Raw genomic sequence first — 61,941 nt, forward strand, 5'->3', positions numbered from 1 at the left:
GTCTGGGGATCAGCTGAGGGGCTGTGACTCTTTTGTTATAATTTCAATTAGACTCTTGTTCACTTGACCTAGAACTCTTCTGCTTTTACAGATCAAGTAAGAATTTAGTAGACTTCCTATTTCACTTCTAGGAATACCATGATTAATACCATGAATACTTGTTTCACTTCTAGGAATGCCATGGGTCAACATGAGTCACACTATTCTAACTGCTGCTTGGATTCTGCTGTCCATTATGGCCATCACACCATCTTGTCTTTGACAGTTGAGTGCAGCCACATGGCTCCTACCACCCCAGGACCCCTTTGTTCCCATTGCCTAATTTAGGTTTACCAGTTGTGTGGCTTCAGTTCCCACTGTGAGGTCTGACCTACAGAGAAAAGTGATCATGAAGTTCTTCAAGGATGCTGGGACTCCTCTCACAAATATATTTCTCAGAGTATTGGTGAAAGGTATCTCTTCTGAACCCTCTTCATGTAAGCTAGATCTTAAATGACAAATCCACTCTAACATTCTAGTCTCCCTAAGCTTCTGAATCCCTATCTGTACATTAAATCAAGGGAGGTTGGGCATTTCCAATTCATTCACAGTGGGCTGACCACCTTTTGGTCCATCCTTCAGCCAGTCAACCAAATAGTTAAAGCCTTTCCTGAGCTGCATCATTAAATGTGGAACCCTTGCTTAGTGAACCCATTCAATAAATTCTGCCTAATCCAACTTTATGTTTCTTCCACCATTTTCCTACTGCCTTAGGAATTCTCACACATTCTCACACATGTCCCAGGAATTTCCGTCCATAAAAATTAGAAAACTCAAGTAGTTCTTTTGGATTGTAGCTCACCTTATACCTCAAATGTTGGGACCTACTGGAATTTGAGTCTAGTTCCAGGTGTGGAAACAAAGAGGGGTGGTGGTGGTGGCAGATCCTGGGAAGAATCGGCATTGTTTTGTATGGCAATCTAGATTCATCATATGTAACAAATGTACCCTTTGGTGGGGATGTTGATAATGGGGGAGGCTGTGCATGTGTGAGAGCAGAGAGCATGTGGGAAATCTCTATACCTTCCTCTCAATGTTGCTGTGAACTTAAAACTGCTCTAAAAAATAAAGACTTTAAATATAAACAAAAAAAGTTATAGCTAACAAACCAACAAAGGAGATAGAATGGAATCATAAGAAATAGTCAATCCAAAGCAGAAAGCAGAAAAAAAGAAAGGAAACAAACAACAAATGGGACAAATAGAAAACAAATAGCAAGATGGTGGATTTAAACCCAACCATACTAATTATCACATTAAATGTAAATGCTCTAAATGCCCCAATTAAAGGAGCAGACACTGTCAGATTGGATTAAAAATCAAGACTCCAGGGGTGCCTGGCTGTCTCAGTCAGAAGAACATGCGACTCTTGATCTCGGGGTCGTCGTTCAAGCCCCACATTGGATGTAGAGATTACTAAAAAAATAAACTTAAAAAAAAAAGACTCCACAATAGTTAGGCACTTGTGTTTGCTGCCCTTGTGGCAAAGACTCAGGAAATGATAACAGCTAACTCTTATTGAACATTCCGTTTGCCTCATAGTGTTTTAAGGGCTTGAAATGTATTATCTCATCTAATCTTCTTAACAGCCCCAGAAGGTAGGTACTAATGTCACCTTCATGTTATGGCTGAGGTTATACATTGAGGCCCAAAGAAGTGAGGAAATTTGCCAAGGTTACCTCCTAGTTAGAGGTGGATCCCCAGGAGTTACACTCTAACATCCCACTCTGCCTCCTCTTGGACATGCGGTGCCTTCCTTATAGGGCCAAAGCAGAAGGCTGGGCCATCTGTGCTTGGGGCTGAGAATGGGGAGGACTTCCCAGCATGTGCTACAGGAATGTCAGTGCAGAGCAGCATCAGGTTAGCCTGGGGAAGCAGCTGCTAGCACCTTCGAATGAATCTTCATGTGCCACCGCCTTCTTCCCAAGGGCCTTGGCTCTGACTCTAAACTTCAGCTCCCTGACAGCCTGGCAGCTGTGTAGTCTCTGGGTGGCCCATCCCACCCTCAGAACATTGTTCTGCCCATCAGCATTAGAGATAAGCTCTCTCTGGGAAGACAAGCCCTTGGAAGCCAGTTCCAAATGCCAAGCAACCAGATTGTCCTAGCATTTTTTTCAGACCTTTGCCAAGGTTTGCAGAGCTGCTCCAATGGCAGGACAAATGGCCAGGCTGGGCACACATCTCAGAGGACCCAGGAAGAGTCATCGGTCCAACCCAGACTCAGGCATCCATAGAGATATTTTGTTCATTCATTCATTCTTCTATAGATTTATTGAGCACCTTCTACATGTCAGGCACTATTCTAGGCTCTGAGAATTCAGTGAGGACTGTGAAAAGTCTCTGCCTCCCAGGGGCTCACAGTCCAATGGAGGGAGACAGACAGTTGGGAAGAAGTCCTTGCAGTAAAGCATGATGACTGGCGAAATAGCAGCCATGACAAGGTAAATGGGTGTACCCATCCATGTTTTGAAGGATGAGCAGGAGTCTTCTGGGGAGACAAGATAGGGAAGGCCATCGCAGGGGAGGGCCAGTGTTGCAGAGGCAGAGGTGAATAGGAGCAGGATGTGTAGGGGAGCTCCTGGAATATACAGGTAAGGAGGTGGAGTCAGGCAAACCCGGAGAAATGGAATGTACCAGATGGCCAGGGAGTTTGGACTTGACCCATTGGCCTGGAACAAGGTGCCCTTGAAGGCTTTTATGCAGGTATATGACATGAGGGTATTGGAGTTTCAGGCAGAGGAATGGCCATGTGGGTAGGGGCTCCAGGAAACCACTGGAGTCAGAGAGATGAGGGAGGGGGCTCGTAAAGAGATACTGGCAAGAAATAATGGGGGGGGGTCAAATTAGGTAAATGTCAGGCTGGCTAATAATAAAAAGGTGGATAGGGTGAAGAGGTGGAATGTCAGGGCCTGGAGAATTACCAGATATGAGGGAAGAAGTGGAAGCCAGGGAGGGCTGTGCTGGAGTGATCTAGAAGATAGAACCACACACAGAGGTGAGGGCTAAGGGTGACTCTTCTTCACCACCAGCTGTAACAGTGATCAGGAGAGGTGGGCTCTGTCACCAAAGACATATGGGGATGCCTGGATTTCTCATAGTCCTACAGGACTGTTCTCTCAGTGCTAATGGAGACCAGAAGGGGATTAGGGGATTAGAGCAAGTAATCGATTAAACAAGGCCATCTTCATCATGCACAAAACCGAATACCTTCAAGTCAATGCCTGGAAGAGAAGGGAGTGTGGCCCCAGGCAGTCACACCCACCTTTACTGCCTCCCTGCCCTTCCCTCTATTTGTTTCTAAGTTCCAGGCACACTTGCAGACCCCTGCTCTGCCTCCAAGAATGCATGTTAAGTTTTTCCCTCTGCCTGAAAATTCCTACTGCCTCCAATATGCTCCATTTGGCTAATTCTTTCTTTAGGACTTTGCCTAGTTCTCCTCCAGGACTTCTCATCCTCCAGATGACTTAAGATTCCCTCTGTGCTCTGCCAGCCCCTTGTCATGCATGATTCTAATTACAGTGAACTGTGGGCTTTCTTCTTATTTCCCCACCACTGGATGGTGAGTACAGCAGAAGTTAGAACTGAATTTTATCCACTTCTTGATTTTAGGACCAACATGAGGCCTGAAAGAATAGAAGTGGGTGGGTGGGTGGGTGGATGGATGGAGTTATGGATGGAGGGAGGGATAAAAAATATGTGAGGGATAGGTGGAAGAATGGATGGAGTTAAGAGAGTATATGGATTAGTGAAGAGATGAGTAAATGAGGATTAGAGAAGTGAAGAGGTAGAGTAAGAGAAAGAGCAAATAATGAACAGGCAAATACATAAATGAATAAGTAAATGATCCTAAGAATGAATGAGCAAGTGAATCGATGAGTGAGTGAGTGGATGAACAACTTGCATGAATAAAATTAAGAACAAGTAGATGGGCGGATGAGTTAATGAACAAAAGTAGAGAATGAAGGTAATCCGGGCCACCCAAACAATCACTGCTCGGAAGGTGTCTGGTGCATAGGAGGCACTCAGTAAGCATCTGTTGAATAAAGGAAGAACACACACCAAAAAAAAAAAAAAAAAAAAAAAAAAAGAATGTTGGTAGACCAGTTGACCCACCTCTGGCAAACACTAGGGCTGCTACTGGGATATTTTGGTTCTAATCACAGCCCTTCAGTTTTCAATTATGTTACTTTGAGTTCATCCTTTTCCTTCTCTAAACCTCTGTTTTCCCATTGGTAAGAGGAGATGATTGCCTTTATTTGTCACACCTATGATAAAGATGCTCTAGTAAGAGCCACGTGGCAATAACAGGGGCTCAACAAATGTTTCACTCCAGCACCCCCACTTTTTTGTACTACTTGAAGTACCTTGAATATTTTTTTAATATTACAAAGGCCCTGCTAGTGTCCCCTCTCACGGAAGCACACTTGCTCACTTACACATCTGAGCAGCTGAATTCAACCCATAGCGCCTCCCAGGATTCTGGTCTGTCTGTGCTCATGAAATGCTCTTCCACTCAGGTGTTTCAGTCTTCGTGGAGAACCCTCAGCATTATTATTGTTGCTTTTATCATCATCGTCATTATTATTTAAATTTTTCCCCAGAGCCTCAGGATCAGGTGACAAAATAAATCGGTCCTGTTTTTATCTTAATTTTAAATTTTGAGTGGAGAAAAGATGAGGTGGGTGGAGAAAGAAAAGTGCTTTGTTCTTGTTCAATTTCTGAAAGCCAATTGCCCAAGCTCACTATCCTCCCTGCTGAGGAGAGCAACGGCAAGCCTTACTTCCTCTTCTTCACAGTGAGGAAATTGCTTCATCATTTCCAGCCACGGAAAAAAGACAGCCATGAAGAACAGCCTATTTTAATAGGAAGTACAGAGCATAATTCTCATCATAATGCTCACAAGAGCCCATTTATATTAAATAGGCCCCTGTGCTCTCACCTAAATTCTCATTTTCTGTCTACAACCACAAGACCCCACCCCCCCCCCCCCCCCCCACCCCCCCCCCCCCCCCCCCGTTGAGGGAAACCCTTCCTCAACGTGTGTTGCTCTGTCTCGGCACGAGGGGGCGCTCCCAGACCAGACACAGGTGGCCCTGAGCCACCTGCCTCGCTGCTGCCACCTCCTGTGGATGCAGCAACTTCGCGGACCTATTCGGAAGAGCTGGACCAAGGAGTTCCTGTCCCCTTAAGATCTCCACGAAGACCAGATGCGATCCTCAAGACTGAAGCAAGGTGACTACAGAGGAACAGGATGTTGCTTGAGACTTCCCTGGATCACCACAGAAGAGACTGGGCCTCTGGAGAGGCAACGGGATCTAAATTGAAGGCCTACTGTGTGCCGGGGCTTTCCATAATTCAAGTCATTCACTCCACAAACACTGAGGGCCTTTGGTGATGGCTATCCAATATGAAGAGGAGACTGAGGGTCCAAGAGGAAGCTTGACCTTCATATGAGTCTTGTTAACAGCCAGCACCACTTCCCACAGCATGTTGCTAAGCAAGAAAGTGGTCTCAGCTGTGGACTAGTTTCAGCCCCATCCCAAGTGAGCTCTGGAGTTCGAATCGCACCCACATGAGGGAGGGGATGGCTTTTTGCAACCCCAGGCCTGGGGTGGGGGTGGATAGACTTGCTGAAGAGAGGGCACCTTTCTGGAGACGAGAGCAGTGGGGTACACCAGCCAGAAATGGGGTATGGCTCCCACAGCCTTGACTACCAAAGTCAGCGATGGTTGTTTCCAGAGTGTGATTATATCCAGGAGTCATCCCTTCCCAGGCACAGAGAGCCCCTGTCTTCCAGAGCTCCCCAGAGGACCTCCGTGTCCATCCTGACATTTTCATGAGCCTCCCTCTCGCCAAAGGAAAGTCTCCAGGGAATGTCAATGTGTAACCCTGGGAGTTAGAGCCCTGGGAGATGGGGCAGTGGGGATCTTCCCAGGGGCACCTAAGCCTACCAGGACTCAGCGCACACACCTGTGCCCGACCTGCAGGCAGATGGTTCGCCGCCGTGGCTTTTCTCTCGACACCCCTCCCCCTACCGCCCTGCCCCACCAGCCAGCCCGGTGCCACATCCTGCCAGTTCCATCCCCCTGATGTCCCCCACCCAGGCTGACATCGCTGTGTGGCCAGGCCATAAGCAGGGACTTCGGGTCACCCAAAAAATCCCAATTTTGCTCTCGAGTGAGCTTGGGAATATCAGTGTGGGGAAGATTTTCTTTGTGTACAGAAAAGGTTCCTTGCAAATGCTTGTTATTTAATTGATATTCAATGTATTACAGTAGCTTTTTTTTAAAAAAAAACCTAGTTATTCTTAAGATTTTAAGTTCAATTTACAAACCATTATTCTGTTTCTATATAGTGACTTTCAAGAGAGTTTTTGATTAATGGTCAATCCACTCATACTCAGTTCAATGATTCATCCCATTTGCAAACTTGGTTAATTAAATTATCTTCAACATTTTACACAGGACTTACTAATTTAACACATTCAGTTTCCTTTTTTAAATACTCCCATTGCCTGACCTGACAAGCAAAACTTTCCTAAGCACTTAAACCACTTTGAAAAATCTAATTTAAAAAATTTTACATACAATGAATCTCAAACTCTCTTATACATTTTGGTATTATTTATAAATTTGGTGTAAGAAGATTTGTTTGCTTCTTGATGGAAGAATCACAAGTCTAAAATTCATTACACAGTTTAAATTGGAGTCACAGGGCTAATTTGTTCATACTCTAATATGCAAAAAAAAAAGTCTCTTCAATGTTATGAATGCTATAAATACCAAATACACAATGATATGGGTTTGACTTCTAAACCCTTGTGGGATTATGAGCATTTGCCTAGTGAGGGGACAGTTCCACCTCCTATGTGAATTGGGGTGACATCCTTCCAGGCATTGTATCACCTCAGGGGTAGAATTTCATATTGTGTCAGAAACTGCTGGGTCCCCATATCCACGCTCCCCTTTCTCCTTAGAAATAGACCCTCGGATTCTGAATGGGCATTTGGCCACCTGGAAGAGAGATGGTAGTTTCCCACCTCCCTTGCAGCTACATGCGGCCACGTGGCTAAGACCTGGCCAGTGAGATCTAAGCAGGAACGTTCTGTGGCAACCCCAAGCAACCCTTCTGGAAAGCCAGCTGGTGCTTGTGTCCTTTCCCCCACCTTTCTCGTTCATTCCTCCAGTATCCCAGCTGAACCACAGGTGTGGTGGGCAGCATCTAGCTCTTCTCTTGGACCTGAAGGACCCAGGGCTCCATGTGAGGGATGGGGGAGCGGTGAGCTGGAAGGACCCCAGGATTCGGATGACTCCGTGGAGCAGAGCATCCATTTGAGCCTGTGATACAGGGTTTGGAACGATCCCTCCCAACCCGATGCCTCCTGGCAGTTTGGCTTGCCTCTCTTCCATCGGATGTGTATTTCCCTCCCCTGGATCTGGACTGGTCCTGTGACTCATTCTGATGGGTAAAATGAGGCAGAATCGGCGCGTTGGGCTGACTTCCGAGGCAAGCCCATTGACATGCAGCTTCCGCGTCCGCCCTCTTGAGAGTGCTGACCTGAGACCCCAGGTGAGGAAGCCAGCTCAGCCTGCCACGGGGTGAGGGTCTCAGGCGCCAGACAGAGGCCACGTGGGAGCGGTAAGCCGGGCCAGCCTCCCACTGGCTGCAGCTGCACAGGGGAGCCCAGATAAAACTGAGCAGGGGCGGTGCTCCTCCATCGCGCAGAAGAGGAGAAATAAATTGTTGTTTTCAGCCAGTAAGTTGCGGGGCAGTTTGTTTATGCAGCAAAAGCTAAATAAAACACAGCTCGAGGCTAGCCCACCTCTGATTTTTTTCACCAGAAGGAAACTTCATCTGGTTTAGGCATTGGTGTTACGGGCCCCGATGTACCTGTGGGCCGGAGATCTTGCTGGGATGTGATACCTGTGTCCAGGGTGATTCTCTGTTGCTGCTGATGGACTTGCTGAGCCCCACCTTTTTTTTTTTTTAATTGGTCGCCATGACAACAAGGGACTCCATTTCCTCTAAAGAGGTTGGTCTCCTGGGCAATTAGATTCTGGCCATACCCATTACCTAATTCCTCTGTCTGATCTGAAACCGCAACCCCCCCCCCCCACACACACACACACTCCCTGCCTTGCCCACCCCTCTGCCCTGGAGGTCAAAGCCGACTTCCTTCGCTAATCTCCTTAGAGCCTAATTGAATTCTGAAGCTGTCTGCTCAGGCTGCAACTGAGAGAGAGACTCACAGTCTTCCCTTCCGATTCTGCATGTCTCTCTTCCCAGGCTCCGGGCGGCAGCAGCCCTGGAGTTGAGTTAGATGGGGATGGCGAGCCTTCTCTGGTTCAGAGCCTCAGTTTTCTGATCTGCAAATGGAGACCGTGTCCTGCCCCTGTCAGGTGCTTGGGAGACCCCTGAGGTAACGTCTACAAGCACCTTGCAGTTCTCAGCCCTGCACCCCCTGCTTTAAGGCCCCACATGCCTTCCCAGAGCACTGGCAATGAAATCTTAGACACCCACTGTGGCCTGCAGGCCTGCCTAGCTCTCCACCTCCTCCAACCAGCACCAGCCACACTGGCCTCATGCTGTTCCTCACACCCTACTGTCTTCCCACCTCAGGGCCTTTGCCCTTGCTCTTCCCTCTGTGGGGGATGCTCTCCCCTCAGCTCTACCATGGCGGGCTCCTTCCCACCCTTGAGGTCTTGTTTTGAAAGTCATCTTCTCTGATCATATTATCAAAAGAGCCAGCCCCTTTCATCTTACCCCTACCGATCAAAGGGCATAGAAAAAAAAAAAACTTTAATAGTTAAATTGTAACTTTAATAAAAAGTAAAATTCTTGGTTGAAAACTTTTGCCCACACAAAAACCTGAACACAGGTGTTTATAGCAGCTTTATTTAGAATTGCCAAAGCATGGAAGTAACCAAGATGTCCTTCAGTAGGTGAATGGGTAAATAAATTATGGTGCCTTCAGACAACAGAGTATCATTCAGCGCTGAAAGGAAATGATCTATCTGGCCAAGAAAAGACATGGCTAAGTGAGAGAAGCCAATCCGAAAAGGCTACATACTGTATATCATACATACTCTATGTACTATATAGTATGATTCCAACTATATGACATTCTGGAAAAGGCTCAACTATGAAGACAGTAGAAGAACAGTGGGCACCAAAGGATGGAGGAGGGGACGCCAGGGAGATAACAGGTGGAGCACAGGGGACTTTTAGGGAGTGAAACTATTATTCTATATGATACTACAGTGGAGGATACATGTCCTGACACCTTTATAAAAATCCCTAGAATGTGCAGCACGAAGAGCGAACCCAAATAATAATGTATCGGCATTTGGCTCATCAGCTACAACAAATGTAAGACAGTAATAGCGAACACCGTCGGTACTGGGGGAGGTGTGGTGGTGGATGGGAACTCTGCACTGATGCTCAATTTCCCCATAAATTTTAAAACTAAAAATAAAGCTCATTAATGTTTTAAAAATTAAAGCCCTTACGGTATCTAACGTCTATAAAGTTAAAATGGGGTTTTCCCGGTTCACAGTTGTCTCAACCTCTGGCGCACGGAGCCCAGGAGAACGGGCAGCTGGCCTGTGCATCCCTGTAAGGAATGAACGAGCGAGCCGGGGAGTCGGGTGACAGCTCAGGGCTCGGCACAGAGCAGCATTCGGTACACGGACAGCCGGTATAACCGCGCCGCCCTCACGCCAACAACCGGTGCGGTAGATTCTAAGTTCATTACCACGCACAAAGCCATGATCTGAGGCTACCTCGGCCCGCAGTGACTACAGCTCCCTCGGGTGATGCTGGTCCTTCTTCGAGCCCAGCCCCCCACCGGAACCCCAGAGGGAGATGAATCAGAGACAAACATTAAATACAGGGTCGTGCCGAGAGTGTGTCTGTGACAGGTGGTGGGTGGATGTCTGAAGTTTGAGGGATGCAACCAGGTGAATTCTGAGGGTGTTTTCAGCAAGGACTGGTGGTGACCCTCCGGTTCGTTTAAGCTGATTGGCTGAAACACATATATCACAGGGTTCTATACAAGGGCGGTACAATAATATTAATAATAACAAAAGCAACTCAAGCATCTATCCCCTAGGAAGGGGGATCGTATAATTTTTCACTCAGGATTCTTTTAAAACTGAAAGAGTTGCAAGGATGACACCAGAGCAAAGCCACAATCTCGGGAATATTCCATGCAGATGGGGACGTTCAGTCCTTCTACCCATCGGGGAATGCTTGGGTAAATTATGGTAGATCCAATTTATGAACTATTGTGATTATGTAGATTTAGAAATAGCACTTAGGAAGGATGTATAAAAAAATGCTTAAGACATAGAGTGTTAAATGAGGACAACATGTCATCCAGGGTTCAGAGATAAGCAGAGAAGCTGCCCTGGCTGGAAGTACGCTAAAACATTAATCCAGCTATTTCTAAGGAGTGGGATCCAAGGTGGTACTGTTTTCTTTGTTGTAGGTTTGTATATAAATATTTATGCCTCGCCTTGTTCCAGAAAACTCTGATTCAGCACACCTGACCATGTTACTTCATTGCTTGAAATCCTCCACTTGCTTCCCTTGTTCTTAAAATAGAGCCATTGCAATGTGGCCTACAGGTCTTGCATGATCAAGCTCCCTCTCAGTATCCCTGCACGGCCACCCTGGCTTTCCTCCAGATGCTCACCCACACAGGGCTCCTTCCACCTCTGGACCTCTGCCCTTGCTGATTTTCTCCTGAAAACCTGCCCTACACTAACCTGCACTTACACCTAGCTAATTCCTGCTCCTCCTTCAGATCTCAGCTTGGGTCAGGGGAGCACGGCTTCATAAAGCTTTCTCAGTACTGCCATCAGGCCAGGACCCTGTTCTCTGCATCTGAAGCTCCCTTGGTAACACACTCCTCCCCGGAGCAACTCCTCATGTATTCTTCACAGTTATTTGTTCCATCAGGTCTTCTCTGCTGAACTGGAAACTCCTTCAGAGCAAAGGTTACGAGGGTTTTGATCCCCACTGTGCCCGGGCTCGGGATGGAGGCTCAGTAAACGTCTGATACCTGAACGCTGACTCTTGGTGCATTTCACAGGAGCCTTCTTGATGCTTTTATGACTTTGTCAAATGTCTCTAAGTGGGCAAGAGACACTGTCATAATCTGTAAAATCCAAAAGGAAATTGAATAGCAATATTCCCCCAAGCATTAAAATGCAATCCGATTCGTAAAAACTTGATTTATATACTTTCCAATGATTCACCTTTTATGTAAAGCCAGTCCCAATTCAGGTACTTTTCTCCCCAGAAGCTCCAAGCTCACACCACTGAGGCAACATCTTTCAAAGCTGAGCTGGGGCAGGGCAGGTGGAGTTTGCTGTCAGCTGACTCCTGCCCTCTGGTTTCTTAAATGCAATCCACCAACACCACTGGCAGAGTCCTGAGACCCCTATGCTCCCTGCAGCCTGCTCTCCACATGGCAGCTAGTGTGATTCCTCTGAATTTTTGTGTCAGATAATGTCCCTCTTGTGCTTAAGACCCTCCAGGGCTCCCACCTCACCCCGAGAAAAAGTCAAGGTCCTTCCCATGCCCCTAAGTTGGGCAATGAGATGCTATATTACCCAAGACAGGCACTTTGAGAGTAAAGGAGGCTCTAGTAATTCTGTGGGTAATGGTGCACACCGGGACAGTGCCAGGTCCTGGGCGAGGGGGAGGGGGGCATCTGTGACCTGTCCTGTCTGCTTCTGCAGCCTGCCTCCTACGCTCTGCCCTCACTCCTCCCTTTGGCTTTCTTAGTGTTTTCTACACAGCAACTACGACTCCCCTGAGTAACTCCTCCCATCTGCCAACACTTGCATCTTGTACCCTCTAATTTCCTTCATAGCACTCATGCCCACCTGAAACACTGACCCACTGGTTAATCTATAGGTGATTGGTCTCCTCCCCCTAGAAAGTGAGCCCCATGAAATAGGGACTCTACCTGATCACCGCTGAATCCCCTGCCCCTACCCCAGTGCAGGGTATGCAACAGTTGCTCAATAAACATTCATCAGGTGGTCGCATGAATTCGGATTGGGTTGGTGTTAGCACTATCCCTGTGTCTTCTTATGTGACCCCCACTACCTGCCAGGGTAGAAATCATCACCCCCATTGTCAGACAAGGAACCCGAAGGTCATTTGCTTTGTTCATCATTTATTGGCTCAGCGTTTGACGCAGGACAAGTGTTATGTGTCAGCTTTAGAAAGGACAAAAGTCCTTACGATATTATCCATTTTACATTTTTCATGTTACAAAAGAGAAAACTGTGTCCTGGAGAATCCAAAGCCCACCCCCATTACGAGTTAGCAGAGCCTGGCCACACTCAATCAGCTGCTTAGGTCCCCAGACTCTCAGTCCAGTGCTCCTTCCTTCTCCAAGTCCAAACCCCGCATGGATCTTCCCAGGGACAGGAAAGCACTCCCAAATTTCACAGACATGGGGGCAGGCCCTTTAGGAGCTATGCTGGTGTAGCAGGGAGGTTAAGAACGAGGTAGGTGGGCATTTTCCGATGGCAAACTTCACATCAAAGGCGCTTCAGAATGAGGGGAGTCCTGGGGACAAAGAATAATGGGGCTTGGCTTAAGTTAGAGACAAGACAAATAGGGTGGAAGTGCAACTTACATGCAAATTTACATATCAGAAAAATAATTATAAATCTTTGTTATAAACCTCCACAGCTACAATGGGAGTCCACATGGACGCGGCACATGAATCAAGAATGCCGAAATGACACCTATTAGGGAACCATTGTTCCCAGTGCTGTCATGGGGATTTTTGTTGTCTTCACTTGGGGGCCCTTAATTAATAGACAAGCCCCATCACTGGACCTGTTTGTGTGAAGGGCTTGGAGCTGGGGGTGGGGGTGGGGGAGGGATGAACCAAATCCGAGAGATCATTATGATTGTCATGATCATTATAACAAGACTTCCCTCGCTGCGGATGGTGTATGGCGTTGTCGTGGAAACGGCGTGCTTATTAGTAACACACTCTTCTAAGGTTACCGGGATGTTGGCATCCCCTAACCAATGACTGATCTGTGATTGCTGCACAGTGGCCTTGGTGACATGGACAGAGAATCAGGACTCTGCAGGGTCTGCGATATTTTTGTTCCAATCCTTCCTCTGGCTTGTTCTCCATCCCTCATAAAAAAGTGATCACCCCTCTGAGGTGCTGGAAATGTTTTATACTGTGATCAGAGTGGTGGTCACAGGGGTGTATACATATGTAAGAATCCATTGAGCTGCACACTTAAGATTAAGTACACTTGACAGCGTGTATGTTATAGAGCAACAGAAAATAATTTTTTTTTAAGTTTCATCCTTCTCTTACTACCAGGAGAATTTTGCTCTTTCCACAGGTGTCTGCCTCGCTCAGGTGACATCTGGAATACCGTCATCAGAGGCATCACCCTTCAAGATGGGGCAGCACCTCGTGTCATAAACCTCTTGTGTGCCAGAAGTATCTGAGACTCCCCATTACCAAACCCTCACCTCCGGCGAGGGAAGTCAGAGTTTTCCTCCCCAATCGACAGATTGAAAACTGAGGCTCGGGGGCGCCTGGGTGGCTCAGTTTGTTAAGCATCTGACTCTTGGTTTCCACCCAGGTCAGCATCTCCCTCTGCGCTCAGTGGGGGAGTCTGCTTCCCTTCTATCTCTCCCTCTGCCCCTCCCCGCACTCGCGCGCACGCACTCTCTCTCTCTAAAATAAACAAATAAATCTTAAACACACACATACACACACACACACACACAACCAAGGCTCAGTGAAGTGCGGTGGCTCGCCCAGAGCTACCCAGGAAAGTGGGATCTCTGCCTAGCTCTCTGTGACCCCTAGCCAGGTTCTTTTCACCATCCGTGGCCATGCCTCGTTGACCAAGTGAAATGGGTCCAGAAAAGGGAGTAGAGAGCAATAGTATTCTGGAATCCATGGCATATGGGGAGAATGTAAAAACCCAAAAAAGAAGTGTTTCTTATTTAAAAAAAAAATTTAGAGAGGTCACAGAACAGTGGTAAGAAAGTGATGTGTCTCATTCCAAAGATGCTATTGTTTGTCCTACTCAACACTTCTTTAAAAAAATTACTTATATGGAAAAAAAGCAAAGTCAGATTTCCGTGGTCTCTTAAAGATCAAATCTGGCTACCCTGAGCCCATATTCCCCATGACATACACTCTCCAGTTTGCCCCAGGTCCCACCCAGCTACTTTCACTCACTGGGGTGGGGGGGGTTGACAATCTGTTATTTGGTGGGTTGGCATTTATTCTTTCTCCTACTGGGAAACATGCTCCAACTGTCCTCAGAAAAACTTCCCCTTCCCCACTTCTAGTCCAACTACTTTGAGTTGGATTGTTTTGTGGTTTTTTTATTATTATATTATGTTAATCACCATACATTACATCATTAGTTTTTGATGTAATGTTCCATGATTCATTATTTGCGTATAACACCCCATGCTCCATGCAGAACATGACCTCTTTAATACCCATCACCAGGCTAACCCATCCCCCCACCCCCCTCCCCTCTAGAACCCTCCGTTTGTTTTTCAGAGCCTATCGTCTCTCATGGTCTTTGAGTTGGATTGAATCGATCCCTGGCTGCCCATGTGGTTTAGTCCTGAGAATCAGAGCATCACATTAACCTGTCCATAATGACTGGCATGAGCTCAGGACTGGACAAATGACCCAATCAGAGCTAATGAGGCACAGTGAACTCTGACGGGGATTTCCTGTGAAAATAGCATGCTAGACCTGAACCTGCATGGTATAGCCTGGAGCTGTTGTCAACATCTGAAAAGCATGTGGAGTCTGAGAATGAATCCAACACAGAGGAGAAAAAGTCTTAGTGATAGAGAAGTGTCGGTGTTCTTTTTGAGGCCCTTGATCAAGCTGTACCTGAAGTAAATATCCTATATTCATTTATGTGAGCCAACAAATTACTTAGTTGTTTTTGGTTTTGGTTTTGGGTTTAGGTTTTTCTTTTTTTTTGTTGTTGTTGTTCATTTAACTTATTTGAGATAGTTAGGAGCCATTTGTTTGCAAGCAACAGAAAATTCTGAAAAGGTTCTTGGGCTGGTAGACAGCAAAATCAGGACCCAAAGTATCAAAGTGACAAGAAACCTTAATTTCAACCCAACATAAAGACAGAACTTCCCCACACTGAATTATTAAGGAGTAGCAATATGTTGTGAAATCCAAGTTAAAAATTTATTGTCAGTGTGTCAATTTTGGCACAGAGTAAGTAGTTGGAGGAGATAATCCCAACCTTAGGTTCCTTCCAACTTGATGATCCTATGAACAGCAAGAACAGAATATTCCTCAAGAAAGATTTCCTGAACACCCTGGGGATATTCCTCCCCTACCCCTATTATCCATTATTACTAAATCCCAGTTGTTCCCTTCACAATAATTACTACTATTTTAAATTTCATTAATATTTAATTTTAAATTCATTACATTTTATTTATTTTTTGAATTTAATTTTTAATTTTAGATTTATATTTTTGTTTACTTGTCTGCCCACCCATAGACTGTAAGTTCCATAAGAGCTGAGACCTTATCCATTTTATTCTCCTGTATCTCCAGCACCTAGAAAAAGACCTACCACACAGTAGGCTTTCAATGAATTCTTTCTTGAATGAAGGAAAGAAGGAAGGAGACCGAACTCCCTGGCCCTGTGTTTTCTATAAAGTCACTCAGAAAACCAGTGGCCAAATGGGACCCACGAGGTCTGGAGCTACTGAGACTCTTCCACACCAGCCCTATGTAAAGATATCTCCTCGATGCCATTTAATAAAGCATGTCATTTCAGTAAAGGATTTATGCCACCCACTCTCTAGACAGTTCTTCACCTTTGTCGAGGAACAGTTGTCCCTCTTGCCTTAGTAACCCAGCATAGGAGACAGTCCCTGGGAGTCAGGGGTTCTTTCTCTTACAGGAGAGGAAACTAAGGCTCAGAAAGGCAAATAACTTACTCAACATCACACAGATCTCAAATTTAGGGTGAAGATGTTCTCAAGTCTGTGCTCTTTCTGTTATCCTACACTTAGTTTTCTGATATGAATATGTGTGTGTGTGTGGGTCTGTGTGTGTGTGTCTGTGTGTATATTTTTCATTCCCCAGCACTCTTTTCTGCAAATGGTCTTTCCACACTCTGGAGACTGAGGCGCACACATACACACCCCGAGTCATTACCATCTTTCTTTTATTTATTGCACTGGAGGAGTAGGAAATAACATAGGCCTGCTAAGGAATAAGCAAATTCTGGGTAAATTGCATAAGTGGGATTTTTTAAAAGCACACGAAGTTAACCCTACAGCAATCCATACAATTCAGAACATCATGAGGGACCCGGGAGTTGCGCGTGAAGAAGTATGCTCAGTAGCATCTTATACAAATTAACTGAACTCAAGACCCTTTCCTCTCCTATCCAGCCCAGCCTCCTGGACCCACAAACCAAACCATAGTGCCCGGGGATGAGCGAGCAAGAGCAACAGAGAGAGAAGACTTTGATTGAAACCAAGACATTGGGAGGTCTCTGCCTCTGATTCTGGGTTATTTGAATCAAGAGAATTCATTTGACATCAAGCACTTAATCACTTCATGCCTCTTTCTGGTTTTATTCTGAGAAATCAAGAGGAAAGAATCATCACAGGGGTTGAAGAAGGCCTTTTTGTCTTTCTAGCTGTTGCTTCTGGATTCCCTTACCCAATGCCCAATGCATATGTTTGGCCAGATGGCTAAGACTCTTGGCGGCCAATTCAGCTGCTCAAGAACATGGTTGTGCTTAACCTCATCAACTTGACTCAGCTTCAGTTCATCCTGGGGTAGGAGTGTGCTGCCGATCTGATTAATTAGTTTAATGAGGGCTGAGGGAACTGGTCCACATTTTGAGTTTGCTGCACAGAGCAAATTGGTTTGTCTTGCTCCCTTCCTGATCATTTCAGTATTCAGTGGGAGAACTGCTCTCATTAGCCTTTTGGAAGCGGTTTTCTCGCCCTTCCTCTCACGCGAGGGGTTGGGTGCTATCCAAGGTACCAACATGAACTGGAGTCCAGGAACTGGGTTCCTCGAGAGGTGTGTTTCTAAACGATGAGAACACAGAGAACACAACTGAACACATGCCCACTGGAGGACTGAACTCTCTAGTGTAGGACTTCCTGCTCCAATAAAATGCTGCATTTGAGCGTTTTACCTAAAGCATGGTCTCCAAAGTGAGGAGCACAAGGAGGTCCTTTAAGGTTTGGGATAAAGTGTTAGGATTTCTATTTGTTTCTTTATCTTGTTTTGCTATTTATCTAGAGGGATGAAGAACAAGTCAGTCTGGATTCCTGGAACTGGGGAGTCACATTAATGGGGGGGGATTAATAGCAAAAGCTGCTGTTGGCAGTAGTTTCAATGTTCTAGAGTTGGGACCAAGCACTGAGTCTACTGGAGAGGGGAACCTCCATCCTTCCTCCTTGCTGACTCCAGACAAACACTGCACCCCAGGCAGAAAAGAGGCAGGCTGGGTTTGGATGTTCTGCAGACAAAGCTGAACTAAGCATGGGTACAGGGGATGTAAGGTAGGATGGATGAGGGCACTCCAATCTGGAAGGGTGTCAGGGGGAGCTCCTGACTCAACTCCACGATGGGGAGGGGTTTACCCATCAAGAAGCTCTCCAGAGTAGGCATTGGGGTCTTCCTGAGACCGAGTCACCACCTTGAACTGGCGCCGGAGAAAACCTCCATAGCGCTTCTGGTTGTCCCATTTGAGCTTGGGACGGATGCGCCTCAAGAAGCCGCCGTAGCGTTTGTACAGGTCCTCATGGCCCACCCTACCTCCGTCCCCGTCCCCTTCCCCAGCCACCTCTGAGCTTCTCTTGGGGTATTTGCGCAAGAAGCCCCCATAGCGTTTGACCTGCTCCTTGATGTCCTCCTCATTGGAATCCAATGCCCCAGCCTCCAAGGCATCATCATTCAGCTGGGTGTCCCGCATCAGCTCAGACTCCCCTCCCTCACCCAACCTGCCAGAGAAACCCCGGAGCTTCTCCGCCAGGCTCCTGCTCAGGGCATTCTCCTCTGTTGGGGTGCTGAGGAGAAATCTGTTTTTCTCAAGCTCCTTCGGGAAGGGCCCAGAGCGCTTGGCCAGCTCACTATAGGACTCCTCCAAAGCGGCCTTGGTCTCCAAGTCTTCTTTGCCATTGAGCCCGAAGGTGAAGGGGGTGAAAAAGGACAGAAGGCCTTGGCATGTCTCCCACTCCTCAGCCGGTAGCAGAGTGGACTGGCATTGCAGGGAACAAATCTGCAAAACCCCGCAAAGACCAGAGTGGTAACGTCACCTCCGTCAGACCATCAAGCGCCATGCACTCCCCCGCCCCAGAGAGTCCCTGGTCCCATGTCAGAAAATCAAAAGCAGCTGCCATTACTAAGCCCCAGGCTTCCCACTTCAATGCTCCCAGGGGTGCATGTAGGTAGGGGATTGTGTGCCTGTGTGTAAGAGGAGGAAAGAGACGTGGAGAGGTGGAACAACTTTCCCAGGGAAACGCGGCTACAAAACGCAATGCCAACATCCTAGGTAAGATCTTCCCGGAGTGCTCTGTGGTGTGCTCACTCATCCTCTGAGCTCCTGACTCCAGAGGGAGTATTTGGTTCTCCCCACCTTTCCCAGGTGTGAGGGATGTTCTTGCCATGTGATGGAGAGACACGGAAGCTAGGCAGGCTGGTGGAGAGAACACATGTAAGTGGTCTGAGGGCTCATCAAACCCGGGGAACAAAAGTATCTCCTTCATAGGAGTGCTGGGGGAATTCGAATGTGAACATGATGATGGTCATGAGGATAGCAGTGACAACACTGGACAATTCTGGAACTTGGACCCAGGCAGGCTAATGTCACAAGCCCTCATGCTTAACCTCTGTGCTACCCTGTGATCATGTGCCTCTCTCTGAAGAGCAGCTAGAACCATGTGTTGAGGACTTTGCATTGTTATCTCATAGAATCACGCCCATTTTGCAGATGTGGAAACTGAAGATGCGGGGTTCCAGGGTCTCGGAGTGAGAAAGTGGCAGTGCTCTGTCCGCCACACCCTTGGGACCTTTACTCTCACCTGTCTGCCATCAAGTGAGAGACAGTGACAGTTTGATTCAAAGCAAAGCCAACAAGGCCAGGCTGAGAGACGCTAAGATCCAGGAGAAGGGTCAAGGCTTGGATCCTGTCCACCAGCTCCTGGCATTTCGTGGTGGTGGAAAGAGCTCCTTCCATGGGAATAACTAGACTGGGAGTCGCCCAGCAGCCTGGTGGAAAGAAGCCCTGGAAAGTTACCAAAAGGCTGTCCACTCCCAAAGCCAGCACTGCCTCCTTAATGACCCTCCTTGTTGCCAGGCATCAGGCTCCCTGGAGACCTGAGTGTCCTTCCCAGAATGGAGCGAGCCAAGCCGGTGGTGGTGAGGTCCGAGGTGGGGATGGAGGTGGGAACCTGTGCCGGCTGACCCCAGGGCAGGATCTGTCTGGCACAGGTAGGACGAGTCTACAGGACAGACACACAGTGGCCCAGACTCCGCACAGATGGCCCCTCCCACACACAGGCCCAGGACCTGGGCATCCTGAAACCTACCAGAGGGTCGACAGGCTTGGGCCCGTCCTGGGTCTTCACAGCACACAAGGAGCACCGGGTCAGGCAGTCCGCCATGGCGGAGGGGAGCACGAGGAGGTAGGCGGCCAGCACCAGCCCCTGCCAGGCCATGCTGTCTCTGCTTTTCCCAATGGGGAGGGAGAAAGAGAAGAGAATGAATCTGTGAGCGCCTACTCTGTGTCAGTGTCCTGGGCCATCTCGCCAACCCCTGCGGAAATACTGCAAGGCCAATGTTCTCATTTCCATTTCACAGTCAGGAAAATAGAGGCCCCAGGAGGCTCAGGGGTCAAGGAAGGGAATTGACGTGCTGAGTACCTGCCACGTGCCAGCAACTTTTCCCCGAGTTCACGTTCATCTGTGTAACAGCGCTGGAGGTGGGCTCTGCTATTTTCATCAGACAGGTAGGGAAGTTGAGGATCAAAGAGGGCAAGTGATTGCCCGCACAGCTAGGCAGTGGACAAGCCGGGACTTGACCTGGGCCCGTCAGCCTTCAAAACCCACTTTGCCCATCCCCCAAGCCAGAAGACCCTCAGCATCTGCTTTCCTGGATTCTTTGAGGCCCCATCGCCTGCCTTTGTCCCCAGGCCTCAGCTTGTCCCCGGGCCAATCCTTTCTGCCTTGTAAGTCCTCTGGAATTTGCCTTTTTCACCCAAGCCTTCTACTTGCCGTGGCCATCGTTCTACCTTCTCCGAGCTGGCCTCCCTGCCTCCAGTTCCTCCTTGGAACCCTCCTGCACACCCTAAAACGCCCCGCTCAGCGTGGCAATTCTGCGGTCGGATCTCTTAGGTTGGGTCAGGCCTGGCCCCTTTTCTAAATGACAGGAACACCCTCAGTCTCATCCCTACACCCTAACACTTGGTCCCAACCATATCCGGCTACTTGCAATTCCCCTAATAAGTGTATCAGGCCCTGTCCCATCTCTGGGACTTGGCTTATGCTGTTCCATCTGCTGGAAAACCCTTCCTCTCCTCTTCTGTTACCTGCTAATTTAGGCCCTACATTTGATATCACTTCCTCCAGGCAGCTTTCCCTGATCTCCGAGGCTAGATAGGATGCTCCTCCTTTGCAGTCACCCTGAAACTTGTGCCTCCTCCATCAAAATATTCCACTATTTGGTAAATATCTGAGTCTTCAGGCTTTGGCTCCATGAAGACAGGAGCTGTGTCTTGTTTTCATCTCTATGTTCCTCAAACCTACCAAGCTTGCTCCTACCCCAGGGTCTTTGCACTTTCCATCCCCTGCTCTGCAGTATTCTTAGCCCAGATCTTCACAGGGCTTGCTCCTTCTTGTAATTAGGTAAATGCAAAGTCAAATTGCCAGGGAGCCATCTGCTGCCCCCTGCATTTAATGCCGCTTCCTGGTCCTTCTCCCGTCACTCTGCTTTGTTGGCACCAGAGAGCTCACCACCTCATAGGATCCTATGGATTCAGTGTCTGTTTGTTATTGTTCTTGGCGAGCATTGTCGCCCCCACTGGAGTGTTAGCTCCTTCAGGACACAGGCGCTAGCTGTCATGGGCTGTGTCCCTGACCCACCCATAGCAGGTGCATGCAGTAAATGCTAGGTACGGGAGTTCATGCTTCACAGATGATAGTCTGTTAGAAGCTCTTCCTCTCATAATTAACTCCTTATAAACCAAATATCAAGACTCAGTGCCATTCAAAAGGGGGCACAGGACCGTTCTCCCAGCTGGAAATGGGGAGTTCCCCTGAGACACCCGTGCAGGGCGGGAGGCTCCAGGCTCTTCCCAGCCTCGTCTTTGCAGCCGGACACCTGTCACACTGCTAACAGGGATGCTGTCCTCCTTCCCTGCTCCAAGTCTCCCGTGCCTGCCTTTGCAGCCCTGTTTGCTCAGGGGATTTAGCAGATACCTCCCATGGCCCCAGAGCCCCACGTTGTAGCCCAGAGACGGGTCTCCCCCCTCAGGGCACACAATCCCCCCCCCTCCCCAGTACACCGAGCAAGATCCCAGCCAGCATTTACGGAGCCCTACTGTGCTCCAGGCCTTGAACTGAGCCCCTAGGCCCATCATCCCATCTACTCCTCCCCAGTGAGGTGGGCACTTCTGGTTCAGTGAATCGCCCAAGCTGGGGTGCAAGGCTGTTCTGCTTGACTCCCCACACTCGTGCCCTTAATGATTACAATTTCCAGAGCAATGTTGATTCATTACCAGCTGAACCCTCTGTGAGACCCAGAGGACCCAATGTCCAGGGCCTTCGACTTGCATATTGTCCTCAATCCACCCACCAACTGTGGGAGGTGGGTATCACCATCCCCACTTTATAGATGAGAACACTGGTGCTCAGAGAGGCTTGGCAGATCTCCTGAGGTCACACAGTGATTGAAGGAGAGAACCCGGGCCTCTCTCGAGGCTGGGCAAGTCCTGCTCCCCGAAGAAGGGAGGCTCAGAGAAGAAAACCCAGAAAAGTGGGCATGGGTCCATCCCACCTCTCTTGCCTGCCCTGGACATTCTCTCATGCTCTACCAGCTGCTGAGCGGCTTTGGGCTCCGGGAGAGTGAGCTGTACGTCTTATATGCAGACACAAAGCAGGGAGCTCCTGTTTTCTCCTTTATCAGCGATGGCGATGTCGGGGCTGGCCCCTTGGGAGATCGGCAGTGATTTACCTGCCGGGGAGGAGCCTACACCACACATCTCCTGGCCCCCAGGCTTCCCACACAGCGTGGCTGCCAAGGTAGGAGGCCTGATTTGAGATCCCTTTTGTCCCAGGCAAAAATAACGTCAGCAGCCTTTCCTTTCATCTACTAACTTTATATTTAATAATAATCCTAGCTGATCAGATGGATGTTAAGTACTCGTGACGTTCTGAGCGATTCTCACGAATGAACTCATTTCTACTCATCATGACTCTCTGGGGTGGGGTACTATTGTCATGCCCACTTTACAGATCGGGAAACTGAGTTAAGATGCTTGCCAAGATTCTAGAGCGAGTAAGCAGCTAAAGCTGGGATTTGCGTCCTGGGGGTCTGCCTCGAGCCCACCTTCTTAACCACCGGGTACTGGCCAGGCTCCCCCTTTCCCCCTCCCCCCCCCCCCCCCAGGCTCCAGCTTCTCCCTTCCTCCCTCCTTCCCTCCTAGACAGCCTCCTCCTGGCTCCAGAGCAGCCTCCAATCTTCCCAGTCTGACTGCACCCCTGCCCTGCATCCCAGCTCTCCACTGCCCTTGAGAGTAAGCTTGCCCCTTCCCCAGATGCTCACGGGCTTTCCCACCAAGCGGAGCCGACGCTGACTAGTGCTCACTGCATTCCAGGCCCTGCTGAGACCCATCTGTGTCTTAACCCATCTGCCTCCTAACAACCCCATAAAACTGGAACTAATATACTTTCCATTTTATAGGTGAGGAAATGGAAGCACAGAGCTTATGTCATCTGTCTAAGGGATCCCAGCAAATGCACAGCACCCAGCCTGGCTGTGAGCTTTGTCTGATGTGGGCCTGACCACACCACCTGCAATTCCAACATGAATGCCCCATGCACCCCATCTTCCAAACTTTACCCAAGGGTTTCCCTCTGCCTGGAACACCTTTGTCACCCCACCCACCCACTCACATCTCCCTCTGACCTGGCTAACTCTGACTTGTTCTTCAAAACTCAGCCTCAGTTGCCTCCTCCAGGAAGTCTGCCTGGATTAGACCCCTCCTCAGAGCTCCTATAGTCACCTAGGCTGGCTCTATCACATAACTACCTCTTGTTTTCTGAGTTCCCTGACCAGGGGGGGACTTCATCGCCGCAAGTGAAAGTCACTATGGTGAGGGTGTGTGGTGCATGTGAGGATAACAAAGAGGCCTGGGTGGATACGGGCGCACGAGGCAGGAGACTGGGCTAGAAAAGCAGAGAGATGAGCTGTGGGCAGATAGTGAGGAATCTGCATTTCACTCTAATGCTATGGGAAGACTAAGGCCATCTGAGGATCGATGAATGAATGGATGCGTGAACGGTGAGCCCAGCACAGCACACAGGGCTCCAATGCAAACAAGAGCTCCACCCAGGTTTGTTGAGTGAATACACAGACCACCCCTGGATGTCTGGGAAGCCTAGTTTGAATTTTTCTGGATCACAGCTCCGTGCCCCCAGAGAAACCTCATGGGGACTGCAGTTGTCTAAAACCAACACTGCTAAAGGAAATTCAGCTAATGTTTTGGAAACCAGGGAGCCAGGGGAGGGGCAGGAAGAGGAGGTAAAAGAGGGGCAGACAGGAAGGGGAAGGGAGCCAGGAGGGATGAGGGAGGTGGGGAAAGGCAGAGAAGGAACCAGGTCACATGATGAATATTAGGGTTTTTATTCTGAGGCTTCGATTCTTTCCCTGACTTGTTCAAGGCGTGACCAGAGCTGTGGTTCCTTGGCCCTGGGAAGGGCTGAGTCCCTGTCTTCCAGCAAAGCCCCTCTCACTCCATCCCCCCCCACCAAAGACACCCCACGCCCCGCTGTCACAGCCTTGGCTCCCTGGGCCTCAGTGGGTTTCCCAGGAAGAACTGGGGAGGGAGGTTAATGGCATGGGGAGGGAGCAGAGGGCTGCCCAGGGAGGATTAGGGCAGTGATAGGGGTCAGGCAGGGTCAGGCAGGGCTGAGGCCTCTGGCTTCCTCCTCCCCAGCCTGCAGCCCTCTCCCTGCACAAGGCAAATGTCCAGATGCTGCAGACTGGCCGCCTAACTTGCAGAGGGATTTTTTTTTATTTCTGTTGCCACCATTTTTAAATTGGGACATTTTTGCATTTCAAAATCTTAATTTGCAGCTTATCTTTAAAAAAAAATCAGAAGTTCTGGAGACATCGGGCCTGCATTGTAATATGGCAACAGTCACCCAAGGGACATGTGCAGCCTGGTCACCACTGTCCCCACCCAGTGAGTCTGCTGCTGAGCATCTGAGAGACACTTGACTCTGCGGCCCCTGCATTGCCCTACTCCAACAACTTGGAGAAGCAGCGTGAGGTCAGAAAGGAGAGGGGTGCCTCCAATTCCTTCCTGACCCAGAAGCAGGGTCACCAAGTGCTTAGTTATGCGGATTCAAATCCTGACCCACCCCTTAGCCCCAGTCTGGGAAATCTACCTAACTTTGCTGTGTCTCCGCCTCCTTGGCCACATAATAGGGCTAATAATAGCGCATCAGGAGGTGAGTGTAGGAATTAAGTAAGAGATCATGCACAGGGCACCTGGCAAGGTACCTGGCACATAGTAGGTGCTTTAAATGGTGGAGTATGAAGGCTCCATTCAACTCTTAGACTATAGGAGGTGTGAAAAGAAGAAGGCAAAAAGGAGTGATAACAAAGGCCTGGAACACAGTCGAAACTCCAAAAAACAAGTTGTTGAATGAATGAACGGCCACATGCAGAAGGCCTACTGTGTGCCTGGTGGGACTGCGTGCTCCGTATGCACGGTCACATCGGTCCAACAGCCACCACAGCTCAAGAGCCTACTAGGTGCCAGGTTGTGCGTTCCCACTTTACACACATGACTCTAATTCCTCACCACAACCCAGGGGCGGCTGTCTTTATACCCTTTGTACAGAGGAGAAGACCGAGGCTGGGGAAGGTGAAGTCGCTTGCCCCAGTTCGCTTGGCTTGTAAATAAATGGGAGTCAGGCTTCTGACCGGATCTCTCTGGGTTAAAAGGTGACTCTAATAATGACACATCAGCCCTGAGATTTTCCCCAAGCAATCCTATCTCCTTCCCATTGTAGGATAAACAATTATTGTGCCACGCCAGACGGGTCCTTTCACCTTTGCTTGGGGGATTTGCTTGAAGTCACACATCAGAGAGAGCCCTGCCTGCTCGTCAACTCTGATCCAGAAAGAGCTGAGAAGACATGGCACTTGGGTGCTCACGGGCTGAGAAGTGGCAGCAAGCCCACTTGGGGGGCAGAGGGGCAGCGTCAGGTGCACAGACCCCAGTGGAGAGCATGCACTGCCCCCCCCCCGCAGAAGGAGGGGGCCCCCTTCACGGACTGGGTGGGCCAGGGGGCCTCCCCACAGCCCCTCCCAAAGAAAAACCCTCTTGACTTGCAGGTCTCTGAAGGCCTCCTCAGCCACTGCCTCGTGGGCTTTGTGACAGACCAGGGAGGGAAGCAGGGGCTGGTGAGGAGGAGGGGTTTCTCTGGAGAACCCTGAGATCGCCTCCAACACCCATCCGCATCCCATCTGCGGGGACTGGAAGCCCAGGTGCCCCAAAATATCGACTAGCTGGTCTTTCACCGACCAAGTTTGCCGACCCCTGCTTTCATTTAATCTTATCACTATTTTTCTAATTCAGATTAGTCTCATCGTTTTGAAGCTGACTTTCTTGGGAAAAATCGGAGGGGAGTCGCTCCCGTCCCCGAGCCTCAGCTCCTCACTTCTCGTCCGTGAAGGGGCTGCATCACCCCCTGCCCTGCGCCAGGGCTGCCCCGGCGACACAGAAGTCCCCTCTCCCACCCAGGCCCCGGAGTTCCTGGAGAGGGAAGGGACTGCCTGCCTGCCCTCTCGTCTCTTCTCAATGATATTTCTATATTGTAGTCAGAGGGCTCAGAGGATTAAAAAGCCAGCATGGAATAATAATGGCTTGATTTAACATTGCAATTATCTCTCCCAGCACTTTATCGCATATGATTATCCCTATTTGATAGCAGAGGAAACGGGAAAAGGTAGGAATGAAGTCACTTGTTTAAGGTCACATCATGAGTCAGGAGGGAAGTGGAGACCAAGCTGGGGCCTCCCACCCCCAGGCGGTAGCTCGCACTGAGGAGACGGCGTTTCCAACCATCTGCCCCACGGCGGCCGAGGGGCGTGCCAAGCCCGTGGCCTCCAGTGGCCACTACTGGGGCAGCTGCTACTGCCACAGGCTCAGGCGGGAAGGGTGAGGACCAAGGGACCAAGGGCAGGCATGGCTGAGCTGGGCTCTCTGAGTCTGTAGCATCCCTGCGTAAGGCCCCGCTACAGGGCCCAACTCGCTCTCAGCTCCATTACTGCACGTTCGCCCTCAGGAGGATCCAGGAGGCTGGTGCGATGAGCCTCGTTTTCCAGATGGGGAAAGAGAGGCCCAGAGAGGCAAGATCACCAGGTCAAGGCCGAGAGGCAAGGACATAACAAGCAGACTCGAAAGTCAGTCTGCAGCTCCACCCACAAACCGTCCCTAAGGCATGGGGTCACGTTAAATGTCCTCCCGCCAAACTCTCATGTTCCTGGAGATGAGACTGTTTCTGGAGTTTGACACCTCCCACCACCACCACCGGAAAACATATAAAGTTCACCTTTGAGGGTCTTCAGGGGCTGGCAAAGGAAGATCCTGAAAAGTGGGGGATGATGTTCCTGTGAGGCCTTTAGGGTCATTAACAAGGAATGGATTATCACCTGGGGGGACGGGGGGCTCGGATCCCGGATGGACAGTGAACCCACCGTGTAGTCTGGCAAGAATCAAACAAAGCACAGAACGTGTGGGATGGGGGCCCACACACGGGGCCGGCCCTCTCTTCTGGGCCATTTGCTGTTGGAGGACCAGAGCGAAACAGGGCCCCCCCCCCCGCCCCCCGCACTCCGTGGTCATGGGGGGTTATTCACTTTGTTTTATAAAAAGACTGCTTTTTAAGAGCAGGAGTCACATGAAACCGCCGCCCTTTGTTATTCGACGCAGTTAAGGGATAGGGAGAAACGCAAGGGAGGATGGGTCAGAGAGAGAGGGACAGAGATGCAGAAAGAGAGACAGAGACAGAGAAAGGCCCATGTGCCAAAGAGTAGCAGAGACTCTTGAGCACAGAGAAAGAGATACAGACACCAGAGAAGCAGAGAGATGGTGGAGAACAGAGAGGGAGAGGTGGTGGGACCAGGGGGAGAAGGTACAGGAGGAACAGAGGAGCGGGGGAGGGAACAGAACCAGGGCCGGGGAAGGCAGGGCAGGAAGTAGCCTTGGATTCAGCGCATTGACCTACTGTGTAATCACAAACACCAATTCCTCCTCCTGCCAGTGGACCAGCGAGCCTACCACATAATAACTGCTCACTAAACCCTTCTCAGCTTAAACTAACTGTCCGGCAACAGGTCAAAGAGCCAAATGACAGCATGACGGCGGACAAATACGGTGAACGGGCCTGGAGCCTCCCACTCCGGCCAGGAGGACAGCTGGATGTCCTCAGGGAGAAGCCACAGGCTGTGCCTTGTGGATCCGGGGCATTTACCCTCCTGCCAGAAGCATCCATCTGGACCTGGGCTGGGAGGGAGGGATTAATGAGGCCCAACATCAAAGGACCCAGGACCCCGCTCCATCTCTAGGGCCTGATCCTGGGCTTACTGAGTGTCTCCAGAAATATTTACTGCCCTCCACAATGGCCAGCCCTGTCTCGGTGAAATCGTTTTAGCCCTTTGTCCGACACAGTGAGAGTAACCAACATTTATGGGCTGAGATGAGCGAAAACGGGGAGAGAAATCAGCTAGACGACTGCACTTTCTCAGACACACGTTGAAGTCAAACCACCAACTATTGATCCCGCTTAGAATGATGGAAGACAGCTAATAAATACAACAATTGTGCAAGAATGGCCCACGGAGGTAGGCTGCGGGAGGGTGGCTAGGGAGGATCGATCAGGAAAAGACTTCCTGATCCCGAGGCAGTAGATGAAGAAACGGTCTTCTCTTGGTGTGGAGAGGACAGGATGGGGGGGGGGGTGCCAGCCCCACAAACTGAAACACCAGGCGTATTTCCGGGACGTAGGGCACGGCTCGATGGTGTGGGGGTGATGAAGACTGGGGGGGAAGGGGTCCAACTTTGGACCCCTTTGGACAGTGAGAACTTGAGCAGGTACTCTAACATTTATTGAGTACCTACTGAATGCCAGGCAAATTACAGTATCCCGTGGGAGTCTCACAATAACCTTCGGAGGTGAATACTATTACCTGTACTGTGCAGACGAGGATATGAACACTCGGCTACTGGCCCCAAATCACACAGCAAATGAGCGGTGAGACCTGGGATTTGAACCCAGATCTGGGTGATTGTGAGACACACATATAGACAATATGTGGGCCATTCCTGGCTCCTAGGAGTTATCTCAAGACCCGAATCCCTGTCCATTTGCTTTATGATGATAGCAAATTTCTCAAATAGCCCCCCGAGCCCGTCCCTTTGCCTGCTCTGCTAAAACATGCTGGGTTCCTCGGGAAGCACGGCGACATCTCACTGCCAGCTGCGAGCGGGGACACAGGATCTGCCTGCCACCCATCACACCTCTAGCTCATCTGGGGCAAAGCAGTGGGCTTGAGATCCCGTCAGCAAACGCAAACCTCCCCCAGGCAGCGCAGCTCACCCTTGGGCTGCTGCAACAGCTCCCCCACGCAGATCTCAGAGCCTGGAGATAAATGACCTGCAAAAATAGAACAAAAGGCAAGGTAGAGTGGGATTGAGGGGAGGAAGAAAGGGGGAAAAGAGAGGGCGATGTGGCGGTGGGAGGGGGAGGCCGGGGGTTGACATTCTGAAAGGTTTGCAATGGATCTTGACTAGAACGCCTGTCAAATTAGAAAGACTTGTATATTTCATCAACCCTTGGAAGAAAGAGGGTAATGAAGACTTTCAGTCTGTGGGAAGGGAACTGAAATCAGATCCAATAACCTGAAGAGCTTGATTCCCCTGGGAAGGTTGGAGGCTTAATTAAGGAATGTTTGTAAAGCTTGGAGAGATTCTAGATAAAAGATACCCAGGAAAAAAGTACGAGGTCACAGAATTTACTATTCAACCTCCGTGTCATCACCAGACTTCCCCCCGCCCTTTTTTTTTTTTCCTTTTCTCTGAAACTCGCCAGCTTTTTTGCTGGAGTCAAACTTCGGGATTCTATCATACTTTCCTTCACTAAGGATATCTTTACCAGGGAGCAAATCACTTACCCATCTGAGCTGCTTCTTCCCTGCCCAACTTGGCTATAATTTACATGAAAGCAACAAGTCCTTTCCAAAGTAAAATTGACAAGAAAAATCATGCTAAGCCTGAGTCTCTCTGCTTGCTGTCACTCTCTTTCCCCATTCCCTCCCATCAAAATAGTCCCAAACTTCATTTCTGTGTAAATTATGTCAAAGGAAACCACTAAGCCAGCACCCTGTCAGCAATTAAACACGATCCAAAAAAGAATGAGAAGGTTGAACTTGGCTGCACATTGATGTACATGATACCTGGTAAATGCCAGAGCCCCAAATCTCATTAACGTTCCCCCAGACCTTGTTCTCTAAGTCTGGTGAGAATCACTGACCTTTAAAACCACCCTGAGTGGCTCAACTCACTTCTTCCACCCAGGGTATCCCATCTTCACGTGGGAACCGTGTGTGCCAACTGCTGGGGAAGGAGAAGACCCTGGAGCTAAAACCGAGGGGTGGTCCTCTTGGGGGAGAAGAACCTTCCACCTATTTAAGCCGGGGCTGCGCCGAGGGGGGATTCCAAAGAACTGTCCGTCTCACACAGACAGATCTGGCATTTGTAAACTAGCCTCATAACTGTGACTCTATCTGCCGGATTATCAGACCCAGACCTGAAATCCCCCAGCCCGAGCTCCTACCACCCCCGGGTCCAGAGGACCAGGAAAAACAGATAAAATCAAAAGAGAGATTCCCGTGCCCTTACGGATATTACCTGTGCTCTTCTTTGTCCCTGGGTAGCTTCTGGCTGAGCAGGTCGGAGGGTGGTGGCAGGTGGCTGGGTCAGGATTCAGGCAGGGGTCTCCCTGACTCTGGCTCGGAAGGAGGTGCCAACAAGGCAGCTGTGAGCACCACCAAAGCCCCTTAGAATGGCAGTTCTGGTGCCTCGCCCCCCCTTTTATGGACTAGAGCCTCCCCGTGTCGCTCAGCCCTTGCTGAGCACCGGCTGCTGGGAGCCAATGGGGAAGCAGCTCAGAGCAGTCAAAGGAGCAGACCCCCGGGCCCTTCAACTCCAACTCCCCGGGCCCCACACAATAGGCTTCTCTTCGTGACAGGGGATGTGGAGGAGGAAGCCAGCCGTGCAGGGAGGGGGCTGGATCCTGGGTGTAGTGCTGTTTGTCACTTGAAATCCGGCCACTTCAGTCTTTGATGCGTTTCCAGGAGAGTGTCACAGAAAAAAAGAGAGAGAGAGAGGGAGGTAGGGAAGAACAGAGACAGAAAGAGTTGGAAAAAGAGACACAGAAAGAGACAGGCAGACAGAGAGATACAGAGACAGATGGAGACACAGAGAGAGAGGGAGTCAGACAGATCTGGAGACAGATGGGGACACAGAGAGAGAAGCAGCGAAACAGAAGATTCAGAGAATCGGAAAGAGAAGGAGACACTGTCAGAGAGATAGGGTGTGACACAGACGAGAAAGAGTTGGAAAAACGGAGAGACGCGGGGTGCCAGAGATGGGGCCACCCAGAGAGATGGGGGAAACGCAGGGAGAGTCAGAGGAAGAGAGAGAAGGAAACCGGGAAAGAGGACAGGCTCCGAACCTACAGGAATCTAGAGACAGCAGAAGAAGCAGAGAGCCCCCCGATGAGGGAAGCGACGAGAAGGGGAGGGCGGCCGGAGCCGGTGCCGTGTGATGTGGCGGCTCCATGTGTGGCTGCTCATGCGTGTGCCGGAACGCTTTTGTGTGCACACTTGCCTGCACCCACTGCCGACTCCGGTACATGACTGGGCTGGTGCCAGGCACAGCCAGCCCTGGCAGGAGCTCAGCCCTTCCCCAGCAGCCAGGAGCTGCAGTTTACTTTTCTCTGGTGGCAACACAAAATGAATACCATGAAATCCCCCTCAAAATATGGGCTCCGATGTGCCTTTGCCTGCATCCCGGGCGGGGGGCATCCCTACCTCCTGGGAGCCCTCGGCCCATGCCAGCAGCAACTTGAAGGTGGGGGGGGTCTCTGGGTTTGGAAAAGAACATGCTTCTCCTCTCAGTCAACAGCAGACAGGCAGTTTGTTGCGGGGCGGGGGGGAGGCATGTCTGTTTCAGAAGCCTGGCAGGGACTGCCCATTCCCTGGGCACCGATGCTGGGCCAGGCGCTCAGCCAAAGCCGTCGGTCAGGTAGTGAATATTATCCCCATCTTGCAGATGAGAAAAAAGAGGTTTCAGAGCTGAGAAACGTCCCCAAAGACAGACAGCAAATTAAGTCATCAAGCTAGCTAGGAACAGATGCAGGCTTGTCTGACCCCAGAGTCCCCCGCTCACTCCCTCAGCCCTCCTGGGTGTGAAGCCTCCAATCTGGCAACGCTGAGGGGTGGGGGCCCAGGGCTGCCCTCTCTGGGGCTGTCTCTCTCCACGCCACCCCACCCACCCCTGTCCAACGTAGGACAGGGCTGTAGTTCAGAATATTGGAGATGTGGGTTTGCTTCCCGGCTCTGCCAGCTCACAGGTGGAGAGACCTTAGACAAGTTTCCAACTTCAGCTTCAGTTTGCTTATCTGTAAAATGGGGATAACAGTCTCCAGCTCGTCGGGCTCTTGTGGGGGGTGAAACAGAGGGTGTGGGCGGCATCACTTAACGCAGCCAACACTTAATGAGTGCTCCATCACCATCTGTCCTTGTGATTAATGCCATCGTTCCCGCTCTGACGCAGCAGCGTTCTCCGTTCTCCAGGCGCTGGTCCTCTCCCTGCACCTGATTCATTACGAGGAGGAAGATGGAAGGAGCTGTCTGCTGGGCACCTACTACGTTCCACACACTTCCTCATGTTGCGCTGTATCGTCACAACCAGCAGACGTGTGCATGGACGCCCCAGCCACACAGGGAGGGAGGAGGAGTTGAGCCCAGTCCTTTGGGCCCCAGAGCTCAACTCCCCCCCACTCCCCTCCAGCCTGGAGATGACATCTACCTCCTCCCTTTCAGAGAGGACTCTCCGGGATCCGAATTTGCCTTTCTTCTCCTCCTTGTCCGTGTTTTCAGGCAGCATGTGGGGTCTGATAGGTGCAAAGGACGTCGGATGTCAGTGTGGAAGCCCCATCCCCAGTGTCCGATGGCCACAGCCCAGGCTCAGTGAGCGCTCGGCCACACGTCAGGCTGGCTTCCGGCCAGGGGACCCAGAGGACTTCGGTGGAGCCGACTCAATGCCACGCCGGGAGTCTGGGAGCCTGGGGCTGCAGCTGCTTCTTCTTCCCTAAGCCCAACTTCATCCCCAGTCTCTCTCCAGCCTCCTTATTCTTCACCTCGTGCTCAGCCTCCCCACCTCTACCTCCGTCAGCTCTTGGTAATAACCTTGGGATAGACAAAGGCTCTAAGAGATGGGGTACAACAGCTCCCATTCCTGGGAGTCAGCAGGGCACCCGAATAGAGGAGTAGGGGCCTCTCTTGACCATTGTTCATCATAAAGAGGAGTAAGGACAGCCAGGACAGAGACACTGCGGATAATCCCGATTCACACCATCAGGGTTTGGCATCCTTCACCCCTGGAGCCTATTGCGAGCCTCGAAAACAAGCAGTTTACTCATCTGCTTTTCCTTTCCTTCTGCGACGTCCTTTACGCGCATGCGCAGGACAAGGCCAGGAACAGCTTTCTCCCACAGTCCTAGAGGAGCTTGTTGTAAAGCTCACCCCTCTCCCAGGCTCAGTGATGCTCGGGGTCACGCCTCAGCCCCATGGGCAGTGGCACGTGGGGTGGGGACCCATGGAATCGCAGGCTGGCTTGGGCTCAATCCCCGATGTTCCTACTTATTCACTGTGTGGCAGCTGATGGGTCCCTCGCCTCTCCGGGCTCCTGAGTCATCCGAAGAGAGGCGGACAACACTGCTCCACGCAGACGTGGGGACTAATTCCAAAGTTCTGTCATGCTCCCTTCCCTGCATGACGAGGCTCTAATTCGGATCTCGAAGTGGGCCAAAAGCTAACACTGGAGAGAAGAAAATATTTGCAACAACCAGCCCTTGAATCATTCTGTTAGGAAGGAACAAGGAAGAACTTGGCAGAGGACTAGCAAGTAGAGCCAGCATTTTCTTAAGGCCTTCCCCCCGTGCCAGGCCCTGGGGCAAACCGTTCAGTTAGCACCACGCCAGATTTTCCCAATACCCCTGCAATCAACTGCACGCCATACCCCCACTTTACAGATCGGGAACAGAGGCTGGGAGAGGGTAAGCCGTTGGCACGGAGCCTTGCCGGGGGGGGGGGGGGCACGTGGCAGAGCACAGCCTGAAACCAGGCCGCAGGGTCCCGGGTGTGTGCCCCAGGCACGGGTCCTACTGCCTCCCAGCGTCTCTCCGCCCTGCTTCTGTCTCATCTCAAAGCCCTGTGTATTTTCTCTCTTCACCTGTTGCACTGGGAACGTAGGGGCAGCTGACCTGGATCACTCCGGAGCATTTGGGCGGGATTCGGTGCCTGTCTCCAGCTGGCTTCCGGTCCCCGGCTGCTCTCGTGCCACTCTACGCATGCGCTGTCGGAGTCCTGTCTGCGCCGGGCTGCCACGGGATCGGGGACCAGGAAGTCAGAAGGGTCCCCCTGCTCAACCTCTCCGTCTCTATCTCCCCCTCTCCCCCTCCCTGTCTCTCCTACTTTCGTATCTAAATGTCACCGTGTGCCATTCAGTGCTTGGCCCTGGGAGGAAGTATGCCACACCCAACTTTGTCTCTTTGGGCTCATGGTCCCGGGTGGGGGGCGATGGAGGGGCAGGAAGTGCCCAGCAGTGTGACGAGGACCCGGCTGGGAGGGGACCTGGAGTTCCATGGGGACACGGAAGAGGGGCTCCCAGCCCAGCCAGGGGTGGGGTGGGGGCAGGAAGGGAGGAGGGGAAGGTTTCCTGGAGGACAGGAGAGCTAAGTGAGAAATGATCACGAGTAGGAGTTGTCCAGGCAAAGGGGAGGAGAGGACATCCAGACAGAGGGAACAGCTCAGGCAAAGACCAGGAGGCAAGGAGAGTAGAGGAGGATGTTATCTTCCAGAGGACTCATGCTTGACTCCCCTCTTTCTCTCGCCCCACATCCCATTCATCAGAGGTCTTCATGGCCATGGCTCTGGCGCCCTGGGCGGGCCCCCACTACTTCTCCCCCTGGCTGCTGCTTCCACCCCTACCCCTACCTACTACTGTCTCATCTGCAGCCAGAGAGATTGTTTTAAAAATGTACCTACAGGGGCACCTGGGTGACTCAGTCCATTAAGCATCTGCCTTTGGCTCAGGTCATGATCTCGGAGTCCTCGGATTGAGCCTCCTGTTGGGCTCCCTGCTCAGCAAGGAGTCTGCTTCTCCTTCTCCCTCTGTCCGCATTTGTGTATGTGTGCGCACTCTCTCTCAAATAGACAAAACCTTTAAAAAAAATTAAAAAATAACAAAAATAAAAATGTACCTCTGATTGTGCTATACCCTTGTTTAAAACACTCCAATGGTTTTCTTTGGCTTGGAAGAAGCTCCACTTTCCTTACGTGCAGGACCCGCTCTCCGCTGACTCGTCCCCAGTTCACTGCTTCTGTGAGGCACCTGGAGTAGGCAAACTCGCAGAGACAGAAAGGGAAACAGAGATCACCAAGGGGCACGTTATTGCTTAAAAAGGGCACAAAGTTTTTGTTTAGGGTGATGAAAACATTCTGGAAATAGACAGCAGTGATGGACGCACAACATAATGAATGTACTTAAGGCTGCTGAACTGCACACTTTTAAATGGTTAAAAATGGAGGGGCAGGACAGATGGAAGAAGGTGTGTATTTTCCTAGTTGAGGAGAGCTCTTGGGTAACAATGGGGAGAAAGCAGTTGTTCTTCTCCTAGCCAAGAGACGCAGGCCAATGCCAACAGTGGATTTGATGAACTGGAATTGGAGACAATGTCCCACACCAGGAGCACGCCCTGACTTCTGCCACCAGTCAAACAAGAGTTAAATGGTCGGAAATGGTTTTGCCCAAATGAAGAAGAGAAGAACCCTCCATCTCCAATCACCCAAATCTTGTCACAGCCACCATACATCCAGTTTCCACCAGGTGTTAGGCACGTCTCCTAAACCACCACAGTACCCCTCACAACCACTCTATGATGTAGAAACCATTAGGTCCCCTTTACAGATGAGCTCAGAGGAGTGCAGTCACTTGCCTAGGTTTGCACAGCCAGTAAGTAGTAGTAGAGCTGGGATATAAACCCGTCTGTCCACCTGGAAAGCCAGGGCACTGCACTCAGCATGCTGCCTCTCAAAAGCCTCCAGTTCTTATATTCCTTGGGAGCGGCCTGGGCACCAGTAGGAGGACAGATCTACCAAGGGATTCTGGATATTTGATCTGAAATGGGAGCCTTGACACAAGAGCTTCTCCTCATCATCCCATAAGCTCCATGAGCTCCATCACCCCTAATAATAGCTCTTAATGAGAAGTGAGGGGTTTTTTTTGCCAAAGGGGGAGATTAAATTGCTTTATTCTCAGTCTGTGAATCTCACAGTTTCACCTAAATCCTATTAAACTGGCAAGTTGCTACCTTTTCTGTATTCATTCCACAAAACGCTCACAGAGTACCTGCCATAGGCCAGGTTCTCTGCTAAACACCCAGGGGTACAGCTGAGAAGACTCAGCCCCTGACATCTGGGGATCACAGTGGGTGGGGATGATAGAAAGGAAACAGTTAATTTCAGTACCATGTGGAAAAGTCTGAGATGGGGGTGACTGTAGAATCACAGAGGAGAGGTACCTAAGTCAGCCTAGCTGGTAAGGGTAGTCATCCGAGAGCTGAAGGCTGAGGCTAGGTTTTAAAGACCAAGTAGGAGTACGCCATGCTAATTGGTCAAGGTTCAGTGCAGATCAAAGAAACTATCCCAAGCTTTCATCAACAGAGATTTAATGTAGCAAATTGGGGGATTTTAAAAAGGTGCTGTTGGCGGCGTGGGGGGTCACCAGCTGGAGGACTAGACTGGTAATATGGGAGTCCCCATAGAGCCCCAGCCCTGTGGCCCACATAGTCTGAGCAGGAAAAACCTATCAAGCCAGACGAATCCAAATTGTCATTTTAGTGATGAGGGAAGTAAGGTCCAGAGCAGAGGTAGTCCTGTCTGAGCCACCAGCCACCACATGGCCAGTGGGGCCTGGAACTTGGTTATTCCTGTTGTATCGCACCTGTTCTGCCAGCCAGCCTCAGCCCCTCTCTTTCCTATCCTGGGGCTCATCCTGCCAGGGCTGGGGCTTGGTTGGAGCTGGGGATGGTGGCTGGTGCAGGCCAAGGATGGCCATCTGACATGGTGGGAAAAGTTCAGGCCCTGGAGTCAGACAGACCTGAGTTCTTACTGACCCCAGTCCTCCTAGCTGTGTGACCTTGGGAAAGTTACTTTACCTCTCTGAGCTCCAGTCGCCTCCTCTATGAAATGGACGTAATGGTAGCACAGAGTAGCGATGAGAACGCAACTAATGTATACAAAAAAGCATACAGTGGGTACTCTCTAAATGGAGCTCGTATGACTAGTTCTACAATATTATTGCTAATTTATAAACTGCTATTCTTATTAATAGTAGCTCATCTTCCCCAGTTCAGGAGAAAAAAATACTTGAAAACTATCATCTATTTCCTTCTCTTCTCCTACATCACAGCAGCATCAAAACACCTGCTCTCTAAGTGCTTCCCCCATCCTGGCCCACCTACATGTCAATTTCTAACCAAATATCCCCTCCTGGAGGTCCTCAGACACTTATAGCCAGAGACCCACAAGTACCCTCAGGCCCACACCCATAGATGCATACCAAACACACACTGATGCACACACATGGATAAGAAGACACACACAAACACAATCACATACACAGACCCTCACCACTACTTCGGACTCACACAAACTCACAGAAACACAACCACACCCACACAAACACAACCACACACAACGTATCCACAGCAACCACAGGCAAACATACCTTCCAACAGGTATACTGCACACTCTCACAGTTGTGGGACACATAGAGGATATTAAAAGTTGCAAGAAATGGAAGATGGGGAGCCTTGTTTCTCGACTTCCCTTTGAATAATTAACTGGTTGGTGACCACTCAGGACTCCTCCTGGCCCTCGTTGAAAGGACTTTATCTGTCTAATTCTGAGTATGCAGCCTGGGTCCCATCTCTGATAAAGCAATTAATTTTCCATTATAGCTTTTCCCTCTCTGAGTCATCCTTACAGGTCCCTGGAATAATAGCACTTAAGGAGGAAACATTCTGAACACCCCAAATCCCTACAGAAAGGTTCAGCTTCCCCGGTGAAGCATTTATGTGCTGGGAAGGGTGCACAGAGTGACATGGTTTCCACATTTGAGAAAAGTAAGTGGGAGGGAATATCAGACAACTGCACAATGCAGATCATCATTTAAATAAAATCCCCATGGGACTCCTTGGCAGCATTAAATCACTCTGTGCTCCATGAAGGTGTCAAAGAACAGGCTCTCTTCTTTCTTCTGCTTTATCATTGAGAAAAGCAGTGTGGAACAGTGGAAATATTCTGGAGTTTGATCCTGGGCTTGAGCTGAGCCATCATTTCTGGGCTATATATAACTGGGCAAGTTGCTTGCCTCTCTGAGTAATGGTTGTTTTATCAACAGAGTACAGTGGTTAAGAGCAAGGGCTCCAGAGCCATACTACCTGGCCCTGCCCCTGACTAGCTGTGTGATTTTTGGCAAGTTATTTGATCTCTCTCTGGGTTTCAGTTTTCTTATCTCTGAAATGGGAATAAAATGGCACTTACTTCATATGTTTGTTGCAAATATGAAATTAGTATATGTAAAATGCTTACGAAAGTGCCTACTACATACTTAGTGCTCAGTGAATGCTAACTATTATCATTCTCACCACTGCTACCTTCCAACATTGCTGGGAGGATTAAGAGAGATTAAGAATGAGACTGTGCCCCCATAGAAGGGGTCGAGATGTCAGGGGCTTACCATTATCAAAGTTGGTTCTAAATATCCAGGGGATTGGTCATTTTTCAAAAAAGCCAAACACGAGCTCCATGCTTGGGATCCAAGAACAGATTAGGACTACAAAAGGCTTTGGAGTCAGGCAGATTCAGGACTGAGTCCTATTTCATCTCTTTAAGCATTCTGTGACCCTGGGGAAGTCACTTAACTTTTCCAAGCTTCAGTTTCTCATTTGTCAAAAGAATAGATGTTACTCTGCCAATATCTCAAAGTTGCTGAGGATCCTGCAGCTACAAAGGAGGATGTATAAAATTCCTTTGCAATCTAAGACCAGTGAAGGACGGACTCTTCTTCTTTGGCAGCATTTATTTCAGGGACTTGGGAGTCTCCTGATGAGGGTGATAAAGAAACTCCAACCACCTCATGGAACCGATGTGAAGACTAAGTGAAATTCTTAGCAAAGATGTCTGAAATGTGAGCTGCTTTCCCTATGCTGTCTGGCAGGAAGTAGCCTATGCTTCCTTACTTGGACTGAACCTCAGTGGTGGGGGCTTCTAAAGCATCTGTTTCTAAGGCGTAACCTACTCTAGACCACTGCTATTCCTATCTCTCAAGAGGCCCTATTGGAGAATGGATAAGTATCAGAGAGAAGTGGCTTTACATCAGCCTTCTGCTATCTGGAGCTTCTTACCTGCTTTTGGATATTCTGGTTCCATCCAGTGATTCATTCTCTCTTTTTCCCAGTTCCTAGACCTGAGACTTGCATTAGACAGTGGTCTTTGGGTACATAGCAGGTACTCAAAAAATGTTGGCTGAATAAATAGTACATTGCTAACTCCCTCTGGCCTCCACTTATTAGATCATTAGACATGGTGAGATCTATATAGGCAGGAGCTCTAATTATCATTATATCTCTAGTGGCATCCAGAGTGTTGTGGTTTATCCATGGAAAGTGAAGCTACAACTGTCATTCTGTAAGTGTTTCTTCTATTCCGAGCATCTTGCTTTTCCTCCTCGAAACATGGATCCGGTTTCTGTGTATTTATCCAATGCTTTCCAATGTCCCCTTTGATAAATCTGCTCCACTCACACTGACCTCTTTGCTGTTCCTTGAACATCTTTTTCCCACTCAAGACTTTTGCTCTTGTTGTTTCCTCTGCCTGTAACACTGCCCTTCCCCAATATTTACATGTCTTATTCTTTCAACCAATTTACATCCATGCTCAGATTTCACCTCCTCAAAGAGGCCTCCCATGATCATCTTACCTAAAAGAGTGTTCTTTTTCATTATCTTTCCTCTTGCCTGGAATTATACAACACATTCACTTGTATAGTTGTTTATTGTTTATCTCCCCCACTGAAATGTAAGTTCCAGGAAGCCAGGGCCTTGACTTTCTTGTACTTGGCTCTCTCTGGAGCTCCTATAACAATGCCAGGCCATGGTAGGCACACTATAAATATTTATAGACTCAATGAATGATGAACATATTATCACATAAAATACTGGTCAAAATGAATCCTTGGCGAATTGGAACACTCATCCAGCTCCAGACTATTAATCTCAGGCCTTGCCTCTCTCTGGTTTCCCTATGGCCAGTTCTGACTCAGAGCTTCCCACATTCCTGGGTGACAGACATGGGTGAAATCACCTGGGGGTGGGGGGGCAACTGTGACTGTTGCCTTTTCCTTGCCCAGGAAGACTGGAAAAAGGACCACCAATTTTCAAGAACATTTTCAAACAGTGCTTTATGGGGCTATGGGCTCCCAGGTAATTACCCTGTGTGGTTATCAAAAAGACCACCTATCTACCTAATGTTCCCATGTAGCAAGAAATGCCAAATGGGAACAGCTGGAAAAAGAAATACCAGCTTTGGATTCCAAGATATGGCAAAATTAAGATGTCACTAATAGCCAGTGAAAAGTTGGCTCATTCTTCCCGCCTCTCTATTCACTTCCCCTGGGCTCCATTTTCTGCCTCAGCACCTGCTCTGCCTCATGCTTAGTAGCAAGAATTTGCTTTTCAGCACCACGGACAGCAATCGGTTGGCAGCCGGGAAGGCAGAGGGAGCCAGAACTTGGGGCATCTATGCAGCCAAACAAATATTTACTGAGCACATCCTGGGGCCAGGCACACTGGAGAATACAAAGATTTACGTGGTCTTGACCTTCAAATAACTTAATCCCTTCAAGTCATCAACATTCCTAAACTGATACAGCTGGGACAAGGCCCTGAGCCTCCAGATACTTAAAAAGTTGGAGAATCAAAGGGAAAATGTTTTATTTTTCAACGATTGTTGAATTTCTGCCTGTGTGTTGGCACATGTCATCTAAGTTTCTCACTAGACTGCCACCCTCGAGGAGAACAGGTAATGCACCATCCTATGTGTTGTTATATTCCAAGTACTCAGCACAGTGCCTGGCACAGAGTAGACACTTAGCAGTTTTTGAATAGGTGTGCAGACAGAGGAACTCTTACAAAACCCTATTTTATACCTTGTCTTTTTATCTTTAGTTTATAGATGAGAAATATGAGGCTCAGAGAACTGTCTTCTCATGACAGCTCTTATGGGGCAGAGCTTGGATTAGAAACCCAGGACCTTCTGATTTCATGCTATAATGCCAATCAGAGACACTTACTATGTGCTGGGCACTCAAAGAACCTAGAAAAAGTACCAACCATGGAAAGACTAATTCTAACCTTAACATGACTTTAAATAAATCACAACCTTAGTATATCACGTTTTTCTTTCTGGCATCAGTTTCCCCATATGTAAAGTGAGGAGAGGAGGTTGGTATGGCTAAAGGCTCCCTTCTCCCCTGCACCTGGTTTATAAGCTCCCCCACTCCCAGCCACCACCCTCCCCCAGTTGAATCATGCACCCATTGCAGTTGAGCAAGTGGACCAGCAGGGGGCGGTATAAAATGAATTTAAAACCTCTTCCCCCAGCCTCTGCAGGGCGTCAAATGAGAGGTATATTGATATCCCAACAGACCCTGGGCTCCCTTTTCATCTTCCTGCTATAACCAGAATGTGTGCGCAAGAAGTACAGGCTCTTTTCTTTTTAGTGTGCAACAAATGAACTTCAACCCCTCTTGAGAAGTGAGTAAAGAGGCAGCCCCAGGACACAGAGACAGTGGAGTGAGGTTGTGGTGACTTATCGCCCAGGAACCCACTGGTTGAGTAACTTTGGACAAAGCCCTGAGCAAAGATAACTGTCTAAATGGCTGCAGCAACGGAAAAATCAGTTTGGTTGATTGATGTCCTGGGTTTCTAGTTAGCGGGTGGCTTCCAGCCATGGCTCTGCCTCAGCTCCCAGAATTACTCCAATAAGTGATTTGCTCATCCCTAACTCTTCCTGGGAGGCAAGGGAGGGGGCTGAATCAGCTATCTCCAAGCCTGATTGGGATTTAATGGAGGCCAGCGGGTATGTGCACTGGGGGCAGCGTGGGGAGAGGAGGAACAGATCCGTCAGGCTTGGCAGAAATATCTGGCTCCTGCCTGGAAGTGCAGAGGAGAAAATAAAATCAGTAAAGAACTGATTGCAGAGTCAATGTCTTTCAATTATCTGAAAAGGATGTGAATCAAATGTTTCATAAAGGCCACTTCTCCAACCATACTTTAGTCATTGAAATGTAGATTGGCCAAGGAGGGTGTCCAGGTTGAAGAACAGTAATTGGGGACTTGGGAGATTTTGTCAAGGAGCCTGACTCAGTCAGAGTCGTCTAGAATAATTGGAAAGAGCAAGCTCTACGATTAGCCAGACCTCAGTTCAGATCTTGGCTCTGCCACTGACTACCTGTGGGACCTGGATCAAGTTACTTCATCTTTTTGAAACTCAGTTTCCTCATCTGTAAAATGGGATAGTGATAATAGTACTTACTCCTTCAGCTGTCTATTTCTGCATAGGAAACCACATTAACACTTTGTGGCATAACAAAACCACCATTTTATTATGCTCACAGATTCTTAGGCCAGGAGTTCAGACAGGACATAAGACCTATGGCTTGTCTCTGCTCACGACGTCTGGGGCCTCACATGGGAGAACCCAAATGATGGGGGGTTGGAATAGCCTGGAAGTTTCTTCACTCATAAAGGCCTAGGCTGAGGTGACTAAAGGCTGAGTTCATCTGGAACAATGACTAGTGTCCTCTCTAGCATGGCATCCTCAGGGTGGTGACTCAGGACCCAAAGAGCTAGAGTTCCAGTTAACAGGCTGAAGTTGCATGACCACTTATGATCTAGCAACTTCTTAGAAATCACATAGTATCACTTCCTTTGCATTCTATTTGTCAAAGCCATCACAAATGCACCCAGATTAAGGGGAGGGGACATAGATCCTACTTCTAAATGAAAAGAGTGTCAATTTGCAATCAAGTTTTAAAACCACCACACCTATCGTGCATGGATGTTGTAACAACTAAATGCATGCCAAATACTTGACACCAGCTACTCCTGTTTTCTCAGAGGATTGACTAGTTCATTGTGAGGGCTCTTCATTTTTCTTAGCTAAAAACTGTAAATCCCTATCGTGGTGTACAAGGAACTGTATGGTCTGGACATAATTTCTTCTCCAGCCTAATAATTCTTCTCTCAAATTCCTTGCCAGTTGCCTTCCTTCAGCAACTAAAAGGCGTCAAGCCCCCTCCCATTTTCTAAGTCCCTTTGCTCTGCTGCTTCCTCTGCCTGGAACACTCTTTGCTCACTTCACTGCTTAGGAAAAAACACATATACCTTAGGTCACTGCTTCAGGGAAACCCTCCCTGATTCTTGAGACCTACATCAGGTCCCCTCTTTATATGGTCTTAGAGTACACAACGCTTTCCTTCATAGCACTAATCACAAGGTAATTATTTAATTAATAGCCATTTTGGGGGGTGCCTGGGTGGTTCAGTTGGTTGAGCATCTGACTCTAGATTTCGGCTCAGGTCAGGATCTCAGGGTCATGGGATGGAGCCCCACATCGGCTCCACACTCGGCGCAGAGTCTGTTTATTCCTCTCCCTCTGCTCCCAGCCCCCCCAGCTCTCTCTCTCGCTCTCTCTCTCTCTCAAATAAATAAATAAATAAATAAATAAATAAATAAAAATTTTGTAAAAAGCCATTCTTTCCTCATGCTCAAACTGACCACCATCATGTTAACTGATGGACAGTGACCCTGTGTCTCTTGTATCCTCAGCATCTAGCAGAGAGACTCACATAAAGACTCAAATATTTGCTAAATAAATGAACAAATGGGTGGCTGGACCTTTAAGGCTTTAGATGTGGGCTTGAATCACACTTACTAACAGTAATCGGTTCATGATAATCAGAAGATCTGATTGGCTTTGGTGTCATCATGGGGCTTAGTGATCTTCAGGGAAGAAGTTTCCAGTATTGAAGATGATAAACTTATGGGGGTTGGTCTCTTGGAGAGGCCTTAAAGATTCCCATCTCTGATGTTACACCTAGCACCTTCTGAGACAGCATTAGAGAATTTTGAGCATTTCCAGCTGGATTTTATAAGATGCAACAAGAATGTTTCAACATTAACTCATTTGAGCTCAGCTTCTTTTCAGCCAAATGGTGCCAACAACACTGTAAGTATTAAATGAATAATTAAACCACAGAATTGTATGCACAATACATAACATACACAGTTGTATTAGACACTGTGTCAGGCAATAAGAATACAGTGATAAGGGGAGGGCAGACATGTTCCCTGTTCTCATGGGTCTTAAATCAAACAGGCAAGAAATATTCCAGAATGGGAAGACAAGAGAACAGGTTCTGTGTAAGAGAGGAGTTCCAGCGGCTAGTGAGAGAACAGGGGTGGCCCCAGTTCTGCCTGTGGTAGGAGTAGTTAGGGAAGGCTTTCTTGGGGAGGTGACATCCAAACAAAGAATTCGTAGGTATTATTGAAGGGAAGAAGGAGGTGACACAAAGAAATTCCAAGAATGGAAATGGCATGTAGCGCAAGGGAATAAAAGAGAAAAATAACATGGCTTCTTCAAGGAGGTGGAAGACATGAGTATAAGAAAGGGAGGTACAGATGAGCTAAAGAGCAGGCAGAAGCCTCAGGGTTAAGGACAAACTCTAGACCATGTCAGGGAGCCTATCCTTTTTCCTGAGGGCAGTGGAAAGTCAGAGAAGGGTGCTGAGCATGGGCCTGAGAAGGCTTCCGTGTGGAGAGCAGATTATAAGGGAAGACATTGAGTATAGGAAACCGGTTGGAGAGTGACCACTGCCTCTGCAGGAGGTAATGGTGGCTTCTGCTTGGGTGTGATGGTGGATCAAGGAGAAATTAACAAGTTCCAGAGAATGTGGCAGGAATAATGGTGATTCACAAGAAATGAAGAGTGGAGGAGAGAGAAGAATCAAGGAGACCTCCAGAGTTCTGTCCTGAGCACCTGGCTGTAAGGGCAGTCAGAATCTCAAGAGTAAAAGCAGATTTTAGTAGAGGAAGATGAGGGGTTCAACTTTTGGTATGCTGCGTTTATGTTGCCTGTGAGCATGCTTGCAGAAATCTAGTGCTGGTGCTGGTCCTGGGATGTCTTGGTCCTGGAATTCCCAAGGGATTTGGCTTTATTTAAGGAGTGGATGGAGTTATGAAAAGAGGGTTCCATCTCAGCCAAAATCCCCCTTAAAATTAAAAATCTGAAAATAATAAAATAAAATAAAAATCTGACAATCTTCTGAGTTCCCCAAATCCAACCAGCTTTCCCACGGCTCAACTCAGGATGCACACAATCTCCTGGGCATGTGTCTGCTCTGTGGGGTAAAGAGAACATAGCTAAGAAGTCAGAAACCAGAAGTTCTCATCAGACCTGGGAAGTAATGAGTTCTTTCTCAGTAGTCGCATTTAAGCACAGCATTCAGAGAGATGTTGTATAAGAGACTCAAGTATTGGATAAGTAATTAGATCAAGTGACCTCCAAGGACCCTTACAGTTCTGTTCTTTACTTGTAATTTTATATCTGCTACTAAAAAAAAAATCTAAGTATCTCATTGCCTCAATTTCCTCATTTGCAGAAGAGGGTATAGAGTAATGATTTCAGAGAATCCTCCTAGTTTGGTTAACTACAACTGTTTTGTCAACAGTCTACTTGTTGGAAGATCCAAAGGGCCCTTCTCAGTCCTTATCTTGACTGATCCCCCATAAGTATTTTACACCACTATTTCCTCTCTATTTCTTGACTCCACTCTCTTTCTGGAGCTTCTAAGACAGAGAAACTTCCTTTCCTCTCTCTGAGCACTCCTCTTGTGCTTTCTCATGGTCTCCTTTTCCTCTACCTATCCCTTAAATGGGGCTCCCTCTTCACTCTCTCTTGACACACTCTTATTCCACACTCTTATTCACCACCATGGCTTCCATACCCACTAGATGCTTATATATCAGTCAGAAATCTTTACTCAAAAGGAATAGAAAGCCCATTCAAACACAATTCAGGAAATATGGCTCACATGATTGAAAAGTCTGGAGACTGAGCACAGATTGACCAGGGGCTCAAACAGTATTCCCTGGACCCACTCATTCCCAACACCCCTCAGCTCACATATTTGCAGATGATTCTTCCTTCAGGGAAGAAAGATGGCAGCAGCATCAGATTAACTTCAACTAAAAACAAAGTGTGTCTCCCCGAGATGATGGGACAGAAGTATTGGACCTTATTCTCATTGGCCAAATTTGGTTACAGGTTTAACCCTGAGCCAATTCCTATGGCCAGGAGGAATGGGATATGATAATTAGTTGAGTCTACTCAAAGCCCACTTCTAGAGTTGAGAGTGGGTTAGTCCCTTTCATGTGGCCAAAAGTTAGGGATGGGGTGCCAAAGACCAACAGATATTAAGTGTCAAAAACAGTAGATGCCAACTGCAAATGAAGAGTTCCAAATCTATCCTTCAGCCCAGGACCTTTCTCCTAACTTCAGACCCACGTGATAAACTGCCTTCTGACAGGGCACCTGGGTGGCTCAGTCAGTTAAGCATCCAACTCTTGATTTCGGCTCCGGTCAGGATCTCAGCATCCTGGGATTGTGCCCTTCATCAGACTCCATGCTGGGGGAGGCGTCAGCTTGGGAATTCTCTCTCCCCCTCTCTCTCTGCCCCTCCCCTCCATTCATGCGCTTGTGCTCTCTCTCTCTCAAATAAATAAATAAATATTTTTAAAGATTTTATGTATTTATTTGACACAGAGAGAGACAGTGAGAGACATAACACAAGCAGGGGGAGTTGGGGAGGGAGAAGCAGGCTTCCCATGGAGCAGGAAGCCCGATGTGGGACTCGATCCCAGGACCTGGGACAATGACCTGAGCCAAAGGCAGATGCGTAAAGACTGAGCCACCCAGGCACCCCTAAATAAAAATATTTTTTAAAAATTGCCTTCTGACATCTCCCCTTGAATGATCCACAAGTATTCCAAACTCTGTATGTTCCAAACAAAACTAATTTCCCTGAGATCTGCTCCTCCATTTAAATTCACCCTGGTAGAAATCCAAATCAAAACCTCAATGAGATACCACCTCACATCCGTCAGAATGGCTAAAATTAACCAGTCAGGGAACGACAGATGTTGGCGGGGATGTGGAGAAAGGGGAACCCTCCTACACTGTTGGTGGGAACGCAAGCTGGTGCAACCCCTCTGGAAAACAGTATGGAGGTTCCTCAAACAGTTGAAATTAGAGCTACCATTTAATCCAGCAATTGCACTACTGGGTATTTACCCCAAAGATACAAATGTAGGGACCCGAAGGGGTATGTGCACCCCAATGTTTATAGCAGCAATGTCCACAATAGCCAAACTGTGGAAAGAGCCAAGATGTCCATCGACAGATGAATGGATAAAGAAGATGTGGTATATATACACAATGGAATATTATGCAGCCATCAAAGGGAATGAGATCTTGCCATTTGCAACGACGTGGATGGAACTGGAGGGTGTTATGCTGAGTGAAATAAGTCAATCAGAGAAAGACATGTATCATATGACCTCACTGATATGAGGAATTCTTAATCTCAGGAACAAACTGAGGGTTGCTGGAGTGGTTGGGGGTGGGAGGGATGGGGTGGCTGGGTGATAGACATTGGGGAGGGTATGTGCTACGGTGAGTGCTGTGAATTGTGTAAGACTGTTGAATCACAGATCTGTACTTCTGAAACAAATAACGCAACATATTTTAAGAAAAAAGAAAGGGAGGAAGATGGCAGGAGAGGAAGAATGAAGGGGAGTAAGTCAGAGGGGGAGACGAACCATGAGAGACGATGGACTCTGAAAAACAAACTGAGGGTTCTAGAGGGGAGGAGGGTAGGGGGATGGGTTAGCCTGGTGATGGGTATTAAAGAGGGCACATTCTGCATGGAGCACTGGGTGTTATGAACAAACAATGAATCATGGAACACTACACCAAAACAAATGATGTAATATATGGTGATTAACATAACAATAAAATTAAAAATAAATAAATAAATAAATTCACCCTGGAAGTGGATGACATCACCTTATACCCAGTTCCTGATCCAGAAACTTCAGTGTCACACTTAATCCTTTCTTTTTCCTATCCCCACATTAAATCAATTGCCACATCCTCTTGATTCCAGTGAACTATTAAAAGTCAAGTATATATATATTGTATTCCCTATATCAAGCATATATACTGTAATACAGCAACTACTAAAAACTGTATACAAAGAGATATGATAAATAAAAAGAAAATTTAAATAGAATGCTAAAAAAATTTTCAAAAAATCCAAAAGAAGTCAGGAAGAGGAAAACAAAGCAAAGAAAAACAGAAGTCAAAAATGAAAAATAAAATAAAATAGGAGACCTAAAGTCAAACTTCTCAATAATTACAGTAAATGAAAATAGTGTAAACAAGAATCTCATCCTAAATTCATGACATGGGTAGGTTAGAAGTTAAAGGATGAAATATAATATACCATGCAAATACTAAGAAAAAGAAAACTGGGGTGGCTTTATTAATACTGAAGTGCACCTCAGAGAAGAGAAAACTACCACTAAATAATGATACAAGGTCAATTCACCAAAAAAAGATACAACCTTCTTTTTTTTTGAGAAAGAAAGGGAGAGAAAGAACATGCAGGAGCAGAGGGGGGCAGAGGGAGAGGGAGAGAAAGAATTCCCAAGCTGACTCCCTGCTGAGCATGGAGCCCAACAACTATGCAGGGCTCGATCTCATGACCCTGAGATCATGACCTGAGCCGAAATCAAGAGCTGGACAATTAATCAACTGAGCCACCTAGGTACCCCAAGACACAACATTTTTACATACATGTATCTAAAAACAGAGTTTCAAAATAAATAAAAACTACTGAGCTGGAAGGAGAAATGAACACAGCCATAATTATATTTGGAGATGTGAATATTGTACTCTCAATAACAGACAGGACAAGCACAGAGAGAGTCAGCAAGGATAGAGAAGAACCAACTCCTCATCAAGGAACTGGATCAAATCTACTTTTGCAGAATACTTCATCCAAGAACAGCAGAATATACATTCTTTTCAAATGTCCGAGGAACATTCACCAAAATAGACCATATTCTGGATCACAAAATAAGCCTTAACAGGTTTGAAAAATTGAAAGCATCCAAAAAAAATCCCTGAAGATAACGGACTTAAATTAGAAACTCACAACAAAAAGTGATCTGGAAAATCCCCCCAATACTTAGAATATTAAAAAATGAAAGAAGCAAACAAAAAAAAAAACACTTGTAAATAATCTGTGCATCAAAGAGGAAGTATCAAGGGATATTAGAACAGTTTGAAACGAAGGAAAATGAAAATACATCTCCACATGAGTGGGATATAGCTAAAGCAGTGCGTAGGGGAAAATGTAGATCATTAAATGCATGTATGTGGAAAGGTGTCATATAGGTGTCAAATCCACGATCTAAGATTCTACCTTATGAAATGAGAAAAGAAAAGAGAAAAATAAACCGGAAACAATCAGAAGGAAGGAAATAATAAAGATAGATATGATAATAAAGGTCAGAAATCAATGAATAGAAAACAGGAATAGTAGAGAAATTTGATCAAACCAAAAACTGCTACTGTGAAAATATCAATAAAATTGATGAATCTCTAGCCAGACTAACAAAGAAAAGACATGAATTACCAATATCTAGAGTGAAAGAGAGACTATCAGTACAGACCCCACAGACATAAGTAGATAATAAAGAAAAAATACTGTGAACAACTCTATGCACTTAAATTTGACAACTTAGTTGAAATGGACTGATTTCTCAAAAGTGACAAACTACCAAATCTCACCCAAGAAGAAATAGATGACCTTAATATTCCCATGTCTAAGAAATCAAATAAGTAGTTTAAAATATTCTGAACAATATAACTCCAGGCCCATATGGTTTCATAAAAATATTAGTAAACTATATATATATATATATATATATAGTTTATGTATAGCAAACTATATGAGTGTGTATATAATGTATGTACACACACATATATACATAATATATCTTTACCAAGTGAGGGTTATCTGGGGAGTGCAGTCTGGGTCAACATTTGAACATCAATGTAACCCACCACATTAACATAGTAAAGAAGAAAACCACATGATCATATTATCTAATGAAGAAAAAGCACTTAAACTGCACCTAATATCCATTTGTAATTTTTTTAAGGCTCTCAGCAAACTAAGATTAGAAGGAATCCTCCTTAACCTGATAAAAGGCCTCTACAAAACACTGACAGCTAACATCACACATAATGGTGAAAGGTTAAATGCTTTCCCTAAGACCGGGAACATGGCAAGGATGCCCAGTCTCACTATGAACTCAGCATTGTACTGTAAGTCCTGACCACTGCAAAAAGACAAGTAAAAGAAATAAAAGCCATACAGATTGAAAAGAAAGAAAAACTGTATTCACAGATATTATGATTGTCCATACAGGAAATTCAAAACAATCTACAAAAAAGAAAAAGCTTCCAGAACTAATAGGTGAGTTTAACAAGTTTGTAAAATAGAAAGTCAGGATGTAAACTGTTATTTTTAAATATTATTATTAATCGGATTTATATATACTATCAATGAACAATTAGGAACTGAAGTTTTAAAAACAGTACCATTTACAATAAGCTCTAAAAAAGTAAAAAATTTAGGTGTAAGCCTAACAAAACATGTCTGGCATCTGTATGCTGAAAATTCCAAAACACTGATGAAAAAAACCTAAGTTAAAAAAAAAAGACACGCCATGCTCACTGATTTGAGAGACAACATAGTTAAGATGTCCATTATCCCAAAACTAACTGCAGCAGGAGCTTTTCTGTAGATATAGACAAGATAATTCTAAAATTCATATGGGTATGCAAAAGAACCAGTCAAAACAATTTTGATGAAAAAAACAATGTTGGAGGGCTCACAGTAACCAATTTTAACATTTATTATAAAGCCACAGTAATAAAGACATTGTGGTGAGGTATTTACCAAAGGACAAATACATAGATCAATGGAACAGAATAGAAAGTACAGACATGGACGCACATAAACATAGTCAATTGTTTTTCAACAAAGTCATGAAAGCAATTTAATAGAAGATAGTCTTTTCGACAAATGATGGTGGAACAAGTAGACGTTCATATGCAAAAAAATGAACCTCAACTTATACCTCACACCTTATACAAAAATTAACACAACATGATCATAGATAAAATGTAAAACATAAAACAGTTTAAAGAAAAGATAGGAGAGCTCTCCATGACCTTTAGTTAAACAGAGTTCATAGATATGACACCAAAAACATAACCCATTAAAAATTATTGATAAACTGGACTTCATGAAAATTTGAAACTTTTTTTCTGCTAAGAGAATGAAAAAACAAGCTACATATGGGGAGAGAATAGTTGCAAATCACATATTCTGTAAGGGACTTTTATTCAGAATATATAAAGAACTCTTTAAATTCAGCAGTGATAAGACAAAAAATGTGTCAAGTATTTCAACAGCCACTCTACCAAAGAAGATATATGAGAGGTAAATAAGAGCATGAGAAGATGCTCAACCATCATTTGCTTATGGAATTGCAAATTAAACCAACACCATTACACACCTAATAGAATGGCTACAATTAAGGGGGGAGGAACCCACCTAACAATATATGCTGATAAGGATTCAGAGCAACTAGAACTCTCATCCACTGTTGGTGGGAAGGAGAATGGTATAGCCACTCTGTCCTTCAACAAGTGATAAAGGAACTGTGGATCATCAACACAATATAATACTAATAAATAATAAAAATGAAGTGTTGATACACATAACAATATGGATGTAATTCAGAAGCATTAAGCTGAGTGAAAGAAATCAGAATCAAAAAGTTACATATTGCGGGGCGCCTGGATGGTTCAATCAGTTGAGCTTCCGACTTGATTTCAGCTCAGGTCATGATCTCCGCATCCTGAGATCAAATCCCACCCACGTTCAGCATGGAGTCTGCTTGAGGATTCTCTCCTTCTCCCTCTGCTCCTCCCCCATTCAGGCTCTGTCTCACTATCTCTCTCAAATAAATAAATCTTTAAAAAGGTTACATATTCTATAATTCCATTATATGACATCTATATAGGCCAAAATTATAGGGACAAAGAATAAATCCCTGGTTGTCAGGGGTCAGTGGATGGGGAAAGATTTGTCAAAAAGGGGTGCCTGGGTGGCTCAGTTGGTTAAGCGATTGCCTTCGGCTCAGGTCATGACCCTGGAGTCCCGGGATCGAGTCCCACATCAGGCTCCCTGCTCAGCGGGGAGTCTGCTTCTCCCTCTGACCCTCTTCCCTCTCGTGCTCTTTATCTCTCATTCTCTCGCTCTCAAATAAATAAATAAAATCTTAATAAAAAAGGGGGGGCAGCATGAGGAAATTTTGGAGGATAACGGGACTGTTTTGTGGTTGTGGTTGTGGTTATGTCAACATTACATGCATTAAACTTCATAAAACAGTATATTGGAAAAGTCAAAAGTGCTGTATATAAATTGTTTTAAACACCCAATGATAGAAAACCAGTAGAGCAATGTCTACAAGTTGTGCACCAAAACCCCATAATTTTATACCTAGTCAAGTTTTCGTTTGTATAAATGCAGTCGCAGTACATAGACATTTTCAAGTGTGAGTGAACCTAGGAGCAAAGACACATTGTAGGGTTTTTTCCCTCAAATTTTTATTTAAATTCTAGTTAGTTAACACACAGTGCAATATTGGTTTCAGGAGAAGAATTCAGTGACTCGTCACTCATATACCACACACAGTGCTCATCACAAGTACCCTCCTCGTTGCCCATCCCCCATCTAGCCCATCCCCTACCCACCTCCCTCCATCAACCCTCAGTTTGTTCTCTATCTTAAGAGTCAAAGAGACATTGTTTTTTTTTAAAGTATTCATTTATGAAATCCAGCCAATAAAGAGATAAACCGAAGTAAAGAATTCAAGAAACAGACAGTGGTGAGCACCGAATTATTTAAATACATAATCAAGATTAAACCGCTCCAGGGGCGCCTGGGTGGCTCAGTCGTTAAGCGTCTGCCTTCCACTCAGGTCATGATCCCAGAGTCCTAGGACCGAGCCCCGCATCGGGCTCCCTGCTCTGCGGGAAGCCTGCTTCTCCCTCTCCCACTCCCCCTGCTTGTGTTCCCTCTCTCGCTGTGTCTCTCTGTGTCAAATAAATAAATAAAATCTTTAAAAAAAAAGATTAAACCACTCCAGTAATAATGAGGAAGTCAATGTTCTAAAATTTTGACAATATAAAAATAATTAACAAAAATCTGCAAATTTAGGAGGAGAAAATGAAAGGATTTCTAGGGGTGCTAATGCCATCATATTTCACGACAGGGAGTGTTCCATACCCTCTTGAATAAAAACATAATTAGAAACTACTCTAATCTCGTATGTCAATTGTAATTCAATAAAAAACCTACTCTAATCTTCTGTTTTATAAATTTTTTTTCTTAAACTGAAAGTGATTTTTTAAAAACGTTTTATTTTGGAGTAATTATAGAATTACAAAGAAGTTGGAAAAATAATACAGAAAATTCAATGTATCCTTCACCAGTTTCCCCTAATGTTAACATTTTACATGACCATATACAGTTATCAAAACCAGGAAATCAACACTGATATAATACTATTAACAAAACTACAGATCTTATTAAACTATTACCAGTTTTCCCAATCATGCCCTTTTTCTGGTCCAGAATCCAATCCAGGATCCCACATTACATTCAGTTGTCACATCTCCTTAATAATTTCCTTAGAAAGATCTGTTAAGACATAATATCCTTTGTGTGAAGAAAAGGTATTTGAAAATCAACAATTACTTCAATTTCACTTCCGTTTCTTCTTTTTCTTTAAAGTCGGGCAAAGTCAAATTTAATACTCTATTTGAAATGCTATTGCAATAACACCAGTGTCATATGACTTGAGTTAGAGATTACTATCTCAATATTCATCAGAAAAAACTAATCAAGGTGCTGAGATGCTCTTTGAAAACCCTTATTTAGCCAGAAAGTAACACCATGTCCGGGGTTGTTAGGTGATGAGAAAGCTTTGAAAAGTTATCAGCACAGAAGGGAACTGATTTGTATGCTTCAAAACATACCTGTGGCTGCTATGCAGGGAATGAATTAGGGGGCTCACCCAGGGGGAGGCAAGCTGGCAACTTGGGAAGCTGATAACACAACATGTAGACCATGTAGGAATCCATTTAGTTCTCAGTAACAGAAACCCCAAAAGACAGCGGCTTACACAAACGAGGGGTTTCCTCTTCTTCTCACAAGAAATTTAGAGGTCAGCAGTCAGCTATTTCACCAAGGATCCAGGATCCTTTTTTTTTTTTTTTTGGTGGGGTAGGGGGTTCTTTCTGTTCCATCTTATTATTTCATGGTTCCAAGATAGCTGCCACAGCTCCAGACATCACATCCATGTTTAAAAAAAGAAAAATTCAGGCAAGGTTCCATGAGACTTTTGTTTCCCTCTTCCTGGTCACAACTGTCACTCCTAAGTGCAAAAGAGGCTGGGAACATGAGTAACCTGAGATATAATGGACATTACAGACACAATGACGCTTTCAGTGTAGAAGGAGAGATTTACATTTTGGGTAAGCAATTAACAATGTCTGTCAGACAGCTGTGACATCGAGAGCCCCAAGCTATGTCAATGAATGGGGGCTGAGATGAGTGGGTACATATGAGATATTTAGAAGACAGGAAGGGTAGACCTTGGTGACCGACTAGGTGTCAGGTACAAGGAGAGAGGAATGAAAGATGCCTCTCCTGCTTCTGAGTTGGTAGAACAGGTAAATGGCGGTGCTAGGACTGCAGGGGAAAATGCCACCTGCTACCTCCTTGGGGCATCCAGTATACTGAGCAATGTTAGGAATGTGTTCCTTGCTTAATTTTTAAAATAATAATCAAAACAACCACCAACTAATAAACATATACAATGGGCCAGGCATGGTATCAACTGTTTTATTTGCATTATCTCATTTAATCTTTATAACAACTCAGTGCGTTTGGTCTGTTTTGGTCATTGGAATATCACCAGCATCCAGAAAAGCACCTGGGACATAAGAGGTGTTATTTCAATATTAAACAAAGGAAGAAAGATCAGCAGGATTATCATTATTTTGAGTTGAAAAATCGAAGGCTCAGAGAGATTTTTTTTAAAGATTTATTATGGGGGGGGAGGGGCAGATGAAGAGAGAGAATCCCAAGCAGGCTCCACACTGAGCACAGACCCCACTTGGGGCTCAACATTATGACCCTGAGATCATGACCTGAGCCGGAATTGAGAGTCAGACACTCAACAAACTGAGCCACCCAGGCATCCCTGAGGTTCAGAGAGGTTAAAGGGCTTGCCTCCAAAGGTCATACACCTGTAGACTGGTAGAGCCAAGAGCTCAGTTTAGCTCTGTGCTTTTCCACCATGGTTTACCATCTTCCTGTTAAACAAAGCTGTGAAACTCCCACTTCTTCAGAGAAAAATGGAACCACAGGGAAATTGGAAGCTTTCCAGACACCGACTCCTTCCATAGCTTCCGAATCAGACTTCCCAATGTCTCCCCCACCCAGTCGTTTGTCATTCTACTGTCCTTAACACATTCCGGTCGCTCCTTGCTCACTCAGAGGTCTTCTCAACCTCAAAGCCATCCTCGGGCTCTTCTCTCTGCCCTGAAAGCTCCATTCAGCTCCCAGGTGGTTGGATGGCTCTTTCTCACCCACCAACTCTCAGAAGCCTTCACTGACCCCAAGACTACATCAAGTTCCCCAGGTACAGGATCTCTAAGCACTATCTACCCCTTTTCTACAGTACTTCCTGGAGCCTATAACTAAAAAGATACAGGCAGGATTATCTGCTCATTTGCTGAACCCATGCTAGAATGTAAGCTCCATGAAGGCAAAATATCTGACTTGTTTACCACATTCCCAGTGTTCAGCACAGTGTCCGGCACATAGTCGGTGCTGCATACACATTCCGTGCCTGACGGGATAGACTCTGATGCTCAGGTGGATATGATGGATGGATGGATACAATGAATGAATGAACAAATGGCTGGAGGAACACATTTGGATGGATGCTCTAGGCAAATAACAGTTGCTACATACAGACAGAAGGACAGCTGGGTGGATGGATGGACGGATGGATGGGTGGATGAGGTGTCCTAGACCAGGTATCCTAGAAGGGTCTCCATCTCACCTTCAGGCTCCTCGGGCTGTGGTTTTGAGCGTTCCTTCTTCCTTTGCCGACAAAGACCGCCTGGTTGGATCTCACCTGGGCCCACACTGCTGGAAAAGTAGCCAAGAGACTCCAAATCTGACTTGGGTGGGCAGCAACAAGAGACTGGGGGCTGGTGTGGAAATATCCTCCTGGGGAGAAGGTGGGCCCATGGCAATTATGCAGCAGAAAGTGTTCTCGGAGTAAATTTGTCTTGCACAACAGGTTAGAGTTAAATGTGACCCGAGCCATGAATCACGCTGTCAGTCTCCCATTCAACCACATCACTGAGCCAGCAACCTTTGTGAGTGCTACAATTTATATAGATACAAACATGTGTATTTATACAGAGAGGGGTATGTGTGCACTGAAGCATTCTGATTAATTGTATCCTTGGGGAGCAAGACTTTTTTTTGTCACTCTTCCATTCAATAGAGGCTGGTTCAAGGATGTAGAGTTGGAGGGCCTTGAAAGGCCTGGAGTGGGAGGTGTGGGAGATCACTGATTCACTCGGCAAACACTTCCTCGTGCCCATTCTGGAACAAGCCCTTGGTAATGGGAGTGGGAGTGGAGTGGCAGAGGGTATGAAATTAATAAGTTATGCTTTTTGCCCCCACTGAAGTCTGGGGGTGCTGCTGACTGACAGGTGAAAGGATGGTGGGTGGTTGAGGATTTAGACTCTTGTAATCAAATAGATGGAGATTCAAATCCCAGCTTTACCTTGTACTTGCTGTGTGACCTTGGCAAGGTATGTCAGGTCTCTGAGCCCAAGCTCTCTTGTCTATGGGTAAAGAGAGATATAAATTCTGCCTTCTGGAGTTTGCATGGGTCTGGAATAAGACAACGAAGGTAAAGCCTGGCACAGACTAAACATTCAAGAATCTCCATCATCATCCCCATCATCATCAAAGCTAATACTTTTTCCAGTATTCTGTAGGTGCTGGGTGCATGTGCTAGTGTATTCCTCACAACATCCCTAGGGAAGATACTATTACATTCTCTCCATTTTTCAAATGAAGAAAGTAGGACACACAGACAATAAGTGACTTGTTCAAGGTCACACTTCTACTAACCTGTGGGGCCAAGCCTCGAACTCAGAATACAAATGCAGACCCAGGGGGTCACAGACCCACCCCAGGATTTCTTTAGCACCCTCCCAGCACTCTTTACTTAACTGTGATGATCCTCCTGGGGACGTTGCTTCTTTGATCATTAATCATTGCTAAGCGCCAGGTGTTTCCTAGGAGCAATACTGTGTGATGCTAATGATTCAAATCTGCGCTCTTCTCTCACGTTAGAGAAAAGGTTCATAGCAATAATGATGGGATGAACAGTCTAACTCGAAAGGCATTGTACAGAGAAAGGCTTTAACTCCGATCAGGCTCTGAAGTCACTCACCTGCCATCTACCTCTGGGTCACTCACTTCCCCTCCGACGCCCTTTTGGCTACTTTACTTCTTTAGCAAACACTTCCCTGGCCACTGTTTTGTTGTTTTGTTTTTTTTGAGTGTGGTTGACACACAATGTTACATTTGTTTTGGGTGTACAACATAGTGATTCAACAAGTTTATATACGATGCTATGCTCACCGCAAGTATAGTGACTCCCCGTCCCCATGGATACATCGCTATTATAATACCATCAACTCCATTCCTTATGCTGTATCTTTTATTACCAGGATTTATTCATTCCATGGCTTATCACTGCTTTTAACATTTTACTAATATTAATCTTCATAACTACTCTAGGAAAGAGAAACGATTGTATCTCCATTTTGTGGTTGGGAAAACTGAGGCACAGAGAGGTCAGAAAACTTGCCAAGGTCAAACAGCCGGTAAAGACAGAGCCAGGATTCAAACCAGGCCACCTGGCTTCATGGTCGTCAGTCCTCTTAAGCATGATGCTCTCTGGCTTTATTCACCTTATCACTTCTAGGTATCCTCCCAACAACCCACAGTGGGTAAACATTTTCATCTCTATTTTACAGATGAGGACCCTGATGCTCAGAGAGGCAAAGCCACTGACCCGAGAGCTCTGGCTCGTGAGCATCAGTGCCCCAAGACAGAGGCCAGGTCTGCCGTGGGTGAGGTGTCCTCCACACAGCAGCGCTGGGATCTGGGGGACAGTTCTGATCAGTCCCCGGCAAGATCAGATATAGGCATTGACTCCTCGTCCCCCTCAGGATGAAGTCCGAGCGCACTAAGTGGGCTGACCTGATGACCAGTGCGCTCTCCTGCCCTGTCACTCACCACTCCCTCTGGTAGCACAGAGTCAAGGGAATGACATGCACCTCCCAAGGGTGCCAGACCCCTCTGTCCCAGCTCCAGTGGCATCCTGCCTTGCTGCCCCCAAAGAGCCTGGAACCTCCCACTCCACAGCCTATGGAAACAGAAGTCCCCCGCCCCCACCAAGTTCCTGTGACTTCCATGGGGCTGCGACTGGTCCCCTCTGTTGACTGTATTGGGGCCACTGTCTCTGATATCTTGGCAAACCCCACAAGCAGCCCCCCCGCCACCGCCGTGGATTCCACAAGCAGTCCAATCACAGAAAATGGTCAATGAATCCAGAGGTACGTCCATGGGGAGATGTCCTGTAGGGTTTTGTGCTGGCTGGAAACAGCCTGACCCTGCTAGGCACTCTATAAGGAGAGAAGAAGGAAGGGAGGGAGTGGGGAGGTTGGGGAGTGAGGAGGGAGAGAGGGAGGGAACGGGGTGGGAAAGAAGGAGGGGAGGAATACCTGGGTGGCTCAGTCGTTAAGCGTCAGCCTTGGCTCAGGTCATGATCTCACGGTCCTGGGATGGAGTTCCACATGGGGCTCCTTGCTCAGCAGGGAGCCTGCTTCTTCCTCTACCCCTCCCCCTGCTTGTGCGCTCTCTCTGACAAATAAATAAATAAATTGTTTTTTAAAAAAGGAGGGGAGTGGGGAGCACATGGATAGCCCCCTACACCATCACCATTCCTAATTCATTTCAGAACCAGAAGAGATGCTCCTGCTTTGCTCAGTTCCCACATTAGAGCAATCACCTCTCCATAGTTAAGTGATGCTCTTGAGGGTCTCATATCCTATCCACCCCAAAGAGCCCATCCAGCCATTTATTTTTTTTTTAAACAATGACAGGGCTCCCCAAAGGCAAATGATGCTCAGGTCCTACCCCAGACCAACAGAAAACAAATCTGTGGAGGTAGGACCTAGGCATTGGTAGTTTGAAAATATTTCCCCTCCATCCCCCCACCACCCCTGCACCATTGCCACTCCTCTTGTGTGGTTGACTCTCACTGGTCCTTTAGGTCTCTCTTCCTCCAGAAGCCCTCCTATTGTCATTCTCAAAAGCCAAGTTGTGCGTGCCTCCTCTGAGCTCCCATAGCACTGATCATCTGCTATATTCACACTGACTGCCCTGGTAAAAACTGTCCCCTCTGAACCTTGAGTGTTACATCCAGATTGTGTCTTATCACTTGCTTGTGTCCCCAGAGTCTAATACAAATGTCTGCCCCATTGTAAAAGGCCTTAATAATGGAAATAAATGGGTGAATTGCACACTGAGGATGCTTCTGGAATTTTACTCCTGTAAATAACAGTGAGCATCTCCATAAATAAGCCTTTTCTTGGGTTTTAGAACATTCCCCCAGAAGTAGGGCTACCGGCACAAGGACATAAAGATTCATGTGTCTCTTGCTACAGATAAGATGTGTCTCGCTCCATACTTTTCCTTTCCCTCTTCTTTATAAGACCTGGGATATGCCACCCATAGAGTTTAGGTAGGATTGACCAACCCTTAATCCCTTGAGTAAATTTTCGGTTTAATTCAATCAGGATATCCTATCGCTCCTCACACCCACCCACTGCCACATGCAGCGATGGATTTAAGGATAATTACATGATCAAAGTTAGGCCCATGGGGCCAACCAGACTCAGATTCAACACTTCTTTTCTTCACTGTCAGGAAAATGCATGACTCTGACCAGAGCCAGAAAGCACAGAGCTCCTATGCTGGTGATAATCAATTCTGTGGCCATAGGGGAAGTCCCATTGCTTAATAAGGATTAGCACACCGCCCCCTCCCTGCTGCAAGGAAGCAAAGGAGGGAAATGCACAAAAAGAAATTGACCTTGGTCACATTGCTGCTGGATTAAGCCTCACCTGAAACTTCTCCACCCCTCAGCTTTTGAGTTTTGTTAGTCAATAAATTCCCTCTCTCGTTTAAACCACGTTGTTGCTTTTTTTTTTTTAATTTATTTTTAAGTAATCTCTACCCCCGCAACATGGGGCTCGAACTCACAACCCCTAGATCAAGAGATGCGCGTTCTACTGACTGAGCCAGCCAAGCACCCCTGAGTTGCATTTCGTTTTTACTTACAAACATAAGCATCCTAATGCATATACTACATGCTGCCACACTGTTTTTCAAGGATTTGTCCATATTTGCAATTAGGCTGAAATTGTTTTAACCTGTTTGATAAGACAGCTGCTTCAAAGAACTCAAAAATTCAGAATATCAAGGATCACAAAGACTGTAGGACATTGACTCATTCATATTGCTCCCCCTCCCAGCGAGCAGTAGAATATAAGGTCAAACAATATCTGTCACCCTGACCAGGAGAAACAGGTAGATGCGAGACCAATTTCTGTTCCCAGATGGTGCTGTGGGGTTTTTGTTTGTTTGTTTTTATGTCTGCGACTTTTGAGAATAACCTTTCCTGTTGGTGTTTCTTTTTCAATTCTTAAATATAAAACAAACCTTGTTCATTGCAGAATAACCAGAAATATCTAGGTTTCAACTATCTGTTGCTGTGTAACAAACCTTTCCAAAATTTTGCAGCTTAAGATAATTTTAATATGCTCCCACATTCTGTGGGTCAACAATCTGGAAAGGACACAGTGGGCATGATATATATTTGCACCACCATGGGCCATTAGTTGGGAAGACCCCAAGGCTGGGACTGACTTGACTGTTGCTGGCAGAATTATTTGGAAATATCTGAACTTAAAAGTCTGGTCCCTGATGCTGTCTGGCTCTTAGCTGGGACCTCAGCTGGGGCTGTCAGCTAGAACACATACACAGGGATTGTCTGTGTGGCCTGGGCTTCCTCATAATATGGCTGCCTCAGACTTCTTACATGGAAGCTCCAGGCTCCAAGGCTTGTGTCCCAAAAGAACTGGACCAAAGCTTCATAGCATTTTATGACTTAGCATTGGAAGTCACATAGCCTAATTTCCACCACACTCTGGAGAGCATTCAGTCATTAAGGTCCTCCAGATTCAGTGGGAGAGAACAGAGACCCCATCTTTTGCTGGCAGAGGTATCAAAGAATTTGTGGAGATGTTTGGGGTTTGGTGGTGGGGAGGGAATTGGACATGTTTTAAATTTACTACAATATTCCAATAAAAAGAAGACAATAAGCAACAACATAGCCCTGACCACCCAGAGAAAATCACAATCAACATCTTGGTGTCTACTTTTATGAATAGTTTTTTTTAAGATTTTATTTATTTATTTGAGATAGAGAGAGCAAGAGACGGAGAGCACAAGCGGGGGCGGGGGGGGCAGAGGGAGACAAACAGGCCTCCTGTGGAGCAGGACCCTGGGATCATGACCTGAACCGAAGGCAGACGCTTAACCTACTGAGCCATCCAGGAGCCCCAATACTTTTTTTTAATGAATTTTGAGTTTTTTGTTACTGAATTTTATAAAACTGGGCTTGTTTTAGTCAAGTCTTTTTTACTTTAAAGTGAGAGAAATCCAATTCAAACTAATGTAAACAATAAACGAAATGCATTGGCTCATAGAGTTGAAAATCCTAGCGG

The 61,941-nt window shown here is 47.0% G+C and overlaps 1 protein-coding gene across 6 annotated transcripts; it reads right to left on the reverse strand.

Annotated features, from left to right (window-relative positions):
* Positions 1-16,255: 16,255 nt before the first annotated feature.
* PDYN (prodynorphin) lies at positions 16,256-35,023 on the reverse strand. Of its 6 annotated transcripts, XM_073878292.1 has the most exons (5): positions 34,911-35,022; positions 33,912-34,028; positions 30,272-30,398; positions 19,662-19,797; positions 16,256-18,352 (listed from the first exon to the last, which is right to left on the reverse strand). In XM_073878292.1, exons 4-5 carry the CDS (start codon positions 19,788-19,790, stop codon positions 17,711-17,713), a joined length of 771 nt encoding a protein of 256 aa, XP_073734393.1. In that variant the 5' UTR covers positions 19,791-19,797; positions 30,272-30,398; positions 33,912-34,028; positions 34,911-35,022; the 3' UTR covers positions 16,256-17,710. The 6 variants fall into 6 exon arrangements, with proteins under 6 accessions (XP_073734393.1, XP_073734394.1, XP_073734391.1 ...); XM_073878293.1 differs by lacking the exon at positions 30,272-30,398 and having other exon boundaries at positions 19,662-19,800; positions 34,911-35,023; XM_073878290.1 differs by lacking the exons at positions 33,912-34,028; positions 34,911-35,022 and adding an exon at positions 31,456-33,852.
* Between the last annotated feature and the right edge of the window lie 26,918 nt (positions 35,024-61,941).

Source organism: Callorhinus ursinus, unplaced genomic scaffold, assembly GCF_003265705.2.
Source record: "Callorhinus ursinus isolate GAN/ISIS: 27379988/994484 unplaced genomic scaffold, GSC_fseal_2.0 scaffold29, whole genome shotgun sequence".
Taxonomy (NCBI): domain Eukaryota; kingdom Metazoa; phylum Chordata; class Mammalia; order Carnivora; family Otariidae; genus Callorhinus; species Callorhinus ursinus.

Coding starts and splice junctions, on each gene's coding strand:
- PDYN (XM_073878293.1), bottom strand. CDS start 19,790: ATGGCCTGGCAGGGGCTGGTGCTGGCCGCCTACCTCCTCGTGCTCCCC. Junction 18,353..19,661: donor CCAAGCCTGTCGACCCTCTG/GTAGGTTTCAGG, acceptor GGGGTTTTGCAG/ATTTGTTCCCTGCAATGCCA.